The sequence below is a fragment of the Zingiber officinale genome, chromosome 2A (assembly GCF_018446385.1).
Source record: "Zingiber officinale cultivar Zhangliang chromosome 2A, Zo_v1.1, whole genome shotgun sequence".
NCBI lineage: Eukaryota > Viridiplantae > Streptophyta > Magnoliopsida > Zingiberales > Zingiberaceae > Zingiber > Zingiber officinale.
Window position 1 is genome coordinate 77,558,811 of NC_055988.1, and position 72,089 is coordinate 77,630,899.

The following is a 72,089-nucleotide window of genomic DNA, read 5'->3' on the forward strand; positions in this document are numbered from 1 at the left end:
CTATAATTTTAAAATTAATTTTACAATTTTTACGAATAAAATTTCCCGGCGGTCCCGTTTAGCGGTTTCGGCGCAATCGCTGAACGGATCCCCTTGCGGGGCCAGCGCCCCTACCCGCGATCTAACCATCGCGAGGGTTCCTTTGCGATCCAACAGCGCCTAAACCCGCTGTCCCAAAACGATTTGAGACCTTTGAGAAAAATCTTCCCGGCGGTTCGTTTTAGCGATTTCGGGCGCATGGCGAGCAAATCCTTGCGGGGTTAGGGCAGTAACCTACCCATGATCTAACCATCGTGAGTTACTCCTTTGCGATCTAATGGCACCCAAGCCCGCTGTCCCAAATGGATTTGGGGCAAAACGGCCGGTTTTGAAAGATCTTTCCGGTGGCGAAGCCTACAAGTGCCGAGACACTTGTGCTTCGCTTCACGGAAAAATTACCCATAAAATCATAAAAACTAATTTTACAGAAAATCACAGAAGGTTTTATTTTTCATAAAAATAAAACAAACTCGACAAGCCTTGCACGTGGCTCGATACCACTGTAGGGTTTTTCGGGCCGCGTCGCGGAAACCCCGAATCGCCCAAGCCACGGATCTTGTGCAAGGTAAAACTTTCGAAAAATACGAGTACGAGTTTAAAACACGATCGACTCTTAGATCTACGAGGGAAAAACATTTACCCTTGATGCGTGCCCTTCGTAATCCCGCAACGTCCAAAGGTAGCCGGATCTCGAGACCGTCAAGCGAACGGTCCTCTAGCGGTATCCACACGAACAAGGAGTGGTCTTCTACCACTCAAAGATGGAGAGGAGAACCCACAAGTGTGCTAGCACTTTCTAGGGCTCTCGGATTGGATCTAAAAGGTGAGAAAGGAGAGAAGGGAAAAAGGAACTCATACACTCCTCTAGGTACTCTCCTTTTGTGACCTTCACACCACCTAGTTGCTTGGAATCAACTCTCACTTCTTCTCCACCATGAAGCCAAGACCAAAAGCAAGCTTGAGAGAGGGAGAAGCACCCAAGGAAGAAGAAGCATTGAACACCATTCAATTGCCACCAAATGAAACATTCTCCTCACTTAGTGTGGCCGGCCACACTAGTGTAACTCCCACATTAATGTGGCCGACCACATTAATGCATTTGGTGTGTAACCTCCATGAGGTGGCACACCATTAAATGAGGAGATGATGTGGCTAATGATGTGGCTAGATTGGTCATACCAAGTAGGATGAGTCAACCTTCATGATGATGTGGCAAGACATCAAGTCAAACTTGATGTTTCAACTTCCATTTGGTCAAGTCAAACATGACCAATTTTCTTCCTTGTTGAGTTAAATCCAACCTTTGATTCAAGTCAATTTTAATTTAATGAATCTCAATTCATTAATATAAATTGACTCATAAATCAAATTTAAATTAGACTAATTCAACAATTGAATCTAATTGAGTCTAACTCAATAAGTCTAATTTGAATCCAATCTTTGATTCATCATATGAATCTAATCCTATTGGTTCATCATATGAACCTAATCTCCATGCACATGTTCTTTGTGTGTGACCCAATAGGTTCTTGTAACGTTGGCAATGTTATAAACTCTTTTAGAAACATAAGCAATGAGCGGCATCTAGCAATACATCATTGCTACCCAAGTTACAAGAAATGTTGAGATCCAACATCACCTTGTGACTCCTCATAATATGTGACAAGTGTCCTTCTATCATAGACATCTAGATTGATCAATGTGAGGCATAGACCGTGTCATCCTCTGACCAATCTAAATCTTGAACTTCGAGTAGACTCACTCAATCAAATGAGCTCAATATCTCATATTGACTCATTTGGGTATGGCCATACACTTCGTGGTCTCACTCTATCAAGAATATCGATGTCTCTCCCGTCATATAGGAGGGATAGATCCCATCTACATCACTCACATCCCTCTGCATAATTTGTTATATACCCAGTAATCGCCTTTATAGTCCACCCAGTTACGGGTGACGTTTGACGAAACTAAAGTACATAACTCCTTATGTAGGGATCCATGGTGACTTCAGGTCTAAGGACTAATAGTCATACTAATAGCCACATGAGAAAGTATATGACACTCATATAACGATCCATGATACTTTCTCATGGCGGGTCATTCAGTATACATTCTCTAATGCATACCCATGTGTCAGCTTGATATCTCTATATCCATGACTTGTGAGATCAAGTCATCGAGCTGACCTACATGCTAGTCTTATTGTATTAACATTGTCCCTGAATGTTAATACTCGACTAGGAATGATTTAGAGTAGTGTTCCCTATATCATCTCACTATCGATTCAACTAATCGATTGATATATGTATGAACGTTCTACTCAAGGACGTTACTATACTTATTTTATCTGACACTAATACAAATAAGCATAATAACCAAAAACCAATGCCTTTATTAATATACAAAAATATGATATACATGAGTCCATACAATCATCAAATGATTGGCTCTAGGGCTCTAACTAACATGGATTGCGTTGGAGGAACCGTTTAAAGCTCCAACGGACAAGAAGGGAAAACGTCTCCGACGTCGATATTGGACCGATGAGCAAAGGGAGCAATCGGAGACGGACAAGGAGGTAACTAGAATTTTAATTAATTTATTACCTCCTAATGCGATATTGAATGTAGGTGAATACGAGAATGCAAGTGACCTTTGGAAAAAGGTAATTGCGCTTCATGAGAGTCCTACACAAATCCAAGAAGAGAAGGAACCCAAGGAGAAGGACTCATTGGTCTAAGAAGAGAAGGACCAATCGAATGTTGACACGAGCTCAATATCCGAGGAGGAGAAGGAAGGTGAGGAGGTATCATCCACATCTTCAAGGGAGGAAGAAGTGGAACCGTCCACATCTTCAAGTGAAGAGGAAGAAGAGCAATCCAAGGAAGAGGAGATCTTGGAAGCTCAACCCTCCACCTCAACTACCAAGAAGAGCACAAAGGATCACATCAAATGCTTTGAGTGTGGTAAGATGGGGCACTACAAGAGTAGGTGCCCTTCGCTCAAGAAGGTAAAGGAGGTAAACCCTAAACTCACTGAAGTTAATTTAGAAACTAATGTGAGTTGTAGGAAGAAGAAGGAGAAGAAGCACATTAGGTGCTTTACATGTGGTGAGTGGGGTCACTACCACACAAAGTGCCTAAGGAGAGGAGAGCTCAAGAAATTGGCGCACTTGAAGAAATGAGAAAAGAAGAGGAGCACAAGTCAAGGGGGAGCTTTAAAGGTAAAAGGGAAGGTAATCCCTATTTTGAAGTTTAATCCAATCTCCAATTCTTATATGCTTGTTAGAAATAATGTAGATTATTTACCTAAGCATAATCATCGATTTAGGTATAATGATAGAAATAGGGTTAACATGGTAGATAACCCTAAGAAATCATACACTAAGGGTAGACCAAATAAGACCCAAACCACTTTGCATAAGGGAAGAAAAGTGGGTGAAAACCTAAGCATTAATCCCAAGAAGGGGAGACACATGCCTTGGAAGGGTAGGTCTAGGAATGTCCATGATGGACATGTTGATTCTAGGGTTAGAACCCTAGAATTGGAAAATCAAGCCTTGAAGACAAAGCTTGAGGAAATGAAGAAAGTCCTAGAGAGGTTCATTATTGGACCTAAAGGACTTGACATGTATTTGGGTGGTCAAAGACCCAAAAATGTCAAATTAGATCCCTCCAAGACCAAAAGGAGGTCAAGTGCTAAGGTAGCACATGACATTGGTAAGAGAGGTGTGACCAAGGATAAGGGAGAGTCATCTAAGGCCAATAAGAAGGAATATGCTAGGGTGACATATAATTATGGCAAGGATGGGATGTCCAAGGTTAAGGACAAGAAGAAATTAACCAAAGACAATGTGTCTAAGGTTAAGAAGGTGAGTTTTATAGGTCAAGTGTCACCCGAGGTGCACCGAAGTGGCCTAGCCATAATGGATGAGTCACCAAGGGAGATGACTAAGGTTAATATTCCTAAGGTTAGGAAGAGCCTTTGGGACCCATGGTAGATGTGTTATCAAATGTACCAAGTGGTTAGGAGACGGACTTAAGTCTCTAACATAGTGGGTTGACACAATTGGGATGTATTTCATGCATAGAAATGTGAATTGGGTTCATATTGCATGAAAATTAGTTTTGGATGTATATATGTCATATAAACTAATGCTAGGAATGCATTATGGTTTAGTATAGGCAGATACATCAAGAGGAAGCCAAAACTAGGACTTTAGGTTAAGGTTCAATTGAACCATTTAGCTAGTTTTGAATTTTGTGTTAATCTTGGGATCTGTGATAAATATATTTTTATATATATTTTTCCCAAGTAGACATGGATAAAATAGACCTCTCCACAAAATTTGGGATTTTTTGGAGGTCTGTGAAATTTTTGACGCATTTCTGAAAGTGGGTAAAAAAGACTGATTTTTGCCCAAAAAGAGTACCAGTCGACTGGTACAATTACCAGTCGACTGGTAACAGTAATGTTCAACACAGAGGACCTCTGTAAGCTCATTTTGACAAGGCCAGTCGACTGATGGTTTTACCAGTCGACTGGTAGCACTGTTCATGAGCACATAATGTCTCTGTAAGCTCGTTTTAATGATGTCAATCGACTGGTACTTATAGCAGTCGATAGATACGGTCTGAAAATGTTTTTCAGCATTATAAAATGATCAAAAGGGTGGTGAACATGTATGTAATCTTATGGAGGATCAATACATGATGTTTATGGTCATTAGAGGTCAAAAAGTCCAATAATTGGGATATTGTTGGAGCTCTTTTTGATGTATGGCAAAGGGGGAGAAATTTAGGTTTAAGTGGGAAACCTACATACCTTTGCAAGAAATCCTAGCTCAAGGGGGAGCTTAGGTGAAGGGGGAGTGATTGCTCATTTATTAACAAAGGGGGAGAAATTTATCTTTGCAAGAAATCCTAGCTCAAGGGGGAGCTTAGGTGAAGGGGGAGCCTAGGATTAGGTTCCATGATTTATGTATGTGTAGATTGTATATTTATTTGCATTATTATTGCTATATTGTTTCCCTAACTTAAACGGGTTGCCAAACATCAAAAAGGGGGAGATTGTTGGAGCAATCTGGGTACCCTAAGTTTTGATGTTTGGGCAAAGGTTTAAGTTAGGTTTATTGTTGTATTTGATATGCATTGTGAGTGTGCAGGATACAGGTACAACAAGGAAAGTCCAAGGATGAGTCTTGGCGATGTAAGTCCAAGCATGTAGTCTTGGCAACGTAAGTCCAAATGTGACTTGACAATGGATGAAGTCCCGGAGGCGCGACCTCTTGGCAAAGGAAGACCCGACAATAATGACAAGGCCGATGGAAGCTCCAGAAGGCAAGATGTGAAGGATGGGGAGGCATCTGAGGGATGCAAGGCTGATGAAGGAGGCTAGAAGGCTAGGTCTAGGTTGGTCGGGCGAGAACGAGTGTTGAGTGAATGTACTCGGGGTAAAATCCTAGAATTAGGGTTTACTGTAGCAGTACTATAGAGTCACTGTAGCAGTACTGTAGCAGTCGACTGGTGGTTTCATCAGTCGACTGGGGCAGTCGACTGGGAGCGAACAAAGAGTTGGTATCGAGCCGTTGGGCTGCAATGGTCGAATTTCCACGAAGGGTAGTCGACTGCATGTTTTTGCAGTTGACTGGTAGGCGGGGTTTTCTAACTTATGGCCTATATAACCAAGCATTGGAAGCTTGGTTAAGGTTGACGAAATAGAGGTGGTTAACTCCTATTAGTAGTCTACTAATGCCCTAGCTTCTCAAGAGTCCTTAGTGAGAGTTTGTGGCGAGGTTTCTCCACCCACAAGGAGCTACACGAGTTAGCTACACGAGTTAGCTGGAGGTTTTCTGGGGAGTCATCCACCGACGGATCGGGATCATCCACCTTACGGAAAGCTGTGGAGTAGGAGCTTCATCTCCGAACCACGTTAAACAACGTGTCATTGGGTTTGCTTCTTGTTTATTGTTTTCTAGGGTTATCTTTGCTTTTGTTTGTTAGTATTTTTGTTTCTGCTGTGCACTAACAAGCGTAGGAAGCGACGATTTGGGTGAGACGCTATTCACCCCCCCTCTAGTGAACGTCAAGGTCCCAACAATATGTGTATCCTGTAAACCGGCATACTCATATACACATATCAAATACAAGGGTAAACCTAACTTAAACCCTTTGCCCAAAAACCAAAACACATGGTCGCACGAACCATTGGGATTGCTCCAACATACCTATTTGGGCTTCCTACCAGATATTTGGTCGGACCTATATGGACTTTCCGCCAAATATCCAGTCTGCCCGTCGACCTATCTGGACTTCCTGCCAGATATCCGATTGGCCCGTCGACCTATCTGGACTTCTCGCCAGATATTCGGTTTGCCTGTCGACCTATCTGGACTTCGTCAGACTGTTAACTCCTGCACACTGGTGAAATGGTTAGAAAACAAAATACCTAACTTAACTCACTTGTCATTCATTAAAACCTGAGTTAGACCGTTAGTGCAAACTACACCAACAATCTCTCCCTTTTTGATGCAATGCCAATCTGGATTAAGTTAGGAAAGATATGTAAAATAAGTATAGAAAATGATTTTTAAGAGAAGTAAAAATTGAGACAGTTTGTTTTATTCTCTTGATTATTTTAAAGTTTCATAAAATTTTTGAAGTAATGGAAAACATTTAGATTTTGTAAACCTTAAGATTTTAAAAATATTTTAAAACAAGAGTTTAATTTTGAACACAGTTTTAAGTTCAAAATAGAGTTAAAATTATTCTTCAAATATCCTCCTCTGGACTTGATATTATTTAAAAAATATAAACATCTGAAAATTATCCTTACATGTCTAATCGGTAATTACTAACTGACTATTAGAGGATAGTAGTGTTCACTTGGTTAGTCAAGTTAAGTAATTTTATCCAATTAGTGTTTGACTAAAATAGATTACTTAACCTGATCACTATAGTGTTTGGTATTTTTCACCTAGTCTTATGTTGATGCACTGATATAAACATCTTATGTCTAGGCAATCTGCCTATGCATCTCACACTGTTCTAAGTTTAGAAATACACAATCAAGGTAGAACTATTGTGTTTGTGAGATGCTCAAGTCCTAAATTTCTAGGAACATGCTTTCTATGGATTTAATCTAAACTAAGGCTAAAATTTATTTTGAAAAACTAAGGAAATGGGAATTTTTTAGAAAAATATAGGTAAGGATTTTTCCTTAGAATTTGCAAATTATTTGAAAACTATTTTGAAAAGTAGTAGACCTAGTCTATGAAGCACATTCCTAATTATCGACGTAAAGTGCTAAATTAACTTTTAGGGAAGGGTTTGGTAAATATGTCAGCTAAATTTGATTTGAACTCAATGTAATTGAGTTCACTGTTGCCTTTAGTTACATGATCCCTAATAAATTGGTGATTAATTTCGATATGTTTAGTTCTTGAATGATGCATGTGTTGGTTGCTACTCGGAAAACCTAATGGTTCCACTGTACAAAAAATTTTGTACAAAGGTCTGAACCTTTTCCTAGCTACCATGTGTTCTTTTAAATTAAACTTGGATCGCCTACGAAACTTAACACGTTTGATCCTAAGTTTAATTTATTTGTTCTTTTAGGTTTAGATTTGGATCTCCCGCGGAACTTAACATGTTCGATCCAAATCACCTAGGTCACAAAGACAATTAAATATCTATTTCCAAAATCGGCTTCCAGTACTGCATGGCGAGGCACTTGACCTTCTTGGATATGGGAGCAACCACCACCGACTAGACAAAATCCTTTTAAGGAAATTAAATATTTAACCTTCCTATAGTAACCCTAGGTTAACCGCTAAGAATAATCAAATCACAAGGAAAAGAAAAAATAAAAAAACACAACTTCGAAAAAAATTTCGAAAAACTAGAATCACATGCCTCTTGTATTTGGTATTTTTACAAAGAAACAAAACTAACATGATGCGGAAAACAATTATTAGTTATACCTTTCTTTGAGAATAATGACCTCTTGATCTTCTACCGTATTCCTCTTCTAATCTCGGACGTTGTGTGGGCAATGATCTTCCGAGACGAGAACCACCTAGCACCTTCTTCTCCTTCAAGTTTTGGCCAAGGACAAAACTTCCAAAGGATGAAGAACTTTTTCCACCAACCAAGCTCCAAGGGATGCAAACTTTCTCTCCTTCTTCTCCAAGCTAGGATCTGACCACCACTTGATCTCCAAGAATGAAGAGAGGTTCGGCCACACCAAGGAGAGGAGAGAACATGAAGGGGCCGGCCACACCACGGAAGAAAAGAGGGAGAAATAGAATAGAGGTTGTGTCCATGAAGGCACCCAAACCTCCTCTTTTATATTCCTTAGCCTTGGCAAATAAGGAAAATTTAATAAAACCTTCCTTAATTCTTTTTCCATTGAAAAAGAAAATTTTAATTAATTAAAATTAAAATCCTTTTCTACATGCTTATGGCCGACCACATCAAACAAGCAAACAAGGAAATTTTTCGCTAGAAAAATTAAAGCTTCTTAATTTGCTTCCGAAAAAATTTTAAAATAAAATTTCTCTTTAATAATCCCTTCATGATTGATGCTATAAAAGTAAATTTCTTTAATTTTAAAATTTATCTTTTCAACATGTGGATGATTTATAAACAAGGAAAGTTTTTACCAAAATTAAAATCAACCTTTTAATCTACAAATAAGGAAAGAGATTTAACTATTCTCTTAATCTTTTGTAGAATCTTATAAAAGGAAATATTTTAATTTTTAAACTCTCTTTTAAATCATGTATTCCACATAAGAAAAAATTTAAAAATTAAAATTCCTTTTGTATTTTTAATGGCCGGCCACCTAGGCTTGAGTTCAAGCTAGGCCCGACCACCCATGGACCAAGGCTTGGCCGACCCTAGCTTGATCCCCAAGCTAGCTTGGCCGGCCCCTATAACATGAGTATAAAGGTGGGTATAGGTGGGTATAATATTCTATAACTAAGAGGCTACGATAGGGACCGAGAGGAGGAATTGGTTTTGGTCTCCCAATAAAATTAAGCATCCCGTGTTCGCCCCGAACACACAACTTAATTTTATCAATAATAATTCATTCCACTAGAGAATTATTATTGAACTACCGCACCAATCCCAAATTACATTTTTGGGCTCCTTCTTATTATGAGTGTGTTAGTCTCCCTGTGTTTAAGATAATGAATGCCCACTAATTAAATGAATTACTGACAACTCATTTAATTAATATCTTAGTCCAAGAGTAGTACCACTCAACCTTATTATCATGCCGGACTAAGTCCACCTGCAGGGTTTAACATGACAATCCTTATGAGCTCCTCTTGGGGACATTCTCAACCTAGATTTCTAGGACACAATTTCCTTTTATAATCAACAACACACACTATAAGTGATATCATCTCCCAACTTATCTGGATTATTGATTTATCAAACTAAATCTCACCCATTGATAAATTAAAGAAATAAATATTAAATATATGTGCTTGTTATTATATTAGGATTAAGAGCACACACTTCCATAATAACTGAGGTATTTGTTCCTTTATAAAGTCAGTATAAAAGAAACGACCTCTAATGGTCCTACTCAATACACTCTAAGTATACTAGTGTAATTATATAGTTAAGATAAACTAATACCTAATTACACTACGACCTTCCAATGGTTTGTTCCTTTCCATCTTGGTCGTGAGCTACTGTTTATAATTTATAAGGTACTGATAACATTATCTTCTGTATGTGACACCACATACTATGTTATTTACAATATAAATTAATTGAAAAACTATAAATAAATGTAGATAATTTGACCAAATGTGATTCTTTATTCAAAATAAATGTCTACAAAAACTTAGGCTTTCAGTATACACTCTAACAGCATGATCCGATAGTAAGATGGGGCCCACTCGGTAGGAAGTCAAAGTGGTCAACATCCAGGGTATGCGTCCGATCGGGTGAGCTACCTTCCCGATCAGCAGGAAGAGTAGCCGACCCGACACCACGACAGCTCGGCCTAACACCGAGCTTCCACCGCTCATGAGGCAAAGCGGGAAGATACAAAGGCCGAGCGGCCATCCGGATTGGCTAACAAGGGACATGGCATCGACCCGGCAGTTAAGGCTCCCTCGCTCGACAAGGTGGAGTCGGACATTAAATCACCGGCCGAGCGGACATCCAGCTCAGCCCGACCCTGGTATTGCCCGGAAGGTGCTAGCCGAGCGGTTCCTCCGCTCAACGCGGTAGGGGACAAAGGAAGCAGTTGGCGATATCTTCTTAGGGACCAGTGTCGCCGACAAGAAGCATGGTCGGCAGCATAGTTAGACAGGGAATCATACGGTGGAAACTTCCACTGTCACGTCAGGGATATGCTCACGCTGTTGAGGAATGGCGTCAGACACGCTTTTTTGACACGTCCATTCCAAGTATGCTTTGAGGAGCATGCATGCCTTGGGGAGTGTACACGTGCCTTTGGGGAGCGTACACGTGCCTTTGGGGAGCCCTATATAAGGATCCTCAGATTTCGACGGAGGTACACTCACTACTTCACCGTAACTACAGTTCTCGTTTCCTCTTTACCCTACTTCTTTCCATCAGAAATCTTACTTGAGCGTCAGAGGGCCATCACTAGGGAACCCCTCCTCGGCTCGGCGTTGTGCTTGCAGGTCCACGTCGGTGGGAGATCTACGCCTGTAGAGTCTTCGACCAGTCAACAGGAGCACCACATCCCCAGCGTCCATCGACTCAGCTTTCGGATAGGAACAATGCACTAGATTTTTTGTTAAGTTGATTGTGTTGGATCGATCACACGTAAGAAGGGGGGAGGGGTGAATCACATGGTTTTCAAAAATCCATTTTGTCAGTTTTAAAATCACAAGTATGCGCAGCGGAAAGTACATATGAAATCAAAATTTAAAAAAAACACGAGAAAGACACAAGCGATTTACTTGGTTCGGAGCCTTCGGAGACTCCTACTCTAAGACCCAAGTCCTGCAGATCTACCAACGGGTAATCCACTAAAGGCCTCTTTTGGTACCTTCAGAAGAGGAAATTGAGTACAAAGAAAGTTTGAACAAGTACAACACACTGCACTTGTCCTTTTGCAGTAATCAAGTATACAAATGAAATGTTACCGACACTTTAGAAATAGAAGTAGGAGCACTGGTGTGTCGGTGTCAGTTTGCCAGCCATGATAGAAAGTTCTTGGAGTAGTTGTCGGGTGCAGCAGCCTCACAACAGAGTCATAGCAGGAGCCCAGAGTAGTCGGAATCTTAAAAGAATGCGCAGTAGCTCGAATATGATTTGTTGAATGAAACTTCCTCGAGATTGCCTTATATGGGGCATGGAAGGCGCCTTCCATAGCCGTTGAAGGTACCTCTAATGGGTTAAACTTGATCTCGAACAGCTCGACACTTATTTGCGGTGAGGTCAAAATTTCACCCTGCGGAAAGCACCTTCCATAGCCATGGAAGACACCTTCTATAAATAGTACGAAGGCGCCTTCAGATACTATTCATCTGAAGGCAAATATGCTCATTTTATCTTGCAAAACAACGTTAGTCCAAATACCTTGCAAAACAAATATTAGGACAATGATAATTAATAGTAAAGAGTAGTAATTAGCTCCCATCCTCCCAGGACCAAGAACTAGTCAAGGTCTTAGTTTAGGGATCCTAAATGGACCTAAACTGGGCTGATACCTACTGTCCCTCAATCGAGATGCATCCTCACAATGTCAGTCTCCTCTAGTGGCTTACCTTAACTTACAAACTTGCTAGACATTCGGTCAGCCTGTCGACCTGTCTGGACTTCATACCAGCTATCCGGTCGACCCGTTGACCTAGTTGTATTTCTTTCTAGATATTTGGTCAGCCCATCGACCTATCTGGACTTCGTACTAGCTATCCAGTCGACCTGTTGACCTAGCTAGATTTCCTACTAGATATTCGATCGACCCGTTGACCTATCTGGACTTCTCTTACACACTTAATCAAGTGGTTAAATCACAACAAAACCTAACTTAACTTATCATTCATTGAAATCTGAGTTAGACCGTTAGTGCAAACTGCACCAATAATCTCTTCCTTTTTGATGTAATGACAACCTGGGTTAAGTTAGGAAAAAAATACAAGCATAAATAGACAAATGATATTTAAGTTATTTAATAGACAAATAATATTTAAGTTATTCAAATTTTGATGTTAGTTTTTTGAATTTTGATGTTTGCTAACTTAATCCCCAACCCTCCCCCTTTGTCATTCATCAAAAACATGAATAGACAACTAAGAAAAAAAATATGCTAGGTAAAGTAAAAAAATTTGACAATAGGATAAGATCTAGGATTACTTGGGGGAGTTAACAAAAACTTTTATAGCCATAAAGGCTTTTCAAAGTGTTTTCAAAAAGTATTGGTTAGCATATTGTAGAAAACTTTCAAAATAGTTTCGAAAACTATTATCTACAAACTATTTTAGAAAAAAACTTAAGTATAGAAATGTTTTTTAAGAAACTGAAAATAATAAGGTTTTTACAAGATATCTTTCAAAGCAATTTTCTTAAGATAGGTGTCAAATTGATTTTGTTTTTAAAAGAAATCTTAAAACAAAATTTAAAACATTTTATAGCAGATTTTTTGCAAGGCTAATAAAGTTGAAATGTCCAAAATCTACTAACCTAAAAATACTTTAAGAGTTTTGAGTATAGAAAATCTTTTTAAAATAGTCTGGAAAAAAAAGTTTTCAAAAAGTAAAATTATGAAAATGGCAGGTCTTGCAACAATGAAACTTTTCCAAGAATAAAAGGCATTTTCCAAGAATTTAAGTAACACTTTTCAAAAACTTTTTTTTAAAAAAAAATGGTTTAAAGTACTTTACAAAAAAAATTAAAATAGTTGTCAAATTTATTTTTCAAAACTTATGAATTGAGAAATAACATAGTTTTCCAAAACGTATTTTCAAAGGTGGATTTATGAGAAGTATAACAATTTTTAGAAAAATTTGAAAATCAATTCTCCCCTGAACCTGAGATTATTTCAAAATAATTTAATCAACTATAAATTGTCCTTAACTATCTAACCGTTAGTTACTAACTATCTATCAAATGATAACAACATTCACTTGGTTAGTCAGATTATGTCTTTTTATCCAGTTAGTGTTTGACTAAACTGGATTACTTAACCTGATCACTATAAATTTGGTGTTTAACACCCAGACTTATATTGATGCACTGATATAAGCATCTTAAGTCCAGACAATCTGCCTATGCATCTCACCCCTTTCTAAGTTTGGCAATACACAAACAAGGTAGCCCTAATATATTGGTGAGATGCTTAAATTCTAAATCTATAGGAGCATACTTTCTATGGATTTGATCTAGGTTAAGGGTAAAATTGATTTTGAAAATTCTAAGAATAAGGAAATTTTGAGAAAAATGTAATAAAAAGTTTACCTTAGAATTTGCAAATTATTGGAAAATAATTTTAAAAATAGTAGTCCTAGTTTATGAAACACATTCCTAATTGTCGATATAAGTTGCTAAATTCACTTTCAGGGAAGGGTTTGGTGAATATGTCAGCTAAGTTTAACTTGGACTCAATATACTTGAGTTCAATGTCACCTTTAGTGACATGATCCTTGATAAAGTGGTATCTAATTTCTATGTGTTTGATTCTTGAATGATGCACATGTTTTTTTTTGTTAAATTAATTGAGCTAACATTGTCAATTAATACTTTTGTATTTGTAAAGTTTAAGTTAAAATATTTTAGAGTGTGTATCATCCATAACAATTGTGCAACATATTCTTCTATTACTATATATTCTACCTCAATAGTAGATAAGGCAACACAATATTGCTTTATACTAAACCAGTTGACAAGTGATGGTCCAAGTAACTGACATTCACCACTTGTACTTTTACGGTCTAGTTTACAACTGATCTTGTCTGAGAAGCTTGACAAAATGGAGAGCTGGGAGAAAAAACCTACTGCTTTGATGAAGAATAATACCTGATTGAATGCCAATTCGAGAAACCCAAAGCGGATTGGGAAGAGTAGAATCACAGAATACCCTCCTAGTGCAAAGCTCCAATGGCGAGAAAGAAATCTAACCGAAGAAAACCCAGATCCGGAGCTTCCAAGGCTTCCTGTGCACAAGAGACCAACCAACACTATCGTCAGTGACCTAAGACCGGGGTGGGAATCCCTGGCTAGGCCCTCCGATGCTCAAGTCAGTGATCTCTCTTTGTGTAGGGAAAAGAGGAAGAAGAAGATGATGAACAATAGCTTAGAATTAGGGTTATGAATGTGCGTAATGATGTGAACTTACCTTGCCAACGGAGAGGATTCCCCCTTTTATACCACTTCATATAACCTCCGTAGTCATGAAGTGGACCCAGGTTTGTTAGAGTTTGTTATGAGATGATGTAAGCTGTGTACTTGTGGTAAATGACTTTTAAGGAATCTTTTTTGTACCCCAGATATACCTTCTTTGTCGTCTAGTACCTGCAAAATAGTCTAAAAACATCTTTCCCGCCAAACATATAACACCTGTTATACAATCACATACAAATATCTTTATCAACTACTTTATTTGAAATATTTACTTCTATCCTGTCTCACAAGTCCTTTTAAAGTGTTTCTATCGTTCCTACTCGCCCCTCCTACTTTTGCTATGTCATAGATAGCTTAATATAACAATGTTCCTTGTATCGGTCGAAGCTGAGCTTAACTAGGTTTGGTCAATTATTATTACCTCTCATGAGATTCCCTGGGCAATGCCCATCTGTTCCCCACTATGTTTATTATCCCAGCCATCACTGGGCTATATTTTATCAAGTATGTAATTTTTATCAAGTATCTTTTCAAGGTATTATTCAGCCCGGCCGATATTGACCTTCCTCCTTGAAGGTATATCTTGATCGATACTGGCCTGCTTACTTGGGAGTATATACCGGCCGATATTGGCCTTCCTTCCTGAAGGCATGCCTCGATCGATACTGGTCTGCTTACTCAGAAGTATATCTCGGTCGATCTTAGCCAACCTCCTTGGAGGTATATCTTGATCGATATGGGTCTACCTCCCTGGAGGCATTTCCCGACCGATATTGGCCTTCCTTCCTGAAGGTATGTCTCGATCGATATTGACCTGCTTACTTGGAAGTATATCCCGGTCGATATTAGCCTTCCTCCTTTGAGGTATATCCTGGATGATCTTAGCCCACCTCCTTGGAGGTATATCTTGATCGATATGGGTCTGCCTCCCTGGAGGCATATCCCGGCCGATATTGGCCTTCCTTCCTGAAGGTATGTCTTGATCGATATTGACCTGCTTACTTGGAAGTATATCCTGACCGATATTGGCCTTCCTCCTTTGAGGTATATCCCGGCTGATCTTATCCCACCTCCCTGGAGGTATATCTTGATCGATATGAGTCTGCCTCCCTGGAGGCATATCCCGACCGATATTGGCCTTCCTTCCTGAAGGTATGTCTCGATCGATATTGGCCTGCCTCCATGGAGGCATATCCCGGCCGATATTAGCCTACCTCCTTGAAGGTATATCTTGATCGATACTGGTCTGCTTACTCGGAAGTATATCCCAGCCGATCTTAGCCTACCTCCTTGGAGGCATATCCTGATTGATATTGACCCATCTACTCAACTCGGCTATCTTCTTTCCCTTCCTCACCGGGGATCCATGAAACCTAACCCATATCAACAACCAACATAGTCTAAGTCAGAGTAATCTATGAGTTCAAAGTTGAGTGTTTTAGGATACCAAATTCCTACATTTGATGTTCCTTTTAGATATCTAAAAATTCTTTTTACGTTAGTTAAGTGGGATTCTTTAGCACAAGTTTGGTATCTAGCACACATACTAATCGCAAATAAAATATTAGGTCAACTTGTGGTTAAGTATATAATACTACCTATCGCACTTCTGTAGTACTTTAGGTCTATGAGTTTTCCATTTGTATCATTATCTAAGGTTGTGTTGGTTTCCATTGGTGTTTTTATTTCCTTGGTATTTTCTATTCCAAATTTTTTAAGTAATTCCTTGATATACTTTTGTTTGTAAACATAATTTCCTTCATTAGTTTCTTTAATTTGTAAATCTAAAAAGTAAGTTAGTTTATCTACTAAGCTCATTTCAAATTCTCGTTTCATTAAGGTTATAAACTCTTGTAAAAATTCTGAATTGGTTGAACTAAAGATTTTGTCGTCTACATATACTTAGGCTATAAAGATATCTTGGTTGATTGATTTTACAAATAAAGTTGGATCAATTTGTCCTTGATTGAATCCTTTGGAAATTAGGTAGGAGGTTAACCTTTTATACCAGGCCCTAGGTACTTGTTTAAGACCATACAAGACTTTCTTAAGTTTAAAGACATGGTTAGGATGATCTAAACTTTCAAACCCATATGGTTGACCTATATAAACTTCTTATTTTATTAGCTCATTTAAAAAGGTGGATTTAACATCCATTTGATAAAACTTAAATCCTTTATGGGCTGCATAGCTAAGTAGCATTCTAATAAACTCAAGTCTAGCTACTAGGGCATATGTTTCATCATAGTCAAGTCCTTCTACTTGAATAAACCCTTTAGCCACTAGTCTAACCTTGTTTATAATAATTTCTCCATTTTTACTTAGTTTATTTCTGAATACCCATTTTGTTTCTATTACCTTGTTACGCCCCGGGGAAGTCCCTCCCGAAAAATTTCGGCAGCACCTCCCCTGTACCGGTGACAATCTGAACCTCACATACATGCAAAATACGTCAGCCACATGCGGCTGGGATATATATACATAAAAATAACCACAACCACGCAGTTGAATATGTAGCCCACACGGCTATATCAAAAGCATAGTGGAAAAACGAATATGAAACCCACAAATGCGAAAGTCCACAAAATACACCACAGGTATAAGTCCACAATACACGTATCAAGACATAGTACTATCTAACAACATCAAATCCACGAAACATGAAATACTACTAGTAAGAAACTAACAACCGATAAGAATCCTCGGATGTAACGTGGGAAGAGGGGCCGACTGGCAGCATACTCCAAGAAACTCCATGTCACCTACCTACTACCTGAAAACATAGCAGAATAGACAGGGTGGTGAGTACAAAGAACTCAGCGGATAAGAACAGAATAAAGCATGGTAGATACAATGACATAGGAACCAAGGAATACAATCTCCATAATAAGAATAGAATCATGCTATCGAAATATAACACATCTAGCTACAAACTGATACAACAACTATACATAAACATACCTGACACAATAGATGCACATGCTCGACTAAAATCAAGACCGTGATACCAAAGTCAGGAAACTCACCAGAATAGCAACAGATCTACTCAAGACACCTGTGCAAATATAAATGCAATCGCATATACATGTAAAATAGATGACATGTATGCAGTATGACACCCAAATGCAACATACAAGGCGCAAACAAATGCAACAGCACACAATCACATGCAACTAATATCTACTAGGCATGTATGCGAAAATATCTCCTCAGATGCACCGCGCATCATATGCAAAAGTGCATGCATGCTCCATGGTCACCCCCGCCACCTCTCTAGACACCACGACCCCTGTATGGCCAAGAGGTTTGGGTCCGTGACAAACCGTACTAGCCTCCAGTACAAGCACCGCTATAGGCGGCCGAAGCGGACGGTCAGCTAAGTAGTTATATAACTACATAGCTAAGAGTCCCTGACCACTCACAACTCAAGCCCTCTGACCACTGTACCCTCAAGACCCACTACTCCAGAGTGGTCGAGGCTGACAGAGTATAATCACCGAACGACTGAGCAAGCGCGACAGGACTAGCTCCATTCCTATCTACCACTCTCCAAAAGTGGCTGAATGGGCAGCTATAAACAACTGACGACCCTCTCACCACAAGGGAGACATTAGTCGTCAGTATGCAATGAATGATGACATGATGTGAATAGTCACAATATAAATACCATCATCCATCGTGTACCCCAACACCCCCAATAACCACCACAAACGTATATACATACTCCAACACACAACATGGTCAACCAACTATACAACCCCAATACCACATACCCGTCACGTGTACACTCAACATCAATATACATGATAAACATGCTAATCGTACAAACCAGACAACTCTATGATACAAACTCTACATATGCACATGCACAGAGTTCCGATATCAAGGGTGAGACTGTATCGAGGTAAACAAGATCATATCAAAGCTCAAATAGAAAGAGACAAGCAGGAATAAAACAAATATACAGATTTAAGGTAATGCAACCTAAGCATCTGAATATAACCATGCTTTATAGTTCAAAGAACTAAATAGGAGATAAGGAAGAAATACCTGCCTCCAGATATCTCGTATCAACAGAATCACCCGCGTCACGTGGCACGTTGCCAATCAAGGTCCTGTATCACGTATACAATTTAATGTAATTATATGTATACATACAAATAGGTGAATTACCTATAAACAAATAATCAACTTTAAAACCATAGTTAATGTGATTACTACTCCCTTTCATAAACCCCTAACAGGAAGAAAACCTAAACATCACTGAATCTATTTCAGATTAGGTTTATCTACATGTTCAACCTCTAATTAACCAGCATAGCAAATTTCACATCACTGTTAACTAACCTTGTTCAACACCGTCTACAGAAGTTCCAGTAAACATGGTACACTCACAGCCTTACACCACTGAACCACACAATTCACAACTCCTATTGATTCCATCATTGATCTAGGTTAAGGAATACACTGGACTTACTGCAACTAAGGTTAGATCAAGAGAATAGAATGAGAACTAACAGTGTATCAATTTCCTACAAGCAGTAAACTACACAATGCACCTTCACTGGTCGGATCAAGAAAAGAACAGTGAGAGTACACTAAAAATCTGTGAACAACAATAACCAATTGATTTCCTTACCTCTGCTTCTTCAATCGCCGGAGACGATCACAGATCCGGTGGAGGAATCAACCCAATCAAGCTGTGGTGGCCGGAATCACCACACAACCTCTGTTTCTCAGAAAAATCCACCCGAATCAATACTAGAAGGAGAATTAGGAACCCTAATTCAAGACAGAAACCAACCGCTTACCTCCAAGAACCTCGGCTAGGGCACGATCCGTTCTTGCCGACGACAGGGGAAGGAGATCGGGGAGGAATCCGTGGTCGTTACCTCACCCAATGAGTCGACGCTGTCCAGATCCACCGCCGGTGCCCTCGATCCTCTCCCAACAGTAGTGAAATCAACGAATTCAGAGATCTATCACTGTTGTTCGCTGAGATCAGAGAAGGGGAAAAAAAGGTCAGAGAGAAGAAGGGTTGGGTTATAGCTAACCTTTTCCTCCCAACGCTCCAAGATCTGCTCCTCGCTGGCGACACCTAGAGAGGAAAGGGGAGAATCGCCGATCGTCGAGGCAGGCGTCGACATCGGGGATTTCGCGCGAGAGAGAAGGAGGAAGAGAAAGAGTCGGGTCGGGTTTTAGGGTTCGGGTGAGGAATGAAGCCTATTAATAAGGAACTTAGGGTTAGTGTTAAGGGAAATAAACCCTAAGTACCTCCTCAATTAGGCTCTCACACACGTATCCCTAAACAGACCTCCACTCCTATCCCCACAAAACTAGTCATACGACCTCCGAAAAATTTTAGAAAAATTTCTAAAATTTCCTAAAATTTTCATAAGGTTATTCCACTATAACCCTAAAAATAAATTCGCATATCTTACATACCTTTTATTGTTAGGTGGTGGTACTAAGTCTCAGACTTTGTTTCTTTCAAACTAGGCTAGTTCTTCCTACATGACTATGATCCAGTCTGGGTCAAGTAAGGATTTTTCTATCATTTTGGGTTCAATTTTTGAGATCAAATATATTTGACTTAAATTTATAAAGGATGATCTAGTCTAAACTCTTATGTCTGGGTCACTAAAATTATTTGGTCAATTGGATGGTTTGGGTTAGCTCTTACCGTTCTAGTAGGTTCATTTACTTGAGGTTGTTCTTCTTCTTCGTATTCGTGACTTAGGTTTTCACTGGCTCCTCCTTGACCTCAAACAAAATCAATTGTTTGAATTTAGGTTTATCCTAAGTTTTGGTTGGTCTCTTCAAATTTTACATTTGAGGTTTCTTTAATTCTTAGGTTGACTTTGTTATATACTCTATAACCTTTACTGTTTAATGAGTAGCCTACAAAGATTCCATTTTCTACTTTTAAGGTAAACTTTCCTAAGTGTTATCTTATGTTTAGTATGTAGGTTGGACATCCAAATACTTTGAAGTATTTAATATTAGGTTATTTGTTATAATAGAGTTCAAATGTGGTTTTATTATAAGTTTTATTTATTTTGGTTCTATTTTATACATAGTAGGCTATGCTAACAACTTCTGCCCAAAACTATTTTGGTAGTTTATACTCATTTAGCATTGTCCTAGAGACTTCAAGTAGAATTCTGTTCTTTGTTTCTACTATTTCATTTTATTGGGGTATTTTAGGGCATGACAATTCGTGATGATACCCATTTTCAAGGTAGAATTGATTAAAGTTGCGATTTCTAAATTCACCTTTATTATCACTTCTGATTCTTTTAATTTTTCTATCTTTTTCATTTTTAATTTGTTAACAAAAATTACTAAAGACTTCAAATGCTTCATCTTTATTTTTTAAGAATTTTACCCAGGTGAATCTGGAGTAATCATCTAGTAAACTTGATTTGGAATTCAATTAGTGTGAATAAGTTAAGTTTAACTTTAAGCTTAAATTTTTAATTTTAGTTTTAAATTTTAAGTTTAATTTTTAATTTTTAATTTTTAATTTTTAATTTTAATTTTTTAATTTTAATTTCAAATTTAATTTTAAAATTTAAAGTCCTTAGTCATCTCACCCAATCTATGTTTTCAATCAGGGAATCCTATAATTTTGTGAGATGAGTTAAGTTTAATTTCAAGGTTTAGTTTAACTTTGTATTAGATTCAGATTTAGCTTTGGGTTCAACAAACAAGCATTCTTTGGATAAACTTCTGAGCTATGGTGAGTCACCTGGACATTATTAAAGTAACCATGCCTTCGAGGATTTTCAAATAGTCCTATCCACTGAACTTAGTATAAAACCTTGGTCTAACTAGTTAGGATTCATAAGGGTTAGCTTCAATTAGTTCCATTAAGTCAAATACACTAGGTTGAAATCATATCTTCCAAGACATGTATAGACAGAGTTTTTCTAACCTACTATCATCCAAAACTTCACTAGTACATTTGTCAAGTTAAGCTGTTGTCCCTATTTTGGCTAGTTCTAATTACCCAGCCGGGTAAGTTGTTATTTTGGAGGTGCCAACTAATTTGGAGCCTCTCCCTGAATTGTTGAGTTTGATTTTTAAGTTTTGGGTTTGTGTCGATTACTTTTATAATTATAGTTGACTTGATGGTAATTTGATTTTATTTCATTTTCAAGTTTAGAATTTAGTTTTGAAGATTTGTTTTGGTTTGAATTTAAGGTTTTAGTTGGATTTGATTTTATATAATGGATCTTATTTTTAGGTACATAATATTGGTTGATTCCTACTTGCATGGTCAGACACACTTTTGGAACCTAAGTTTTAGTTTGGGTCTTATTTTGATTAACTAATGATACAAAGGATATGTTGGTTGAGCTGGACTTGTATCCGAGTCCGGACTTGTTGTACACAGCTCTTTGTGACCCAAGTATCATGTCGAGATACTTGGATCTAGTTGTGAATTTTTATAGTAATTCTTTTAATTTAATTATTTTATTTTTCAGTTTAAAATTATTCTCCTCAAGTTTTGCAACTTGAGTTGGGGTTTCAGGTTGAATTGGTTCAATTGTTGAACTTGATTTTAATTGTTCATTAAGTTTGTTATTTTCTTTTATTAGTATTTATGAAAATTTCAGAGTTAGTTAATTTCTTATTTAAACATGCGATAATTTTGAAAAATCTTTTGCGTAAAGTAAAGTATACCTCATCAGAACCTTCGGAAATGAATGCGGACTCGTGGCTCGATTCAGGTTCGGACTTGTCTTTTGATTCATTCTCTGATTATGATTTGTAAGCCATCAGCGTGAGGTAGTTGGTGTGCTACGATTCTCCACCATCTGATTCATCTCTGGATGATTCGTCCCACGTCGCTTTAAAGGCCTTCTTTTTCTTCAAATTTGGGCAGTCGGTCTTGTAGTGCCCCTTCTTGTTGCATCCGAAGCAGGTCACATTCTTGCTGTTAGAATTGGAGGTGGAGTTGATCTTTTGCAAGCCCTTTTTGCTGAAATTCTTCTTTCTCCTGGTGAACATCTTTCTTACTAGGTTCATCAGGTGTTCTTCATCCTATAAGTCTTGGTTAGACTCAATTTCAGGTTCAAGTTTGGTTCTGGACTTTTCTTTTGATGTCCTTGCAATAAGAGCAATACCTTTCTCAGTTTTGGCGTTATTCTATTCGTGTATCTCTAATTCATAAAATAGTTCCTCTAATTTTAATTTTGACAAATTCATTGAAATCTTATAGATATCCACAATGGATGCCCATAGTGCATTTCGAGGATACACGTTTAGAGCATACCTTATTAGATCCCGGTTCTCCATTTGGCGGCCGATGGTGTGAAGTCCATTGAGGATATCTTTTATCCTCGTGTGCAGTTGACTGGCAGCCTCACTTTCCTGTATTTTTATATTAAATAGTTTATTTAAATAAATGCCCCTTTTTGTTACCTTCGCATCATTGGTTCCTTCATGCAATTCGATGAGTTTATCCCACAATTCCTTCGTATTTTCGTGTAGGCCAACGCGGTTCAATTCTTCCTTCGTTAGCCCGCATTGAATTGTGTTGAGAGCCTTAAAGTCAATCTGAGCATTTTTCTTCATTTTCGGATTCCAATGTTCTGGGTCGATTGGAATTCAGGCGTTGTTGACGGGAGCTTTGTAGCCTTTGGTGACACTGAACCACAAATCAAAGTTGGACTTCAGGTATACCTCTATTCGCTTTTTCTAGTATGGGAAGTCGTCACCATTGAAGAGGAGAGGACGAACGGTGCTATATCCTTCATTTTGGGCCATTTCACAGTTGTAGATAGAAAACTAAAAATAGGTGCCAAGACTTGGTCTTGGATTAGCAGAGTTTGAGATAAAAAAAATATAAAAGAACTTGAGAGGTGTTGCACCAACTTCGTTGTCAGTAACAACTGATGTTCCCAAATTACATAGCTTGTAACAACTCTCAATTGAATGACCTATTTCATTGCAAGCTTTACAAAAATTTTGCTTTGACCTTTGATTAAAGTTAGAGAAAACACCCATTCTTTCAACATACATTGTATATGGGCGGTCAAACAATGTTGTACAATTATCATATATATGACCAGTTGCACAACAAAATTCATAGAAAAGAGTATTAGAGTTCATAGCAGACATTTGGTCAAACTTTTGAAACAGAGCTTTCAATCTAGTAATCAGTTTAAACATGTTCATCTAAATAATTATAGTCAGAACAAGATAGACATGTAGAAGTAACAAAAAAATAAAAATGTAGAATTTAAATTGCAGAAAAAGTGCAAAATGAAAACAATAAAAAAAAGACAAAAGGAAAAAGAAAAATATCTAGAGTAACTCATATACTAATGAACTAATATTAATAAAAAATAGTCCCCGACAACGGTGCCAAAAACTTGTTATGAATCGCAAGTGCACGGTTTCGTCATCAGTAATAAAAAGATATCGTATCCACAAGGACTGTTGATTAAGCACTAGTTAATTTCATATGGTGAATTATCTAGACAAACGTAAGATTAGTTGGGAAAGAAAGTAAGAGAAAGAGAAGGGGGGGGGGGGGGAGAATGGATCTTGAAAAGGGTTGAGCTAAGAGGATGGAGGATGATAGATTCTAGGATTTCGGTTTCTTGTAATGCTAGGTGATGTTACATAGATTGCTTAGTTCCTATCCTCTATGTTCATGCTCTTATAGGAAGTTAGATTCATTACTAACTCTCCCCTGTAGTGGATAAACCGGCATGATCTCCTACTCTATGTCCTATGCGACTAAATAGAAGTGATTCCTATGAAGTCCATTAGCAGGGCAGCCCTATCACGACACTCCTCAGTTATACAACACAAAAACACACTAACACATAATAACATAGAAATAGAAATAGTTATTATGCCCGATCCCCTACTTCCTTGTGGAGATTTGCTTCTCCTTTCAAGGTGATACCCTAGACGTCCGTTAGCGGGGTAGCCCTATCACGACACTCCTCGATCATACGATCTAGAGTATCCCCTCTACGGGATTAACAATTCTACACAATCATTTGATAAAATATGCAAAAGATATATATACAAGCTTCACACACACACTTCATCAAACATGAACAAGGCATTAACAAGTCATTGAATAGAAACATGACAAATCCACATAGTTTTACATCTCCATCACATCACAAATACTTCCTACATCCTAGATCTGGAGATCTACTCCATTGCAAAAGAAGAACAACCCCAAAACATAAAGTAAAGCATACTTACAACCCTAGATGTGAGAAGAAGGGGAAGAAGAGATGCTTGCCGATATTTCTGATGTCTTGGGGATGCCTCCTTGCTCCGGAGATGGGCAGATCGTGAAGGGATAGAGGTTAATGAAGCTCTAGGGTTTCCCCCTAAGGGGAGAACCCTTCCCCAAGGAGAGGGACGAAGTCCCAAACTCAAGATGAGTCAAAGAATGAGGATCTTGACCCTTTTATACCTCCTCTAAACTTCCCAAGAAAATCAGGATTACAGGGGTCTGGTAAATCGAGTTTTTCACCCATTAAACCAAGTTTTCTTGTGATTCTCCTTGAACCAAAGTTGTAGCTCTTGAAATTATCTATAATCTTATACTTGGATCGAGCCCTGCTCAAACTGAGCCGAAAGTTATGGTGGTTCATAGTTTGGTCTGTAGTCTGGGCGGAGGTCCAGTTGAACCCGCGGTTAGGAGGCACAGTCGTGCCATTTAGAATGGGAAGGTAATGCTATCTCTCTATTGGATCTGAAGGAAAGTTGTAGATCTTGAAGTCAACTATGTTTCGGAATAAAGAACATCCTGAAACTCCAATGGAGTGCAAAGTTATGACCATTTTACGATCGGTCTGCAATTTACCCAGAATTCAGCACAGCTCTATTTTGGCGTGGCACAGCCCGTGTTCTTCGTCACACGACCGTGTGGAATCCACACGACCTCACACAGATTCCTCTCAGGTTGAGTCACATGGTCGTGTGGCTCACACGACCATGACCTTCTTCTCCTCTACCAAAGTCACACGGCCGTGGCCTTCCTCGCCACGCACGGCCGTGCCATTTGGCACGACCGTGTGCTGCTTAGACACCGGGGGGGGGGGCTGACATGGTCGTGTGGGTCACATGACTGTGGCTTGATTTGCTTCGGGATGGCCACACGCTCGTGTGGCCTACACGACCCCAACTTGATTTCTTCTAATGTTGCTCCCGTGTGCGTTTTATCTCCATTTTTTCTCCAAATAGCGTCCTATCAATCAAAACAAGTAAAGAACAGGTCTCCGAATAGAATATAATGGAAGTATGATATTATAATGAAATAGGGTGCAATAAACATAGATTATGCTAATGAAATACAAGTAGATGTGAATTCAAACATGCATAAAAGTGTATATAATCTACGTACATCACTGGGGGATTCTCCTTCCTGCATTTTAATATTAAATAGTTTATTTAAAAACAAATCCCTTTTAGCTACCTTCACATCATTGGTTTCTAGTGTAGTTCAATGAGCTTGTCCCATAGCTCCTTGGCATTTTCATGTGGGCCGACGCGGTTTAGCTCCTCTTTTGTTAATCCGCACTGGATTGTGTTGAGGGCCTTGAACGATCTGGGACTTCTTCTTCATTTCTAGATTCTAATTTTCTGGGTCTATTGGAATTCTAGTGTTGTGGTCGACTGACGCCTTATATCCTTTGGTAATGTTGAACCATTGGTCGAAGTTAGTGTTCAGGTACACCTCCATGTGTTTCTTCCAATATGAAAAATCATATCCGTTGAAAAGTGGTGGATGGACTGTGCTGTATCCTTCATTTTGGGCCATTTAGAACTGAAAAGAACAACTAAAGAAGGTACCAAGACTTGGTCTTGGATTAGCAGAGTTTGAGAAATAAGATGAAATATCGAAGAACTCGAGTGGTGTTGCACCAATTTCAAGTTAAAACCAAACAAGAAAAATTGAAATCCGTAAATAAACTGATTCTCCTTGGCTTGATTGACGGTTACACCAATTCAGAGCAGAACCTGCTCTAATACCACTTGTTGGATCTATACACACGTGAGAAGGGGGGGGGGTGAATCATGAGATTTTCAAAAACTTATTTTATCATTTTAAAAACATGAGTACACGCAGCGAAAAGTACTTGCGAATTTGAAAATAATGAACACAAGAAAACACGGTCGGTTTACTTGGTTCCGAGCCTTTGACGACTCTTACTCCAAGACCCAGGTCCCGCGAACCTATCGACTAGTAATACACTAAAAGTCTCTTTTGGTACATCCGAAAGAGGGAATCAAATACAAAGAAGATCGGAGAAGTATAATAGACTACACTTTCCATTTGCAGAATTTAAGTACAATAAAAACTTTGTTACCGACAAATAGGGATCAAAGTGAGAGCTTTCGTGTGTTAGTGTTGTTCTGTCGGCCATGATCAGAAGTCCCCGGAGTAGTCGCCGGGCGCAGCAGCTTTACAACAGAGTTGCAGCAGGAGCCTGGAGCAGTCATAATCTCAAATGGTCACGTAGTAGCTCGTATAGAAGGTTGTGTTTGATGCTTGGTCGAGACTGACTTATATAGGCCATGGAAGGCACCTTCCATAGGCATGGAAGGCGCCTCCAATGGGATAAATCCTATCCCGAATAACATACTCCTTATCTGCGACAACGTGTAAGTTTCATCCTGCGGAAGTAGCCTTCAAGGCATGGAAGGCGCCTTCCATGAACAGTGCGAAGGTGCCTTCCTTTACCTTGAAGACACCTACGGGTACTGTTCATCTGAAGACTTTTTGCTCCTTTTATTCTGCAAGTTGTGTTAGTTCAAATCTAAAACATTTAACCTATAAAACAAAGTTAGCATAGTCATAATAAGAAGTAGTAATTAGTTCCTGTCCTCCCAGGACCAGGAACTAGTCAAGGTCTCAGTTTAGGGTTCCCAAATAGACCTAAACTGGATCGACACCTACTATCTCCTCAACCGGGATGCGTCCTCACTAAGTCACTCTCTTCTAGTGACTTACCTTTACTCCGCAGCCCCAATTGAACTTTCTGCTAGATATCTGGTAAGCCCGTTGACCTATCTAGACTTCTCCCCAGATATTCGATCGACCCATCGACTTATCTGAACTTCCTGCCAGATATTCGGTCAGCCCGTCGACCTATTTGGACTTCCCACCATATATATGGTTTGCCCATCGACCTATCTGGATTTCCTGTCACATATCTAGTCGACCCGTCGACCTATCGTGACTTCCTGCTAGATATCTGGTCGGTTTGTTGACCTATCTGGATTTCCCGCCAGATATCCGATCTGCCTGTCGACCTATCTGGACTTTGTCAGACTATTAACTCTTGCACACTGGGTGAAATGGTTAGACAACGAAACACCTAACTTAACTTACTTGTCATTCATTAAAACTTGAGTTAGACCGTTAGTATAAATTACACCAACAGATCATATTGCTGAGTTGTCAAGGATGTTGACATGATAGGTTGACATGGACCTGATGTGAAAAAAGATTAGGTTCAACTTAATGAGATGAATGAGGATAAGAATAAGTCAGATGATGTGAATAAAGATAAGACTTAATCTAGATATAACTTGATCCAGATAAGAGTTGATTCAGATAAGGATCTAATCCAATTATATAAAAGAAGACGAACACTCTACATCAAGAACAACAATGCTCTACTCTTAACTCTTTGACTCTATGCTTAAAAGACGACAAGGATCTGCTTGTGCAACCGACGAAGTACCAGGGGAGTGCGAGGCACTTAGGACTTTTGGACCGATTGACAACTAAGTTTATTTGTATTCATAAGATGTACTTTATTTCATTCGATTTGTGCTTGTGTTATTAATTTGTAAGCAGTTTCTCTACCTTTGAAAAGGTTTTGGAAATGATAATATCTAGTGGATAGACACTACCCATATTTAAACCTTAGACGTACTGACCTTAGAGGATTGGGAACCAAGCAAATTCATGCATCTCTTTCCATTCTTTATTATTTTTATTATATTTCACTTCGACTAACTCTGATAGATTGAATGAACGATGAAACAAATCAAAAATAAAGAAAACGAATTGATATTCACCTCCCTCTATCAATTGCATGAATCATACAATAGTTTCATGTGATTATAACATTGATTGATTGTCTAATGATGCGACGGTAAGGAGGATCCCACCTAGCACAGGTCAATGACCACGGTGGAGGTCAAAGTCAAAATGATCAACATCAGGGTTCAGAAGCTCAACTGCGTCACCCGAGTGAGAGGGGGCTATATAGGTCGATCGGAGGAACCACTGTCTGGTTAGCCGTTTGCATGAAACAACGTCTGATCATCCCGATCAGCTGGAGAACGGGTCGAGTGGGCCACCCATCCGGCTCAGGGTATGCCATTGATAGTGTAATGGGCCGATATAATAAAAGAGGAAAAGATGGATACTTAATAAGGGGAAGAAAAAATAAAAAAGAACACTCCATCTATCATTGAATGCGGAGAGGCCAAGACAAAGATGCCTTCTGTCTGTAATTAATATCATTAAACAGGGGTATATGAAGGGTGAACAAAACATGTATAAAAGAGTATGATAGGTATGAAAAAAAGGCAAGATTGATCTCACTCCCTAGTGCTTTCACTTTCTCTTCTTCTGTTTCTAACTTGAGTGTCAGAGCGCCAACGCCAGGGACCTCTTCCCTGGTTTGGTTTTGTTTTACAGAGAGGAACGAGGTCTTCATCTAGTCAGTAGAACCGCCACCTCGCTGACTTTCTAACTTCACGCTTCGGATATGAATATTTTGGCGCCGTCTGTGGGAACATAACTTGCATCCGAACGAGAAAATGGAAGACGCTGGACGATTCACAATGGTGACGTTGACACAAGAGGAACTAGACATGCTAATACAAGCTCGAGCGGTAAAGATAGTGGAACAACAGCAATAACAAGCATTGGCCGAGTGCCAACAGGCACTGTGTGAACGTCAAGCACAAGAGCTTGCAACCTCTGTGGTAGGACAGCAAGCCGAGGATGAGCGAGAGGACCGAGACATTTGAGAACCAAATAAGAGGTCGATCATCACCTATGGGGAAGCCCCTCATGCGTCGGTCCCATTCCACCAAGCGCCGTTATGGACTCGAGTGGAAGAGAGGGGCCAAGCGGAAAGAGATCGGGGATCATCCTCGGATGAGACACCCACTCGAGATGCAAGGAAAAGGAAGGTACCCAGAGAGGATGATTTACCCGAACGGGTCAATCAACAGTTTTCGAAGGAGATTCCAAATGATCCTTTGCCGAAGCATTACCCTTCATTGACGATCGAGACATATAATGGAGCGACCGACCCCAACGACCACTTGGCCAAGTTTGATAATGCGACCACACTTTACCAGTATACAGATAGGGTGAAGTGTCGAGTCTTCCTTACCACACTATATGGATCGACTCAATGTTGGTTCAAACGGTTGCCGAGTGGCTCAATCCACAGCTTCAAGGACTTCCGAACGACCTTCCTACATCACTTTGCTAGCAATCATCACCACTAGAAGACGAGTGTGAATCTATTCTCGTTGAAGCAGGGGTCTCGAGAACTATTAAGGGCCTATATCTAGCGCTTCAATCAGATGGTGATGGACATCCCGGCGGTCTCCTCGGACATGTTGGTAAACACCTCCACCCAAGGGCTCACCGAAGGATAATTCTTCCATTCACTCATCTGGAGACCGCCAAAGGAGTTTGGCCACTTACAAAAGAAGGCCAATGAATACATCAACGTAGAAGAAGCTCAGGAGGCAAGGAAGAAGGAGACGCCCGCCGAGCTTGTAGGAGTGTCTAAATGGCGACAGGAGAGCAGCCATCAACCCCCCAAGGGGACTTGATCAAGAGTCCTGCCAAACAAGCCTAAGACACATGCAGTGCCGCATGTGGTGGCCGCTCATCCAAAGACTGTAAATGGAAAGATGTGGACACATATGTTCTACTCCTTCCACTAGTCGGCGACGCACAACATCCGTGACTACTATGACTTGGTAGCTAGTAGGCTGACCCAACGAAGATATCGTCATTGATCCCCATCACCTGATCGACGACAAAGGCGTCGATCAATCGGTCGATGGGAAGAAGACGGGACAATAGTTGAACCACGTCACCATCGACCTCAGCGTGGGAGCAATACAAGTCCTGCCCGAGTCTCTGTCGAGCGGAATAAACCGTCGGCGCGAGAGGAAGAGAATCAGAGTAACATCGCTTGGGGAGAAATATGAATGATAGCTGGTGGGTCGACCGACGGAGATTCCAACCGAGCAAGGAAATCACATGCTTGGTGACTCAAGATCCACGTTGTTGGCTGCAACAGGGAGAGAGCTGAAGTACCCGAAATCAACTTCGACCCTAGAGATTTAGAGGGAGTGGCAGCCCCTCATGATGATGCACTGATCATCCAAGTGGTGATCGCTAATTATACCATACATCAAACTTTTGTTGATACAGGAAGCTTAGTGAACATCATATTAAAAAAGGTGTTCGACTAGCTACAAATCAATCGAGAAGAGCTATTGCCAATGATGACACCGCTCTACGGCTTCATGGGCAACGAAGTGTTGTCGATCAGATAGGCCAAGCTAGCCATCTCACTCGACGATGAGCCCCTGAAGAGGACGAGGACCACAAACTTCATTGTGGTTGATGCACCGTCGGCCTACAATGTTATATTAGGCCGACCAACCCTCAACAAGTTCTGAGCGGTAGTGTCAACCTATTGCCAGAAGATTAAGTTCCTGGTGGACGACAGGGTGGGAGAAGTCAAAGGTGACTAATTGGCTGCTCGATGATGCTACGTCGAGATGGTCAAATCAGAAGCAAGGACCACTCAGAAAAAACCGTGCCTGGAGGTTAACACCATCATTGAGAAGCCCCCTACACTAGTTTATGAAGAAAAGGAGGAGGTCTAGAACCACTTGAGCCGGTCGGAGGTGACCACTTTCATTGCCGCCGATCTAGAGAACGAGAAAAAGGCAGACTCTCTGCCTGCCTTAGGCAGAATCATGACGTGTTTGCCTGGTCAACCCATGAGCTCCTCGGAATCTCACCGACCGTAACACAACATGAGCTTCATATCCGATTGGACACTCGACCAGTGAAGCAAAAGAAAAGAGACTTTAGTACAAAGTAAAACCTAATCATCTAGACGAAGATAGAGAAACTGCTGGAGGTCGGTCATATATGGGAAGTCCAATTTCCGAGTTGGCTCGCTAATATGGTGTTGGTCTCCAAGCCGGGCAACAAATGGTGGGTCTACATCGACTTCCGCAACTTAAATAAGGCGTGCCCGAGGGATTTCTACCCACTACCCCGGATAGACCAAATGGTGGACTCTATGGCAAGCTACGAGTTGATATACATGCTTGATCCGTATCAAGGCTATCACCAAGTACCGCTCGCCAAAGAAGATCAAGCTAAGGTTAGCTTTATCATGGACGATGGAACGTTCTGCTACAATGTCATATCATTCGGACTGAAGAACACCGGCACCACCTACTAGAGGCTCATGAAAAAGGTGTTTCGGGAGTAGATCGACCACAACTTAGAGGTATACGTCGACGACATATTAATAAAGTCAGTCTGAGCTACTAATCTGTGTGTAGATATCGAGGAAACATGCTGAACCTTGAGGACATACATGATGCGTTGGATCATGAAAACGCTAGAGGGAGGGGGGGTGAATAGCGATTTAAAAATTTGACGAGAGTACGCAGCGAAAAAAAAATCACAACGCTAACAAGAACAAATTTTACTTGGTTCGAAGCCTTCGTCGACTCCTACTCCAAGGCCTGCACTCGTTGAGTGCTTTCATTGGACAATCACTAATAGTTCACAAATTGATTACAACAGAAGGTACAAGAACTATTAAATCAAAATACCAACAATAATAAAGAAAAAAATGAAGCACAAGTTGTCAGAGTAACTTCGCAGCGTCGTAGGGGCAGAGTGCAACAGAGCAGTTGTAGAAAGAGTTGTTGTGTTTGATGCTCCGTGGAGGCCTTCTTTTATAAGCATGCTCTGGGCGCCCGGATCCCTTCTGGGCGCCCGAACCTTGACGTATGTTCGACCAATCAGCGTGCTCCAAATCTGTGACGAGATAGATTTTGCCTTCCGGGCGCCCGGATCCCTTCCGGGCACCCAGACCAACTCCGTGTGCCCGGATCCCTTCCGGGTGCCTAGACCACCATTCTCCAGAAATTCCTTTTTCTGCAAGAAAATTCTAGTCCAAGGTAAAATAAAAGTTAAACTACCCTACAAAACAAAAGTTAACACAATTTATAATCAAACAGAGTAGTAATTAAATTCCATTTCCTCGAGACCGGAATCTAGTCACGATCTCAACTTAGATTTCTGAAATGGTTCTAAGTTGGATCGACACCTAAGTTTCCTAACTGGGAAGGTTTCCTCACCAAGTCACTCCCCTCTAGTGACTTACCTTAACTTACCTGCCAGACGTCTGGTCAGCCCGTCGACCTATCTGAACTTCGTGCCAGCTATCAAGTCAGCCCGTCGACCTAGCTGAACTTCATGCCAAACATCTGGTCAGCCTACCGACCAGTCTGGACTTCGTGCCAGCTATCAGGTCAGCCTGTCAACCTAGCTGGGCTTCGTGCCAGCTATCCGGTCGGCCCGTTGACCTAGCTGGGCTTCATGTCAGCTATCCGGTCGGCCCGTCTACCTAGCTGAACTTCCCCTGCACACTTTGTCAAAGTGTTAAATCACTATGAAACTAACGTAACCTACTTTGTCATTCATCAAAACCTGAGTTAGATCGTCAGTGCTAACCACACCAACAATTTTCCCCTTTTTGATGCAATGACAATCTGAGTTAAGTTAGTGAAACATAAGCAAATATAAGACATGATTTTTAAGTTAACCTTGTTTTATGTTTGATATTTTGTCGCTAACTAACTTAAATCACCTAACCCTCCCCCTTTGGCATTTATCAAAAAATGGCAAGCATAGATAGTTTTCAGGTTGACAACAGAAAATAAGTTAGAAAAATAAGTTAACTTCGAAAATAAAGTTTAACAACAGAGAATTATGATAATATAAAATTTTCAGGTTGACCTGGGGGAGTTAACTTAGAAAAATAAGTTAAAGGAAAATTTTGAAAAAGTTGTTTAAAAAATCAGAAATAGTTTTCAACATCCTTTAACTTTTTCAAAATAGTTAAAAAAAAATAGCTAACTTTTTATTAGAAATACTAAGGCAAAAAATTTACTAACTTTGTAAATTAAAATAAGTTTGTAAAATTGAGGTAATTTTCAGAGTACCTTTCAAAAATAAGTTTTGTAAAATTAAACGAATTTTCAAACATAAGCTTGTAAAAGTAAATCAATTTTCAAACATAAGTTTATGAAATCCAATTTTCAAAAATAAGTTTATGAAAGTCCTTTTCAAAAATAATTTTTTGAAAGCCATTTTCAAAAATAAGTTTTTGAAATCCATTTTCAAAAATAAGTTTTTGAAAGTCATTTTCAAAAATAAGTTTTTGAAAGCCATTTTCTAAGGGATTGATCTATAAGATGCTCAAACCTTAGATCTATAGGAGCATGCTTTCTAAGGGATTGATCTATTCTAAGGCTATAACTGATTTTTCAAAAACTCTAAAAATAGGGAATTTTGAGAAATATAAAAAGTTTTACCCTAGAATTTTAAAGACAATTTTTGAAAAATAATTTGTAATTTAAGAATCCTAGTCTATTCATGATAAGGCAATATGAAGTAAAAGTCAATAACTCAAAATATACTACAGTAAATAGTCATGATGAAAATACAATAATGCATAGTCTACTGGGATGATGAAGAAGGTGGTCTGGAGCCCAAGGAGCGTAACAACGCCATCAACTCAGAGTGACGAGTCTGGTCATCCTCTCGAGACCTGGATAGGTCATGTCGAAGGTCGGAGATCTCCTTTCGCACATCTCGTCGCAAGTCGGGGACCTCCTGTTGTATATCCCATCGTAAGTCGGAGACCTCCTGACACATACCTCGGTGAAAATCGGAGACCTCCTGGTGGAGACTCATCATAGATAGCTCTAGTTCGGCAACTCGGTCACCTAGAGTGCAAGGAGCGGGATGTGGTGCTTGGGCTGGGGCGGCGCTGGAGCAGGAGCGACCTCGCCAAATAGTTTGATCATAAACTCATCGTGCTCTGCCTCCTCCTCCTGGGCATCTAGCTCTACATTTGGGTCAGGCTGGTGCTGTGCCCCCTCCGCCAGGACAGGACACCCTTATCATCGATATGGATACCACCTAAAGAGAAGTTCCTAGATCCTACAACATCAAACTCAATCAGAACTCAGACCTCACCTCTGGTGACGTCAATATCTAAGGAGGCAATATATGCTGTCAAAATGTGATAGTACGACATATGAACCCACCCACTAGTGGTGACTCCAGTTGAGTAGATAATGACATGAAAGATATGTAGGCTAATATTTATATCTAATCTATGGCAAAAGGCATAAAGGAGAAAAGAGTGAAATGGATGCATCCTCGCGACATCGCGAGTGGTTAATGGCAAAATACAGGAAACTAAAACCCTATAGAGGACATAGTCCTGGACTCGAAGGGAAACTGACTTGAACACGGTAACAGTAGGTACTTGCTCTCCCCCAAAAAAATATGAATAAATCATATCAAGAGCAATATGCGAGTAAGGATCAACAAATGGTAGACCCCTAGGAGGGTAGCACTGAAAAGTGCATGTAGATGGTGGTAGGCCTAAAAAGGTCTGGATGACAGCAGGGGATAACGTGATATCAATACCAGCTACCCTAGTAGTGTATAGAAGGTCATCTACTATAACTAGGTTGTTGTACAATTCAGAATATAAACTTATGTTAACTGAACTGGTACAGTAAATAAGGCGCTACAAGCTGTATTAGTCAATGACCTCTACAACTGGGATGCAAGAGCGCACAAAAAATGATCTATCTATACACCTATTCCATATAGGCATATAAATGGTAGAGTTAAACCTAATCCTACGTTCTTCAGTGGGAAACCTATGATCAGTACTAGGAGTAGAGGGCCCAACACCAATATTAGCATGTTTCCTACTTTATCAAAGAAAAGCTAGATTAAGCAATAAATTATAGAAAATACTTAAAGAAATTTAGAAAAGAAAATTTACAGACACATCATGAAAAAAATACTAGAAATGATGACCTCGGTTGATTCACAGCGGCGTAATAACCGAAGAAGGAACTAAAAATTTAAAATTTAATCCCTCTTGCGTTAAAGCTCGGTAAGAGCCTTTGCAAGAGTGGAAAGGGGAGGTTCAAAGATTGGGGGCGCCCCTGCCGCCCCTTATATAGGGCACTCTGGGTGCCCGGACTGGCTCCAAGTGCCAGGAGCAGACTCCCGGGGCGGGGTGCCAGGTAGGGGTGAGCATTCAGTTAATTCTGTTAATTTGGTTAATTCAGTTAATTTGATATTAATTTTGTATAAATTCTTTTTATTGTTATTTTAAACAAATTTAGTTAATTCAGTGTTAACTGAAATAACTAATTCGGTTAATTTAGTTTTAGAAAAATTTTGATTTGATTTGGTTAGCCAACACTAAATAGGTTTTCACTACAACAAAAATGGCTTTTCGCAGCACGCAAATTCACTTTTCGCAGCGCACATTGCGCGCTGCACAGTTAAAAGCTGTTGAAAGTCATAAATTATTCGGGCGTGCTTTTGCGCGCTGCGAATAGTATTTTCTGCAGCGCACAAAGCATGCCGCGGATACTATTATCCGCGGCGTGCTTTGCGCGCTGCGGATAGTATTTTTCGCAGCGCGCAACGCACGCCGCAGATACTATTATCCGCGGCGTGCTTTGAGCGCTGTGGATAGTATTTTCCGCAGCGCGGAAAGCACGCCGCGAATAATAGTATCCGCGGCGTGCGTTGCGCGCTACGAAAAATACTATCGACAGCGCGCAAACGTATGCTGTTAATGGTCTTAACTATATTAAAAAAATTGACAAAAATAATAAATTAAAATTTTACAACAAATTTAGTAAAAATCAAATCCATATAGAATTAATAAAAGTCATAGCTTTTCATTATACCACAAAAACTCAAAACATCTAAAACAATATATGAAATCTCTAACAAACTAGCAATTACATAACAACAATTCAACTAACAATCCAAACAAATTAGTATAATATGTATCAATCACACAATACTATAAATTTAGATAATCATGCGACCGTGCTTCCTATTGCATCATCGAGAAACTGCATTTCATCATTTGGTCGAATTAGGTCCACCTGAAATTAAACACATGTACCAACTCACAAGTAAAAAACAGCTTGAACACATGTACAAGGAGGTACAGAAAAAACATTTTAGGCTGTATAAATAGAGATCTTAAGTATAAATTCTTATGAAAAACAAGATCAGTGAAATAAAATACTAAAGGAATCTAAAATGAGTGGACATGCTTACTATTTTCTCTCCAACAGCTTGAGTACTAGGCTCCCCATTTTTTTTCTTGTGACCTTCAATCCAAACTTGCAATCTTGTAATTTTTGTATCTACCGGACTTGTCTTTTCCTTAAATATAGAAATATATACAAAATCATTACGACACAATTCAAAAGATACATATATCATTACATATTACTTAAATTATAAAAAATAAAAAATAATTACCATAATGTGAGTCAAACGAGCATAACCTACCTGAATGGAGAAGTCTCAAATCCTGTTAAGGCACTACCACAACAAATCTACTGATATTTTGAGCTGGAAAATCCAAATTGGATACGCTTCAGCTGTTACCGATAAGAATTAAATCCACGTAATTATTTAACAAAGAACATACAAGAAACTAAGATGGAAAAGTGAAACTGTTCGACCAGAAGGAACAACAATTACATAATATCTTTCCGATCTTGTAGCAGCAAATCAAACTCGGAAAAGCAAGTAGCATGGAAGTTCCATCTCAGATATGCTCGTTGAGAAGAACTACCTTAGCACAAATCATGGAGCTTTCTAGATATGTAGCAAGCCAACAGAGACCAAGCCAACACTCAGACGCCATCACAATGCAAGACCAAACACTACTGTGTGGAAAAGAATTAGTGCTATCAATTCAACAGTACATTAAAGACATGAATCTAGTGGCAGACTTATATATAACATGCTTGCGAATATAAGTAAATACCTCTTCGTTCAAAACACAATTTGAAGATTATCTAGGTCTATGTATGTCATCTTAGGGTCCTCTTCCATTTTAGTATCAAATAGAGGAGTAGCCAGCGTGGGAGGGTTCTAAACAAAGGTGAATCACTCATTAAGACAAAAAATCTCCAAAACAATCAAACATGCAAGTTAACTTTTTGATTACCAAGAAAGAAAATCACATATAAAAAATTGATTCCTACATCATTATATTTTAAACAAATAAATATCATGTATTATTCACACAAGTTTTACAAAACTTGTAATTACAAAACTTGAAAAAACCTATCATTAAATTTTAATAGGTAGAGGTAACTGACAAAGTTTTTCCTTGGTATTATGTCCTTCCATCATGTAATTGCCACAAAGTTAATTTTTTTTATGGATAACAGTATATAAATATGATCATTCTTTGGCCTATGCCAAACAGATTTACTATTGTTATAAGAGAGATAGTTCAATAAACTAGATTGCAAATGAATCATAGAGATTGCAAGAACCTAAGTTGAAAGAAAACGTTTAATATGTCATCAAGATAATATACATACTAAACCTAGAACTCTATCATAGAACAAAACAAAAAAGATATTAAAAAAAAAAGAAAAGAAAAGAAAGTATGGAAAACCTAGAACTCTATCATAGAACTCTTATCCTAATTGTTAGAAAAAGAGGTAGAAACATGGGAGAATTAGGATATACACAAACCTAGGAGGAGATGAACTCTTATCCATTAGATTAATTCTAAACTAAATAAATCTACACACAATCAACAACTAATTACAACATGTATCAACTAATGATATACCAATCATACTAACTGATCTAGTAATCCAATTAACCCTAATTCCTACACCTTACCTCAAATCACAGCTACTGTTGATGCTGGAACAAGTAGAGCAGAACAAGAACACCTACAGTACACAGAACCTCACCTCACAGTCGTGCTTGTTGATCCACAGCACTCAACCTCATTGGAATCAATCGGATCACAACAGGAGGTTAAGCAGGGAGATCACTGATCAATTAACCATCCTTCTAGCCTCTTCCCGGCAGCTCAAGAACACCTCCCTGATACCAACATCTTCAAATCTGTAACCTAATTCAACCGAAAAGAAGAAGAGGATCGGTAACAGAGAAGAAGACCTAAGCTTACCTCAATCGGTTGTCTCCAGAAGGTATCGCCCAATCCGATCCACTTTGAGGAGCCACGGATCGTTATGTGAACATCTTAAGAAGGAGGAAACGAAGGGTCAATCGGTCGGAAACAACCAAAACCAAGCCCTCCACCGTGCCCTAGCCACCTAGCCACCTAGCCATCGTCGCTCACGCGTAAGAACTGGCCGAGGAAGGGATCGCTCCATTAGAAGAGCTTGGACAGCGTCAGCACCTTCAAGAATCCGGCGACGGTCCTCAGGCGACGCGAAGAGGCCCAGATCGTCGGAAAGCAGTTGCCCTCTGTCGGCGTCGGGTGCGTCGGATCTTCCGCGTGAGAGAAGAGAGAGATCGGACTGAGAAGGAGAAGGGCTTCGGCTGGATCTGAGCTTAAGGGTCGATTCCGGCAGAGAAAAGATCGCCGGAGCTGAAGCCTTGCTCCGTCGGCGTCGATCGTCCGCGAGAGAGAACAGAGAAGAGAGGGAAGTCGGGTCGTGAAGGGTTGGGGAAGAAAGGTTCGGCGTTTGGGAAAGAAAATAGGGAAAAAGGATTATATAAATAAAACATTTCCTCACTTAAATGGGTATCCCAAACAGGGTTTATCCACGCCGTCAATTTGTCCCCTTAAAATCCGTCGTACGAGCTCCGAAAAATTTCTAGAAAATTTCTAAAAATTTCGGAAAAATTTTATACGACTATTTCCCAAATAACCTTATTATTTAAATTTTCCGATATCTTACAGCGTGCAGCGTGAGAAGTTTTTCGGCGCCGTAGGGAAAAGTGCGGAGGGTGTGACAAGTGCGGACGAGGGTTTGGATTTTTGCTAAGGCTAATTATTAATAGATTAAACTAATTATTAATGGATTAATAATGACATTTATTAGAAATGTCAAGATAAAGGATCTAACATGATATTTTATTTTATTTTTGTATTATTTTTAAATAAATATCATTATAAGGTATTTATTATGACACTTAGAAATAAGTGTCATTAAGATAATATCACAATAGATCAATTTTTCTGTAGTGGGAGAGGAAGCGACGATGGCTTTGGCGGCTTTGATCCGGTTTATGTTTTTAACCTAGCATTTTTTTTATTTTAATTATGTTTTTTTACTTATTACATTTTTATTTAATTACTTACTTTAAGTTTTTCTTTACTTATTTTTTTAACCATGTTTATTATTGATCGGCTTTTGGGGTTGGATGTATTTTTTTTATTATTTACATATTTTTGTTTAATTTATTTTTTTTAAAGATAACTATCTTTTAAACTATAATTTAAAAAAAATTAAAGTTGGTCAAAACATGCTGGGTCAAAACACATTCCTTTTAATCATGGTCGTAAATAATAATTTTTTTTTATTATTATTTTTTAAACTAATCGCAGCATGCTGCATGCCGTTAATAATTTTAAAAAGTATTCGCAGCGTGCTTATTTTTGCATGCCGTTATTGTTGTTAAATATTTATAGTATTAACGACATACTTTTAATGTGCGCTGTTAATATCTAGACGTAATTTTTTTCCTTATTTAAGTTTATACTATTAACAGCGCGCATCAATATGCACGCCGTTAATAATACTATTAACGGTGTGCTTTTAATGTGCGCTGTTAATAGCAAGCTGCGAAAAGCTATTTTTGTTGTAGTGTTTCGGTTAATTCGGTTAATTTATGGACCGAATTAACCGAATGATCACCCCTAGTGTCAGGACTGCCTTCCGGGCGCCCGGAAGGTAGTACTAGGGGCGGACACCCCTGGTTTCTAACGAGATTATTTTGTTTTTTTTTTGTTTAAAAATAATTTTTAATATAATTTTAAGTTAAAATAATTTTTAAGTTAAATTAATTTTTAAAATAATTTTTAGGTTAAATTAATTTTTAAGTTAAATTAATTTTTTAAAATAATTCTTAAGTTAAATTAATTTTTAAAATAATTTTAAAGTTAAATTAATTTTTAAAATAATTTTTAAGTTAAATTAATTTTTTAAAATAATTTTTAAATTAAATTATTTTTTTAAAAATAATTTTTAAGTTAAATTAATTTTTAAATTAATTTTTAAGTTAAATTAATTTTTAAAATAATTTTTAAGTTAAATTAATTTTTAAAATAATTTTTAAGTTACATTAATTTTTAAATAATTTTTAAGTTAAATTAATTTTTAAAATAATTTTCAAGTTAAATTAATTTTTTAAAATAATTTTTAAATTAAATTATTTTTTTTAAAACAATTTTTAAGTTAAATTAATTTTTAAAATAATTTTTAAGTTAAATTAATCTTTGCAATAAATTTTAAGTTAAATTAATCTTTAGAATAATTTTTAAGTTAAATTAATTTTTAAAATAATTTTTTAATTTAAATTATTTTTTAATTATTTTTTAAAAATAATTTAAAAATAATTTAAAATTGAATTTTAAATTAAATTTAATTTGATTTAGTTTAATTTACTTTAGATTTAATTTAATTTAATTAGATTTAATTTAATTAGATTTAATTTAATTTAATTATATTTAATTTAATTTAATTTGGTTCGATTTGATTCGATTTGATTTTATTCGATTCGATTTGGTTCAATTCGATTCGATTTGATTCAATTCGATTCGATTTGATTCGATTCGATTTGGCTCGATTCGATTTGATTCAATTTGATTTGATTTGATTTGATTCGATTTGATGTCCTTAGTCATCTCACCCGATCTATGTTTTCAATCAGGGAAATGTATAATTTTTGTGAGATGAAGTTAAGTTCAATTTTTAGGGTTTGTTTTAACTTTGTGTTAGATTCAGGTTTAACTTTGGGCTCAATAAATGACATTCTTTAGATAAACTTCTGGGCTATGATGAGTCATATAACATCAATAGAGTAACCATGCCTTTGAACTTTTCCAAATAGTCATATCCACTCAACTTAGTACAAAATCTTGGTTCAACTAGTTAGGATCCGTAAGGGATATCTTTAGTTAGTTTCACTCAGCCAAATGCACTAGGTCGAAGTCATATCTTCCTAGACATGCATATGTTGGATCAAGATATTCGCTAGAGGGGGGGTGAATAGTGATTAAAAAAAATATGTAACGGAATAAACGAAAAACACAACGCTAACACAAGTTGTTTTACTTAGTTCGGAGTCTTTGTCGACTCCTACTCTAAGGCTCGCACTCGGTGAGTGCTTTCGTTGGACAATTCACTAGCAATTCAAAATGAATGTTACAATTAAAGTACAATTGCAAAATAATTTTGAAAATAATACTGAAATGAAAAAGCAAAACTTCGTCGGAGTCTCTTCGCAGCATCGCAGGAGCACAGGAGAGCAGATCGTGAGTCGTTGAGTTATTCCTTTGCTTCAGCCTTCACCCTCCTTATATAGGAGGTTCGGGGCGCCCGGATCCCTTCAGGGCGCCCTAAATGTAACGTAGTTGAGCCAACTAGGGTGCTCCACGTGACGAAGCGATGTTGTGGATAAATCTTGCCTCCGGGCGCCCAGACCCTTGTTTTCCAGCAATCTTCTTCCTGAAAGAAAACGTTAGTCCGAGGCAATGTAAATTATATATATCCTGCAAAACAGAGTGTTAGCACGATTTATAAAATAGAATAGTAATTAGATTTCGTCTCCTCGAGACCAGAATCTAGTCACGATCTCGACTTAGATATCCGAAATGGATCTAAGTCGGATCGACGCCTAATGTTTCCTTCCCGGGAACGCGTCCTCACAGTCACTCCCCTCCAGTGACTTACCTTCACTTACCTGTCAGATGCCCGGTCAACCCTTCGACTCATTTGGGCTTCATGCCAGCTATCCGGTCAGCTCGTTGACCTAGCTGGACTTCATGCCAAACGTCTAGTCAACCCATCAACCCGTTTGGATTTCGTGCCAGCTATCCGGTCAGCCGTCGACCTAGCTGGGCTTCGTGTCAGACATCAGGTCAGCCTGTCGACCTGTCTGGGCTTCTCCTATACACTCGATCAAAGTGTTTACATAATGACGAAACTAACTTAACCTATTTTGTCATTCATCAAAACTTGAGTTAGACCATTAGTGCTAACCACACCAACAATCTCCCCCTTTTTGATGCAATGACAACCTGGTTAAGTTAGTGAAAAACATATGCAAGTAAAAGCAAGCATTTATTAGGTTGTTAAGTTAGCTTGGCTTTGTTTCAAATTATTTTAACTAACTTAAACCACCTAACACTCCCCCTTTGGCATTCATCAAAAGTCAACATAGAACAAATTTAAAAAAAAAAATGCAAGGAAGTCTTCGAAATGTAAGTCAGATTAACATGGGGGAGTTTAAGCTAGAAATATAGAAAGATAACTTTTGTTTTAAGCTTTTATCTTTTATCTTTGTCAAAAAGTAATTAACTTTAGAAAGATGACTTAAAAATAGTTATCTTTAAAATTTGTAATTTTAACTTAATTTTTTGAAATAAGTTTTGCAAATTGAAAACATAATTTTCAAAAATAGCATTAAAAAATTAGGGTTAAGTCCAATTTTCAAATCAAGTTTTCAAAACTAAATAAGATTTTATTTCTCAAGACTTAGTTTGTAAACTATAACTAAGTGAAATTTGTTTTCAAACCTAAGTTTGTAACCTCCAATTTTTAAAATACATCTCCAAAAAATATGTTTTTAAAACCAAGTAGAATATAATTTTCAAAATGAAAGATTAAGTTACACACCCGAATAAAGATTATTTTCAAAATCAACATTTTTTTTAAACCTAAGTTTGGAAGGTCAAAACTAAGTTTAAAAAGTATGAATTTAAAAATTAAATTTGAAAAGTTTAGAGTTTGAAAATAAAATCAATTTTCAAACCTAACTTTAAAACAATCCAATTAAGGAGATTTAACTTTTAAAAATTAAATTTGAAAACTCCAAGTAAAATTTTTAAAAGCACTTAGTTTGTATTAAAATGATTTAAAGGAGATATTTTTCAATAATTAATTTCAAAAATAATAAATCCTCCCCTTGAACCTGACATTACAAAAACTGTCTAACTAGTTAGCTACTTACTGATTATTAGAGGATAGCAGCTTTCACTGGGTTAGTCAGGTTAAATCTAATTATAATCAGTTAGTGTTTGTGTAACGAACCAATTTTCCCTATTTTGAGTCCTAAAAGTCCTTATAAAAATCTAGAAATGCTTTAGAAATATTCTAGAGATTTTTAGAAATTTTTAGAGTATTTTTACGTAATTTTTGGAGGTCGTTTGGTATTTTTACTAGAAGTTTCGGCAAAAATATTGTTTAAGCCGAGATTCGAACCATGGACCTCGAGTTAAGCAGAGGTTCGTTTTAACCAACAGACCAGTCGCGGGTTTGTTAATAAAACCCGAACCAAATAGCATATAAGTTATAGTTGATAACAGAAATAGTTAGGTATTATAAAGGGAGATAAAGAGGGAATTTAGGGGATTATTTACCGAGACCTAATCTCCTCTCTCGCTCGCGAACGGCGTGCGGCGGCTTCTCTCGGGCGGAAACGAAGAAGGGGGTTAGGGCAGCTTCTCCAGCGGCCGGCCAAGGGAGATCTCCGAGAGGTCTTCACAAATTCGTGACCGGTTCGTCGAGAGGAGCACGCGGATGCAAGGAATCGCCGGATTTGGAGCTCAACCGAACCCTAGAAGCAAATTTTCCGGCTGTGAGTCCAAGAAACCAAGGTGAGTTGCTTCTCACCTGCAGTAGGAGTTGTTTCGAGCTTTGATTCGTTTTCATGGCTATCGGATTCTTGTTTTCTTTTGGATTTCGAAGCAAGTTTGAGGGGTTTTGTTTTTGATGCTTACTGCTATGAACCCTAAAGAAAGAAGATAGGGATTTTAAGCATGAAGAACAGTTATAAAATTTAGGTTTTCAGTAGCAATTTTCCTTCAATTAGTTTGGGATTCTGGATCAAGAGGTTGATGGATTCTATGGGATTTGGTGATGTTCGGATCCTTCCCACTGCTCCCGAAAGTTTTGGACAGATTGCTAGGGGATTTAGTCTTGATAGATAATGCTTAAGCTTCCTATTGTTCTGAAATCTCTGGAACAGATTGACATACTGGAATTGTTTTTATGAACGAGTTAGTACTTGCTGAACCTTGTGACAGAGTTGTGAATGCTATAAATTTGGGCACAGATTTATGTATGTTAGAATTATTGTGAACAAGCTTCACCTAGTTTCTCTTAAATTCCAGTAGGTTATAGCTTAAATTGTGTTACAAGAGGGGCACGAACAGAGGAGCTTACTGTGGGTTTTAATTGTTCATTTATATCTTCCTCAACCTTCCGTAATTCTGCATAAAGGAAATTAGATATGAGAAGAGTTAGATTTTCATTTGTTAGTTCCTTTGAAGCTAGTTTAAGTTCCGTGAAGCATGATATTCTGTTAATCCCATACAACAACGATTCCTTATTTTCTAGATTCTATTGCATGCTTAGTAGTTGAATTGGTTTTACTTTCACAGCATGCTTAAGTTGTTCTAGTTTCCTATTTGCTATTGGAATAACATGAGCAGTTCTATTTTTATAGCATGCAGATTTTTATAAGTAAAGTATGCAAATTTTGATAGGCTTAATATGCAGATTTTTGTTAAGCTTTGCATGCAGATTTATGTTAAGCTTTGTATACAGATTTTCAGTACGTAGGGTGTGTTCTAGTGCACCCCAAGTGCTTGATAAAATGCTTAGCTCAATATAATGCTACAGTAGGCATTTTAATAGCTCAGTAAATGCAGTAGTAGCATTTAAAATAACTTATTTAGTCTTGCTTCAGCTTATATGGGACTACGGTCCAATGGGTGGGCTCCCACGCCTCTAGGTTCAGATAACCTAGTTCTAGGTTCGAGATAACCTAGTTAAAGCAAGGTAAGAAAATTAGCTATGAAATCGGTATTTTATTTTCAGCGGTATTGGATTAGATATCCATTGGGTTGGGCTCCACAGTCGTCCCTAGGTTTAGATAACCTAGTAAACCCTACTAGACTCGAAACTGCAATCCGGGTTTAGTTAGGGATGCGCACACATGTTGGGCCCATCAACAGCATGATTATTATTTTAATCTATTATGTAAATAGTTTTCAAAACTTCACAAATTAGTATGTGAATACAAGTTAGACTCAGTTTAGCATTAATTAGTTTAGCTTAGGTAGCAATTCAGTTTCTTATTGATACACATGATAGTTCCATGATTAGCTATACATGTTTAGCTTTTCAGTTAGTTCCTTTGCTATTTACGAGCATGATTAGCTATACATGTTTAGTTTTTCAGTTAGTTGATTTCTTTGCTATTTATGAGCATGATTAGCTATACATGTTTAGTATTTCAGTTAGTATGATTCCTTTATTGGTTTATGAGCATGATTAGCTATACATGTTTAGTATTTCAGTTAGTTAGATTTCTTTGCTATTTATGAGCATGATTATCTTTACATGTTAGCTTTTCAGTTAGTTCCTTTGCTATTTACGAGCATGATTAGCTATACATGTTTAGTTTTTCAGTTAGTTTCTTTGCTATTTATGAGCATGATTAGCTATACATGTTTAGTATTTCAGTTAGTATGATTCCTTTATTGGTTTATGAGCATGATTAGCTATACATGTTTAGTATTTCAGTTAGTTAGATTTCTTTGCTATTTATGAGCATGATTATCTTTACATGTTAGCTTTTCAGTTAGTATCTTTGCTATTTATGAGCAGGAGTAGCTTTACATGTTAGCACTCAGTTTTAGCATGTTTTTATTTATATACATGCATATCGAGTTTTTGTGAGTAGGATAGCGCTCACTAAGCTTTTAGCTTATAGATACTATTTTCCTCCTACTGCAGATAAAGGAAAAGCTAAAGTATAAGGAAGAGGGCGACAAGGAGATGCTGTGACGGTGTGTGATGTGTGGACTATGGAGATCCTTTGGACTTAGCTAAAGAACTCACTTAGTTTAAGAATTTGTTTAGTTTAATTCCTTATTAAGTTGATAAGAAAATTTTGTAGTAAGAAGTTATGTTTCCGCTTTTCATTACCTGCATGTTTTGATTTATTAAACTGCGTGGTTGTGAAAATATCTGTTCCAGCCGCCTGTGGCTGAGTATACTCTGTATGTATTTACGGATATGGTCACCGGTACAGGGGAGACTCTGCCGAAATTTTTCGGTAGGGTTTTCCTAGAGATTTTTATCATACCGGTTAAGTAGAGTTAGTAGTCAAGTAACGGTCATCCTTAGAGTATAGTAGTAGTAAGAAGGGTGGTCATTACAGTTTGACTAAACTAAATGACTTAACCTAATTAATGTCCGTTTGGTATTTAACGCCTAGAGTTATGTCGATGCACTAAAATAAGCATCTTAAGCCTAGGTAATTTGCCTCTACATCTCACCCCTTTCTATGTTCGGCAATTACAAACAAGGGAATCTTAGGATGTTGGTGAAATGCTCAAGTACTAGCTCTAAGGGAACACACTTTCTAAAGAATTGTTCTAGTTTAAGGCTAAAACTGATTTAAAATTCTAAAAATGGAAGATTTAAAAAAATAAAGAATTTATCCTAGAATTTAAGAGCACTATTTTTTAAAACAGTTTTTACAATCCTAGTCTATTAAACACATCCCTAATTTTCTACGTAGATTCCTAAACTCACTTTCAGGGAGGGGTTTAGTAAATATGTCAGCTAAATTAGATTTGGACTCAATATTCTTGAGTTCAATGTCTCCTTTAGTGACATGATCCCTGATAAAGTGGTGCCTAATTTCAATGTGTTTAGTTCTGGAATGATGCACAGGATTTTTTGTTAAATTAATTGAGCTAATATTGTCAATTAATACTTTTACATTTATAAGGTTTAAGTTAAAGTCTTTTAAAGTGTGCATCATCAACAATAGTTGGGCAACACATTCTCTTATGGCTATATATTCTAACTCAGTTGTAGACAGAGTAAAACAGTGTTGCTTTCTACTAAACCAGCTGACAAGTGATGGACCTAGTAGTTGACATCTACCACTTGTGCTCTTGCGGTCTAATTTGCACCCAGCATAATCTGAGTCAGAATATCCGATTAATTCAAAATTGTTAGTTCTAGGATACCAAATTCCTACATTTGTTGTTCCTTTAAGGTATCTAAAGATTCTTTTGACTTGAGTTAAATGAGATTCTTTAGCATAGATTTGGTATCTAGCACACATACTCACTGCAAATAAAATATCGGGTCGACTTGTAGTTAAGTTCAGTAGGCTACGTATGACACTCCTATAGTATTTTAAGTCGATTGGTTTTCCATTTGGGTCGTCATCTAGAATAGTATTAACTGGCATAGGTGTTTTTATTTCTTTAGTATTTTCCATCCTGAATTTTTTAAGTAATTTTTTGGTATATTTTTACTGATAAATATAATTTCCCTCATTTGTTTGTTTAATTTGCAATCCTAAAAAGTAAGTTAATTTTCCTACTAAACTCATTTCAAATTCTTTTTCCATTAAGTTTGTGAATTCTTCTAAAAATTCTGAATTAGTTGAGCCAAAAATTATATCATCTACATAGATTTAGGCTATAAATATGCCCTCTTTTATTAATTTAACGAATAGGGCTGGGTCAATTTGACCCTGGTTAAACCCTTTGGATATTAGGTAAGAGGTTAACCTTTCATACCAAGCCCTAGGTGCTTGCTTTAGTCCGTATAAGACTTTCTTTAATTTAAAGATATAGTTAGGGTGTTCTAGACATTCAAACCCAGGTGGTTGACCTACATAGACTTCTTCTTTTATCAGACCATTTAGAAAGACAGATTTGACTTCCATTTGATACAGTCTGAACCCTTTATGGGATGCATAACTGTAACACCCGTAAATTTCCTTTCTTCCAAAAAAATCAAAAAGGAATAGAAGAAGAGAAAAGAAATAAAAATATATTCATAAATGGCCCGGGTTAGGATTTGAACCCGAGACCTCTTAGTTGAGATTGGTTTAAGTAGCCATTAGGTGGTGGTAAAGTATCAAATGAGCAATATAAAATAATTCATTATATGTAGATTATATGTGAAGAGATGCTTCGACTCCACTTAGTATAAAAGGGGTTAAATGAGATCAAAAAAAAAAACCTAATCTTCCTCTTCCTTTCCTCTATAGCCGAATTCCCTCTTTTCCCCCTTTTGGTTTTCGGCCAAGATCAATAAATCTAGGTTCAAAGATTCTAAGATCTTCAAGTGGAGGATCTAGGAGGAGAGTTTTCGCAAGGATTGGTACGCGGGTGAAGGGTGACTCAGAGATTAAGGCATACGAGGGAGGATAGTCTCCCCTACACCTTATAGTAGTAAGATCTAGCGAAAAGAAGTAAGTACCCCTCACCTGTAGTATAAGTTGCTTTAAAGATGCATTTTGTAATGTCTTTTATGCATGATTTAGAAGATGCATGTTAAGATATGCTTTAGACATGTAAAGGAAGAAGCATGTCATATCATAATGCCCTCTAAAGTTTTGGGGATTAAGAGCATGTGTAGGGAATCTAGAATTTGCTTCCCATTTAGTTTTGTGGCTAAGAAGTAGATTCAAGTGCCCTAAAGTTCTTCCCCATAAGTGGGAGGGGATTAAGCGCACATAAGGTGTTTGGTTAAATGCCAAGCAAGTGCAAGTACAAGAAATTAGTAGTTAAAAGAAAGTATTTTACTTTAGAAAGGAATGTACTGGACCCAAGGTCTATGGGTGGGCTCCTAGATCACTCCTAGGCTCCTGACCGCCTAGTAGTACCTTGATAGGTTCGAGATTAACTACCAAGGATCTTATTAAGGACGCGCGCAAAGTGGTACAATGCCGGTCCCAAGCAAGTGATTATTATTTTCACTAATTATGTAATATAATATTTTCAAACTTTATGGTTTGTCTTAGTGGAGATCCCCTAAGTTGAGAAGTTGAGTTATATCGTGTAGCATTGATGAGCTCTATAATATGCTAAGAATCCTGTGTTCCCTTCATTATTAGCATGGTTTTTAAGTTGATGGTTTGCATGATAAACTAGTTTAAAAATGCATGTCACGTACATATTTTTGAAGTATGGTTTTCGTGTGAATTAATGTCAAGTGCATGATTATGTTTCCCTAAGCAGTTTTAAAAGCATGTTTACATTGTTGCATTTTCCTCAGGCAGTTTATGTTAGAGTGCATACTGAAAGCCTAAGCTTTTGTAAACATTTATTTTGAATAAAGAATCACATTTGGTCAAATTATCTATATTTGTTTGTAGTTGTTCAATTAATTTATATTGTAGATAACATAGTATGTGGTGTCACATACAGAAGATGATGTTATCAGTACCTTATAAATTATAAACAGTAGCTCACGACCAAAATGGAAAAAACAAACCATTGGAAGGTCGTAGTGTAATTAGGAATTAGTTTATCTTAACTATATAATTACACTAGTACACTTAGAGTGTATTGAGTAGGACCATTAGAGGTCGTTTCTTTTATACTGACTTTATAAAGGAACAAAGACCTCAGTTATTATGGAAGTGTGTGCTCTAAATCATAATATAATAACAAGCACTTATATTTGATATTTATTTCTTTAATTTATCAATGTGTGAGATTTAGTTCGATAAATCAATAAGCCCGATAAGTTGGGAAATGATATCACTTATAGTGTGTGTTGTTGATTATAGAAGGAAACTGTGTCCTAGTGATCTAGGTTGATAATGTCCCCAAGAAGAGCTCATAAGGATTGTCATGTTAAACCCTGCAGGTGGACTTAGTCCGACATGATGATAAGGTTGAGTGGTACTATTCTTGGACTAAGATATTAATTAAATGAGCTGTCAGTAACTCACTTAATTAGTGGACATTCGATATCTTAAACACAGGGAGACTAACACACTCATAATAAGAAGGAGCCCAAAAATGTAATTTGGAATTGATGTGGTAGTTCAATAATAGTTCTCTAGTGGAATGAATTATTATTGATAAAATTAAGTTGTGTGTTCAGGGCGAACACGGGATGCTTAATTTTATCAGGAGACCAAAACTAATTCCTCCTCTCGGTTCCTATCGTAGCCTCTTATTTATAGAGTACTATACCCACCTATACCCACCTTCATACCCATGTTGTAGGGGTCGACGAAGCTAGCTTGAGGATCAAGCTAGGGTCGGCCAAGCCTTGGTCCATGGGTGGCCAGCCCTATTAAATTAAAAAAGAATTTTAATTTTAAAATTTTCTTATGTGAAAGATATAATTTATTGGAGAGATTAAAAATTAAAATATCTTTTTTATAAGGTTCTACAAAAGATTAAAGAAAGAGATTAAATCTCTTTCCTTATTTGTAGATTGGAAAGATATTTTATTTTTCTTCTTTGTAAATTATTCACATGTTGAAAAATTAAAATTATAAAAATTTCTTTTTATCAACCATGAAGGGATTTTAAAGGGAAATTTTATTTTTTAAAATTTCCAAAGACAAATAAGGAATTTTAATTGTTGATTGAAAATTGCCTTGTTTGCTCTCCATGAGGTGGTCGGCCATGATATGATCAATTAGGAAATTTTATTTAATTTTTCTTAATTAATTCATGTCAAGGAAAGTTAAGGAAATTTTATTGTAATTAAATTTCCTTATTTGCCAAAGCTAAGGATTATAAAAGAGGGGGTTGTTGGTGCAACATCCTTTAGGTCAAGGTTGACCTGGTTGACCAAGCTTGAGTCTTGGTTTGGGTTTCGATGTTTGACAATGCAAGGTTGATTGAAGAAGAGTCAAGTAGGTCAAGGATGACCGGATACTTGACTGGGAAGTCCTAGTGAGTGAAGCTAGGCAGGAGGAAAATCCTGGTGAGTGAAGCCAGGTGAAAGACCTAGTGAGTGAAGCTAGGCAATTGGGAAGTCCTAGTGAGTGAAGCTAGGCAGGAGGAAAATCCTGGTGAGTGAAGTCAGGTGAAAGACCTAGTGAGTGAAGCTAGGCAATTGAGAAAGTCCTGGTGAGTGAAGCCAGGCAAGAGAAATCCAAATGGGTCAAGGTTGACCAGACATCTGGTGAGAGTCCAAGTAGGTCAAAGGAATTGACCGGATACTTGGCACGAGAAAGAAAAGTCCAAGTAGGTCAGAGGGACTGACCGGATACTTGAAGAGAAAAGTCCAAGTGGGTCAAAGGGATTGACCAGACACTTGGTGAGAGAGTCCTAGCTGGTCAAGGGTGACCGGATGCTAGGTCTTATGTACCAACAAGTCATGGTTGACTAGATGTTGGTTTAGGGGGCTTTAAACTTGGTTTTGGGCAAAAACCAAGATCTGGATTGATCAGCCGATTGATCCAGCAGGTTTGGATTGATCCGTGGATTGATCCAGCAGGTTTGGATTGATCCGTGGATTGATCCAGCAGGTTTGGATTGATCCGTGGATCGATCCAGCAGATCTGGATCGATCCGCCGATCGATCCGGTGAGTCCCCGCGAACAGAACCCCTCTGGATCGATCCGTGGATCGATCCAGAGGTCCCAATCGATCAGTGGATCGATTGGGACGCTGCTGCTTCACGCGATAAGCGCTGGATCGATCCGTGGATCGATCCAGGCATTTTTCCAGAGCACAGAGGCACTCTGGATCGATCCGTGGATCGATCCAAAGCCTCCCCGATCGATTGGGAGCAATCCAATCGATTGGGATTCGACCGTTGGCGTCGTTTATAGCTGTTGGCGTGCGATTCCTTCAGACTGACTTCACAGATTCATTTCAGATCTTCACCAGCTCCTCCATAACTCTTCTCAAGCTCGAGATCGCCAGTTCTTGAAGGTTCTTGGTGGCTCTTCCAAGTCAAGAGGCGGATCAAAGCAAGAAGAAGAAACTAGGGTTAGGGTTTGTGCACTCATTGTAAGCTTGTAAGCTTGTATTTCTTTACTACCCTTTCTTCTTCTTGCATTGAGTCTTGTAGGGCTTCTCCGCCCTTGGTAGTTACTATAAAGGAGAGTTTCATTAGTGGAGGGTGCGTGCGTTGTGTGGATCCTTGGATTAGTCACCTCCCTTGGAGGTGGATACCAAGTAAAATCCAAGTGTTAGCGTGTTTGTATTTGTTTCTTTGTATTTCCGCTGTGCATCCTTGAAGAAACAAGCAACGCCGAGCAACGAGAACGCGAAGAGCTATTCATCCCCCCTCTAGCTACTTTTCGGTCCTAACAAGTGGTATCAGAGCCAGGTTGCTCTTCACCGGAATCATCGCCGGAAGGGTCAAGCATAACAAGAAGAGCTAGAGGGTGAAGAAGTTGAAGCAAAATTGTCAAAGTCAAAGAAATTCAAAAGCTCAACTTCTAAAATGGAATTCCGAGATGGGCTCGGATTCGACACGAGGGTGGCTCCACCATACACTTCCACGAGCTTCGATTCTTGGAAATCAAGAATCGAAAATTTTCTTATGATGGACATAGAGCAATGGTTTGCTCTTATGGAAGGCTTCAAGACTCCAACAAACTCAAAGGGCAAAGTTCTCAGGAGGAGCAAGTGGAGTCAAGAGCAAGTCCAAAGGTGCGAGGCCAATGACAAAGTGACCAAGCTTTTGGTAAATTTATTGCCAAGCACCATCCTTTGCAAAATTGAAGAATTTGAAGATGCAAAGGAATTGTGGAGTAAATTGGCCAAGCTTCATGAAGAGATCCCCTCCACTGTACAAGAGCAAGAAGAATCCAGAGAGGGTGACTCTTTGGAGCAAGACCAAGAGGAGGACTCCAAGGTTGAGAGATGCTCAACCTCCGAAGAAGAAGTCCAAGAAGAAGCTTCATCTTCAAGGGAGTGCAATGAAGAGAACAAGGAGGGAGCATACTCCTTGTTCCATGTACAAGATGATGAAGCCTCCACCTCTAGGATTGAGGGGGAGTGTAGATCAATGAACCCGGAGCAAGAAGAGGCCTCCACATCCGGGTCAAGTGAAGAAGAAGAAGATGGTGCCACCTCCAAAATTCAAGAAATATCAAATGGAGGAGCAAGTGCCATCCCTACACAAGAAGGTATAAATGCCTCAATTAAAAATAAAAATCATATAATATGTTTTGAGTGTAGGGAAAGTGGGCACTACAAGAGCAAGTGTCCCAACTTGGCCAAGAAGAAGGGTCAAGTGACACAAAAGGGCAAGGAGAAGCCCAAGGAGACCACCCCCGGGACAAAGAAGAGCAAGGAGCACATTGTGTGCTTCTTGTGTCAACAAAAAGGGCATTACCGAAGTCAATGCCCCAAGGGGAAGAAGATGGTCAAGGCTCAAGGAGGCACTAGTCAAGGGGGAGCCTCCAAGGTAAAGAAGAAGGTAACATTTATTGAGCCTACCCCTTTACATTATGGTAAAAAGCATGATAGTTCAAATTTTTATCATTTTAATGCAATTTACCATAAGAATAGAAAGCATGAGGGCATTAAGGAAAAGCATGTGGCCCTACATGCCAAGACTACCCAACCTAAGGTTAGGAAGGTAGATAGACATTTGGGCAAAAACACTAAGGATAATAGATACAAGCCCAAGAATAAAAATGCTGATGGATCAAATGAAAAATCAAATACTAAGGACTTAGTAAGGGAAAATCAAGTCTTGAGGCCAAGACTTGATAAATTAGAAAAGACCCTAAAAAGATTGGAAAATATCCTATTAGGGCAAAATGAGAATAACCTAGGTTTAGGGGTACAAAAGCCATCCAATGACCATAGAGGTTTGGGATACAAACTCAAAGCTAAAAAGGATGTGCCTAGTTATCATAGGGTTCCATATAGTTATGGAACAAACCCTAAGTCTAGAGGTCAAGTCAAGGATACAAGGGAAGATATCCCTAGAAGTATCTTTGCAACCAAAGTGACTAAGACTTCTAAGAAGTCTAAGAAAGTCACCAACAAGGTCACAAGGGAGGCTATCCCTAGAGTTGACCTAGAAAAGGTGACCAAGGCTTCTAAGAAGCCAAACAAGGTCACTAGGAAGGTATCTAGGGAAGTTATCCCTAGTGAATACCTAGAGCATCCAAGGAGCACCAATAGGTGTTGGGTTCCTAGGAGCATTTTCTCTACCCCATAAATGGGTTAGAGAGTGTCAACTCTAAGTGAAAGGGTAGTTAACCCAATCATGAAGAAATTGACACTCAAGGAGCATTTTCAAGGTTTTTGTTAACCTTTGAAAATGAAATTGAATTATTATTTACTCCTTGAAAGAGTAAAATGTGCCTAATGGTGAAAAATTGATTTTATCTTAAAATGGCATAAATTGGGAAAACCTAGAGAAATACCAAGTTGGGATTTTGGTAGTCTCTTAGAAATTTAAGGCAATCCGGGCCTTAATTTAAAGTGATTACTCTTATGGGAAAAATGAAATATGCCAACATTTGAGGAATGTTTTAAATTTTTAATTGGCATAATTAATTCAAGAGATTAAAGAAATGTCAAGTTGGGTTTTGGCATTTTCCTAAGGAAATTGGGCAATCTAGGGTTTATGCTTTAGGATTAGCTAAGGGTTAAGGATATTTAGATAGATAATCTAGGTATATTTTATTTATGCTGAATCTTGCCCTGATTGTTTGCCCATTATATGTCATGACATCATGTTTATTTTTGCACTCATACCTTATTATGAAAATACAAAAATACCATGTCATGTCATACATACATCATGTAATTATAGGAATCTTTCTTTTGAAAGTTATTTCATTTTGATGTATGTCATAGCATAATCATGCATTAAGTTTAATTCCTTGTAATTAAGGACAAATGGCATTTAATAACACTTATTAACAAGTGACATCCTGGGTGGATGTCTAATATCTATAAAATGCCTAGATAGATATGCATGATCCCTAGAATAGGGCAAAACCAAATTTAATATCTCACAAAGACCTATAAGATGACTTGTATGTGTTTTATGCACAATAGATATAAGTGAGATGTTAGGAAGACGAACAAAACTCAACATGCTGAGTTAGTGCATTTCCTTGAGTTTTAAGTTCATCAAAACACATAGTTATGTGTTTTCCCATCATTGGGAAAGCTAATGTACAAGTCATGTGCATTAAGCCCAAGGAACATGGTGGGATATTGGTTTTGAAAATGTCTTCAAAATAATTTTGGAAAACCTTGGTGAAGGCTATCTTTTGATAGTAATCACCATTGAATAGTTAGACACAAACTTGAAGAAAACACTAAAGTTTTTGCAAGTTCTCAAGTTTGTGTCAATCTTTGAAAATATGATGTATTTTCATATAAAACTATTTTTCCATGATAAATTATACCCTAAATAATGTCTACACAAATTTTTACGATTTTTGGAATTTTGTAGAATTTTCTAGGGGTTTCTGAAATTGGCTGAAATTGAATTTCAGCAATTTCAGGCCTCCAATCGATCAGTGGATCGATTGGAGTGCCTCAATCGATCAGCCGATCGATTGAGAAGGCATTTCTCGCGAGCAGAAGCTCGCTGGATCGATCATCCGATCGATCCAAGAAGATTGAATCGATCAGTGGATCGATTCAACAAGGTTCAATCGATTGGAACCCAACTCCGATCGATTGAAGATGCTGATTTTGGCTGGGAAAGCTTATTTTCAGCATTTTGAACCTATTTTAGTCTAGGTAACCATTCCAAACCCTTGAAAATACATTTGTATACATAAAAAGGGTGTTTTCGTGTGGAAAACAAGGATGGATTGGTTAAGGAAGGCTAAGTTGAAGTTTAGGTTGAGGTTTGTTTCAAATTTTGAATATTTGAACCTCAAAACTTCTAAAATTGGGTTTCCTAAAGTTTTGGGGATTCCAAGTCATTGTTGGTGCAATGACAGAAGTTACCACCATGTCTTTAGGGGGAGGGACTCTTTAAAGACATGAAAACTATTTTTCATGAACCTTGAAAGGTGGTCAACCTTCCGTTAAGAACATGCTTAAGGTTGAGCGTTTGAACTTTAATGGGGAGTGGATATCCTCATTGTTCAAGTGGCTTCAAGTGGATAATGCTCAAGGATGGACATTTGCCTACATTGGGGGAGAATGTAGGGTTAAGGTTAATGAAGGGTATGGGACCTTCATTATCGTGTTGATCACAACGAGTGAATTTGTGAACAACGATGAGCAACTCTTCAGGGGGAGAGTTTTCAACAAGTGAATTTGTTGATATGTGCCAAAAATGGGGCATGGTTTGATGTGTGCTAATAGGGGGAGAATGAAAGGGAGTAAGTTAGGCTTTCATTACCTAGAGGGAGTTTGCCCTCTTAGGAGGAGAATGAAGGGCTTAACTTATGTATTCATTACCTAGTGGCATGAAGAAGGTTTAGGCTATGGGATTAGCCTAACTTACATGTGGTATTATAAGTGATAGTGTTGGTATTGTCAAACATCAAAAAGGGGGAGATTGTTGGTGCAACATCCTTTAGGTCAAGGTTGACCTGGTTGACCAAGCTTGAGTCTTGGTTTGGGTTTCGAAGTTTGACAATGCAAGGTTGATTGAAGAAGAGTCAAGTAGGTCAAGGATGACCGGATACTTGACTGGGAAGTCCTAGTGAGTGAAGCTAGGCAGGAGGAAAATCCTGGTGAGTGAAGCCAGGTGAAAGACCTAGTGAGTGAAGCTAGGAAATTGGGAAGTCCTAGTGAGTGAAGCTAGGCAGGAGGAAAATCCTGGTGAGTGAAGCCAGGTGAAAGACCTAGTGAGTGAAGCTAGGCAATTGAGAAAGTCCTGGTGAGTGAAGCCAGGCAAGAGAAATCCAAATGGGTCAAGGTTGACCAGACATCTGGTGAGAGTCGAAGTAGGTCAAAGGAATTGACCGGATACTTGGCACGAGAAAGAAAAGTCCAAGTAGGTCAGAGGGACTGACCGGATACTTGGCAAGAAGAGAAAAGTCCAAGTGGGTCAAAGGGATTGACCAGACACTTGGTGAGAGAGTCCTAGCTGGTCAAGGGTGACCAGATGCTAGGTCTTATGTACCAACAAGTCATGGTTGACTAGATGTTGGTTTAGGGGGCTTTAAACTTGGTTTTGGGCAAAAACCAAGATCTGGATTGATCAGCTGATTGATCCAGCAGGTTTGGATTGATCCGTGGATTGATCCAGCAGGTTTGGATTGATCCGTGGATCGATCCAGCAGATCTGGATCGATCAGTGGATCGATCCAGAAGATCTGGATCGATCCGTCGATCGATCCGGTGAGTCCCCGCGAACAGAACCCCTCTGGATCGATCCGTGGATCGATCCAGAGGTCCCAATCGATCAGTGGATCGATTGGGACGCTGCTGCTTCGTGCGATAAGTGCTGGATCGATCCGTGGATCGATCCAGGCATTTTTCCAGAGCACAGAGGCGCTCTGGATCGATCCGTGGATCGATCCAAAGCCTCCCCGATCGATTGGGAGCAATCCAATCGATTGGGATTCGACTGTTGGCGTCGTTTATAACTGTTGGCGTGCGATTCCTTCAGACTGACTTCACAGATTCATTTCAGATCTTCACCAGCTCCTCCACAACTCTTCTCAAGCTCGAGATCACAGTTCTTGAAGGTTCTTGGAGGCTCTTCCAAGTCAAGAGGCGGATCAAAGCAAGAAGAAGAAACTAGGGTTAGGGTTTGTGCACTCATTGTAAGCTTGTAAGCTTGTATTTCTTTACTACCCTTTCTTCTTCTTGCATTGAGTCTTGTAGGGCTTCTCCGCCCTTGGTAGTTACCATAAAGGAGAGTTTCATTAGTGGAGGGTGCGTGCGTTGTGTGGATCCTTGGATTAGTCACCTCCCTTGGAGGTGGATACCAACTAAAATCCAAGTGTTAGCGTGTTTGTATTTGTTTCTTTGTATTTCCGCTGCGCATCCTTGAAGAAACAAGCAACGCCGAGCAACGAGAACGCGAAGAGCTATTCACCCCCCCCCCCCTCTAGCTACTTTTCGATCCTAACAGGGGTTTTGGGAGCCTTCAAGGTGAACAACCTCTATTATTTTCTCCCTCTTTTCTTCCTTAGTGTGGCCGGCCTCTTCCCTTTCTCTTCTCTCCATCCTTGTAGTCGAACCCCTCATCCTCTTTGGAGATCAAGTGGTGGCCGGATTCTAGCTTGGAGAAGAAGGAGAGAAAGCTTGCATCCCTTGGAGCATTGGTGGTGTTTTCTCTTCATCCTTGGATGTGCTCTTGTTTTGGCCGAACCTTGCAAGGAGGAGAAGAAGGTGCTTTGGTGGTTTCTCATCTCAGAAGATCGTTGCCCACACAGCATCCGAGGTTAGAAGAGGAATACGGTAGAAGACCTAGAGGTTTTTGTTTGCAAAAGAAAAGGTATACTAGTATTTAATTTCCGCATCATACTAGTTTTATTCCTTTGTAAAAATACCAAATACAAGAGGCATGCGATTCTAGTATTTCGAATTTGTTTTCGATGTTGTGTTCTTTTGTTTTTGTTTTCCTTGTGATTTGATTGTTCCTTTTGGTTGACCTAAAGTTATTTAAAGAAATTAAATATTAGCTTTCCTTAAAAGGCTTTGTCTAGGCGGTGGTGGTTGTTCCCATATCCAAGAAGGCCATATGCCTCGCCATGCAGTCCTGGAAGCTAATTTTGGAAATTAATATTTAATGGAATTAATAACCTAGGTGATTTAGATCGAACGTATTAAGTTCTGCAGGAGATCCTAGTCTAAACCTAAAAGAACAAATAAATTAAACTTTGGATCAAACGTGTTAAGTTCCGCAGACGATCCAAGTTTAATATAAAAGAACACATGGTAGCTAGGAAAAGGTTCAGACCTTTGTACAAAATTTTTGTACAGTGGAACCATTAGGTTTTCCGAGTAGCAACCAACAATTGGTATCAGAGCTAGGGTTTTGCCTCTGTGTATTTGGTATTAGTTTAATTATGCACATGTCATACATAATTTAGGCAGGTTAATAGTATGATGTGCTAACTTTGTGGATGCAGGATCCAACTATTATGGCTTATAGTTATTATGTGTGTGATTGGACCCTTGGACATGTCAAGGGAATTTTATTGTGTGTGCATGATTGTATTATAAAATACAGCAGGAGCTGTATTTAGTTTTATTAGGATTTTATTTTTTGATCAAGTTACATGTACATTCCTTCGAGGAATATAGGATCGAAAAATGTAAAATTCTATTTATGTCGCGGATCGAATCTTGCAAGGCGTGGAACCTTTTGAGGACCAGAGGCGCAGCGGAACAAGGAGCAAGATAGATGCGACAACTAGACCCGGTGGCAGTGGCCAAAAATGACAGCAGCTAGAGTTGGCGATACACGGAGGACAGCAATAGATAAAAGTCATAATAGTTGAAAATTAGTTTTTCTATTTATTTCTTTTTATGTTGTGACTGTGTGTGCTTGTTAGTATGCAAGTTAAGTAGGCTAGCTAGTCAAAATTCCTCACTTTAAATAACTAAGTGGGAGAGGGATTTATTTTTAAAATAAATTCCACGGTCTCCATTACTGGTTTATAAGTGATGCAACAAGCTTGCGCGTTGGCTCTGAGTGCCTTCCTCCATATCAGATGAGCTTGTTTGCGGATCACTAGATTAAACTTTCATATTTGGATGACTATAGGAAGTTAATTAAGAGCGTGTGATCTTCCCCATCGGAAGGGGCACAATCTTATTAATGGACTTAGTGTCAAGTAATGGTATACACTTAGACACGTCTAATAGTATCCTCCAAATCGGAGTCACTGCTATTATTCGTGTGACCAAAGGAAACCAACTATTAATTTTATTTGTCAAAAAGTTAGGTTGACAAGATAATAAAATTAATGGATTAAACCCTCTTTTTATAAATGTTGAATTTGTATACGTCCACACTATCATGGCATACAAAATTTACGGTGTTTTGAGGTGTTGGTTAATTTAAAATAGTATTGTTTGAGGAATCAATATTATTCTAAATTTAGAGTTCTGACCAAAAGTTATTTGTGATTCTTAGGATGACTTTCAACCCACTGGCCATCATACTAAAAGAGAACAGATTTACTGGTCCTAACTACATAGATTGGAAAAGGAACCTGGACATTGTTCTAACTGCTGAAAGCTATAAGTTTGTACTGACTGACCCTTGCCCTGATATACCCAATGGTGAATCTACCCAAGAGGAGATTGAGTACCATAGGAAATGGGTAAAAGTAGATGAGATGGCGCGGTGTTACATTTTGGCTTCAATGTCAAATGTATTGCAACATCAGCATCAAGATTTACCAACAGCCTATGATATCATGAACAATCTCAAGGAACTCTTTGGTCACCAGGATCGGGCCTCTAAGCAAGAAGCCATGAGAAAGATAATGACGGCCACCATGCAAGAGGGTACTCCCGTGAGGGATCATATCCTAAAGATGATGGCTTCTCTAAATGAAATACAAATCCTTGGAGGAGAAATTGATGGGGAAACCCAGATCGATATGATCCTCCAAACGCTACCTAGAAGTTTTGAGCAATTCTGCCTGAATTACAATATGAATAAAAGGGTATATTTATTGGCAGAACTACTGATAGAACTTCAGGCAGCAGAAGGTTTGTTTCGTCACAATTCTCAGAGTCACTATGCTGAAAATGGTTCTACTTCTAAACCGAAAGGAAAGAAGAAGAAGAAACAAGTTGGCTCAGCAAAGAAAGTGAATAAATCTCAGAGTACAGGACCTAAAACTATAATGAAGAAGCCGAAGGGCAAGTGCTTCATCTGCAAGCAGTCAGGGCATTGAAAGGCGGATTGTCCTCGTAGGAATCAAAACAACAAAGGGGTTCCAGGAAACCCGACGACTATATGAAGGAGAGATAACCTTCTACATGGGCAATGCTACTAAGGTGGCTGCTGTTGCAGTGGGAGACGTCTACTTATCTTTTAATAGGAATAGAAATTTAGTTTTAAGAAATTGTCTTTATGTACCCAGTTTTAGAAAGAATTTAATTTCAGTTTCTAAACTATTTTTGGATGGATATTCAGTTTCCCTTAGTAACGATGTGGTTATTAAGAGAAATAAAGTGATTATCTGTTCTGGTGCATTGGTTGGCAATTTATATACTTTAAAACCAATTTCTCCCATAAAGCAAAATATGGAAATTAATAATACATCTTCTAACTCAAATAAGAGAAAAGAACATTCGGAAATGAACCAAGCAAATCTTTGACATCTAAGGCTTGGTCATATTAACTTAAGTAGGATTCAAAGGCTTATAGCCGATGGACTCTTGGGTTCATTAGAGTTGGAAATTTTTTCAACTTGTGAATCTTGCTTGGAAGGTAAAATGACCAAGAGGCCTTTTAAGGCCAAGGGGTATAGAGCCAAAGAAGTGTTAGAATTGGTTTATTCTAATTTGTGTGGTCCTATGTCTATCCAGGCGAGAGGTGGTTTTGAATATTTTGTCTATTTTATAGATGATTATTCAAGATATGGATACATTTACCTAATGCGTCGCAAGTCCGAGTGCTTTGATAAGTTCAAAGAGTACAAGGCTGATGTGGAGAAACGACTAGGTAAAAGTATTAAGACACTACGGTCTGATCGTGGTGGCGAATACCTCTTAGGAGAGTTTAGGAATTACTTAACAGAGGCCGGGATTCAATCCCAACTGTCCGCACCTGGTACACCCCAACAGAATGGTGTGGCAGAACGAAGGAATATGACTCTTATGGAGATGGTTAGATCGATGATGAGTTATTCAGAATTACCAAATTCATTTTGGGGATACGCTCTAGAAATGGTAGCGCACATTCTGAACTTAGTACCTTCTAAATCAGTTTCTTCTACTCCAACAGAATTGTGGAATGGGCAAAAACCCAGTCTAAGACATATTCGGATTTGGGGTAGTCCAGCACATGTGCTGAAACCAGATGCTGATAAGTTAAAATCTCGTACAAAAGTTCGCGTGTTTGTGGGTTATCCCAGAGGAACGAAAGGTGGTTTATTTTATAGTCCTAAAGACCAGAAGGTCATTGTTAGCACCAATGCCCAGTTTTTAGAAGAAGACTATATAATGGATCACAAGCCCAGTAGCAAAGTTGTTCTAGAAGAACTTAGAGAGGACACATCTACTTTAGTACCAACAGTACAAGATGAAGTACCACAAGAGACTGCAACACGTGTCACACATGATACACAACTACAGACGGTGCCTCGTCATAGTGGGAGAGTTGTGAGGGAACCTGAGAGATTCATGTTTTTGGGAGAGTCTTCGGACTTGATCCCGGGTAAACATGAACCTGATCCCCGAACAAATGACGAAGCACTCCAAGATATAGATGTAGCATCTTGGCAAAAGGCAATGAATTCTTAAATAGAGTCTATGTACTCTAATAAGGTCTGGGAGCTTGTAGAACCACCTGATGGTGTAAAAGCTGTCGGATGCAAGTGGATCTACAAAAGGAAAAGAGGGGCAGATGGGAAGGTAGAAACCTTCAAAGCTAGGCTTGTTGCGAAAGGGTACACTCAGAAAGAGGGAATCAATTATGAGGAGACCTTTTCACTGGTAGCCATGCTTAAGTCTATCCGGATACTCTTATCCATTGCTGCTCATATGGATTATGAGATTTGGCAAATGGATATCAAGACGGCTTTCCTTAATGGAAGTCTTGAAGAGAACATCCATATGAAGCAACCAGAAGGGTTCATTGAAAAAGGCAAAGAGCATCTAGTGTGCAAGCTTAATCGGTCCATTTATGGACTGAAGCAAGCTTCAAGATCTTGGAACATCCAGTTTAATGAAGTAATCCAGTCATATGGATTTATTTAGTGTCCGGATGAGTCTTGTGTATACAAGAAGTGTAACGGAAACGTGGTGGTATTTCTTGTACTATACGTAGATGATATTTTGTTAATTGGCAACAATGTCAAGGTATTATCGGATGTAAGGGTATGGTTGTCCAAACAATTTGATATGAAGGACTTAGGAGATTGTGCACATATTCTTGGGATCAAAGTTATAAGGGATCGCAAGAAAAGAATGTTGTGTCTGTCCCAAGCTTCATATATAGATACAATCCTTGCTCGTTTTAGCATGCAGAATTCCAAGAAAGGTTTCTTACCTTTTAGGCATGGAGTAGCTCTATCTAAAGAGATGTCTCCGAAGACATCAAAGGAGATAGAGGACATGAAGCAGTTCCTTATGCTTCGGCTGTAGGAAGCCTTATGTATGCAATGCTATGTACGAGACCTAATATCTGTTTTGCCGTGGGCATGGTCAGCAGATATCAGTGTAACCCTGGACAAGGACATTGGACTGTGGTAAAGCATATATTAAAGTACCTGAGAAGGACTAGAGATTATATGCTAGTTTACCAAGCAGACGATTTGCTCCCTATGGGTTACACGGATTCAGATTTCCAATCATATAGGGACAACAGTAAGTCTACATCAGGCTATGTGTTTACTTTAGAAGGTGGAGCCATTGCATGGAGGAGTGTTAAGTAGAAATGTGTTTCGGACTCAACCATGGAAGCTGAGTATGTAGCAGCCTCTGAGGCAGCTAAAGAAGCAGTATGGCTCAGAAACTTTCTAATGGACTTAGATGTGATTCCTGGTTTGCCCAAAATCATCACAATTTATTGTGATAATAGCGGTGCAGTTGCAAACTCGAAGGAACCACGAGCCCATAAGGCAAGTAAACATATAGAGCGCAAGTACCACCTGATACGAGATATTGTGAAACGAGGAGAAGTTGTCATCGCCAAGATTGCATCAGCATATAACCTGGCAGTTCCTTTCACTAAGGCCCTTCCAACAAAAGCTTTCGATCGCCATGTGGAGGGAATGGGAATCAGATGTATGGCAGCAGATATGACAGCTTAGTCATTAGTATAAGTGGGAGATTGTTAGAGTATATACTGAAAGCCTAAGCTTTTGTAAATATTTATTTTGAATAAAGAATCACATTTGGTCAAATTATCTACATTTGTTTGTAGTTGTTCAATTAATTTATATTGTAGATAACATAGTATGTGGTGTCACATACAGAAGATGATGTTATCAGTAACTTATAAATTATAAACAGTAGCTCACGACCAAAAGGAAAGGAACAAACCATTGGAAGGTCGTAGTGTAATTAGGAATTAGTTTATCTTAACTATATAATTACACTAGTACACTTAGAGTGTATTGAGTATGACCATTAGAGGTCGTTTTTTTTATATTGACTTTATAAAGGAATAAAGACCTCAGTTATTATGGAAGTGTGTGCTCTTAATCCTAATATAATAACAAGCACATATATTTGACATTTATTTCTTTAATTTATCAATGGGTGAGATTTAGTTCGATAAATCAATAAGCCCGATAAGTTGGGAAATGATATCACTTATAGTGTGTGTTGTTGATTATAGAAGGAAACTGTGTCCTAGTGATCTAGGTTGATAATGTCCCCAAGAAGAGCTCATAAGGATTGTCATGTTAAACCCTGCAGGTGGGCTTAGTCCGACATGATGATAAGGTTGAGTGGTACTATTCTTGGACTAAGATATTAATTAAATGAGCTGTCAGTAACTCACTTAATTAGTGGACATTCGATATCTTAAACACAGGGAGACTAACACACTCATAATAAGAAGGAGTCCAAAAATGTAATTTGGGATTGGTGCGGTAGTTCAATAATAGTTCTCTAGTGGAATGAATTATTATTGATAAAATTAAGTTGTGTGTTTGGGCCGAACACGGGATGCTTAATTTTATCGGGAGACCAAAACCAATTCCTCCTCTCGGTCCCTATCGTAGCCTCTTATTTATAGAGTACTATACCCACCTATACCCACCTTTATACCCATGTTGTAGGGGTCGGCCAAGCTAGCTTGAGGATCAAACTAGGGCCGGCCAAGCCTTGGTCCATGGGTGGCCGGCCCTAGCTTGAACCCAAGCTTAGGTGGCCGGCCCTATTAAATTAAAAAAGAATTTTAATTTTAAAATTTTCTTATGTGAAAGATATAATTTATTGGAGAGATTAAAAATTAAAATATCTTTTTTATAAGGTTCTACAAAAGATTAAAGAAAGAGATTAAATCTCTTTCCTTATTTGTAGATTGGAAAGATATTTTATTTTTCTTTTTTGTAAATTATTCACATGTTGAAAAATTAAAATTATAAAAATTTCTTTTTATCAACCATGAAGGGATTTTAAAGGGAATTTTTTTTTTAAATTTCCAAAGACAAATAAGGAATTTTAATTGTTGATTGAAAATTACCTTGTTTGCTCTCCATGAGGTGGCCGGCCATGATATGATCAATTAGGAAATTTTATTTAATTTTTCTTAATTAATTCATGTCAAGGAAAGTTAAGGAAATTTTATTGTAATTAAATTTCCTTATTTGCCAAAGCTAAGGATTATAAAAGAGGAGGTTTTGGGAGCCTTCAAGGTGAACAACCTCTATTATTTTCTCCCTCTTTTCTTCCTTGGTGTGGTCGACCTCTTCCCTTTCTCTTCTCTCCATCCTTGTGGCCGAACCTCTCATCCTCTTTGGAGATCAACTGGTGGCCGGATTCTAGCTTGGAGAAGAAGGAGAGAAAACTTGCATCCCTTGGAGCATTGGTGGTGTTTTCTCTTCATCCTTGGAGGTGCTCTTGTTTTGGCCGAACTTTGCAAGGAGGAGAGGAAGGTGCTTTGGTGGTTTCTCATCTCGGAAGATCGTTGCCCACACAACGTCCGAGGTTAGAAGAGGAATACGGTAGAAGACCTAGAGGTTTTTGTTTGCAAAAGAAAAGGTATACTAGTATTTAATTTCCGCATCATACTAGTTTTATTCCTTTGTAAAAATACCAAATACAAGAGGCATGCGATTCTAGTATTTCGAATTTGTTTTCGATGTTGTGTTCTTTTGGTTTTCTTTTCCTTGTGATTTGATTGTTCCTTTTGGTTGACCTAAAGTTATTTAAGGAAATTAAATATTAGCTTTCCTTAAAAGGCTTTGTCTAGGCGGTGGTAGTTGTTCCCATATCCAAGAAGGCCATGTGCCTCGCCATGCAGTCCTGGAAGCCAATTTTGGAAATTAATATTTAATGGAATTAATAACCTAGGTGATTTGGATCAAACATGTTAAGTTCCGCAGGAGATCCAAGTCTAAACCTAAAAGAACAAATAAATTAAACTTTGGATCAAACGTGTTAAGTTTCACAGGCGATCCAAGTTTAATTTAAAAGAACACATGGTACCTAGGAAAAGGTTCAGGCCTTTGTACAAAATTTTTGTACAGTGGAACAATTAGATTTTCCGAGTAGCAACCAACAGTTTAAAAAGCATGTCCTCTTTTAATGTATCATTTTGTGAGTGGATGGTACTTACTAAGCATCCGCTTATAGATTTGGATTCCCTTATACTGCAGATAAAGGAAAAGGAAAGCTTGAGTAGGAGGAGGCAGCAGGAGCAGTGCTTAGGGGTGTGTGTGTGACAGAACAATGGAATGAGATCAAAGAATTTGTTATTATGGGGAACATGTAGAACTTTAGTATTTTCTTCTCTCCGCTTTACATAAAATACTTGCAGTAATTGGTTTAGAATGAATTTGACGGTTTGACAGAATTTTGAATGGCAAGGATAAGTGAAAAAGGGGAGAACAAGCTCCTTTGGTAGAGAAGGGGGATCCTCTGCACGGTCTGTGGCACGACCGTGCGGGTTCACATTGTTGGAACCCCAAGGTGTTTTGATGTGAACAAATAAGCTAAGTTAGGTCCTGCGTTTGTTTAACCCTTGTGTCTAAGTGTGCAGGAGCTTAGGAACACAGGAAGTCGAGCGGAAGACGCGGCTAACGAGAAGGACGACACGGGGAGAGAGCCGACGGGCTCGGTGCGTCCGAGGGACGAGGTGACCGCGGAAGAGTACACCGGTGGACGAGAAGAATGTGCGCGGTGTTTGAGGGACGAGAAATCGGGAAGGAAGGCTGCTCGAGGAAAAGGCCGGAACTTGGGTTTGGGTGAGCCCTATTCCGGATGGCCGAGATCACCCAAGCTAGCGGAGCCAGAGCGAACAAGACCCGGACCGAGACGAGCTGAACCGGAGACGAAAAAGTCAATGCTGTTGACTTTGGGCTCCGGGGCGCCCGGAGCCCTTCGGGGCGCCCGGAACCCTTCTGGGCGCCCGGAGCCCTTCGGGGCGCCCGGAACCCTTCTGGGCGCCCATACCTGGATTTTGACCAGGATCGCGTCAAAAACGATCTGATCGTTGGGGGATAAAATTTTATCTCCCCCAGGGCGCCCGGAACCCATTCGGGGCACCCCGACCAGTGCTATAAATATAGCACTGATCTGCACAGTCAGAACAACTCACTTGTAATTCATTTTTCTCTATGCTTTATTTTCTTTTGTACTATCAACGCTGTAAGAGGCTACTCCACCCAGAGGAGAATCAGATAGTGTGTCATCTTTGCCTTGGATTAGCAATCCTCTGATTGCAAACCAAGTAAACCCTCTGCGTCTGTTTTAGATTCTGTTTATTTAGTCTCTGCCTTTTTTAATTACAAGTTTCTTAAATTAGTTGAATATCCGAGAAAGGTTTTGTGTTTATTTTTGTAGGGAAATTCACCCCTCCCCTCTTGCCGGCATCCAAAGGGACCTACAAGTGGTATCAGAGCCAGGTTCTTCAGGAGGACTAACCACCAATTGAAGCAACGAGATGGCTAGACCAAACATCGTTCCACCAAAATTCGAGGGGGACTTCGCAGATTGGAAGCGATGTATGGAGGTATTCCTAAGAACTGATTTCGAAATTCGATTTATTATGAAATATGGTTTTGTAGCTCCAATGAATCAAGATGGAGAAGAAAAAGAAGAGAGCCACTGGACAAAGAAGGAGCAGAATGAGTCTGTAGCAAACAGCCGTGCGGAATATCACTTGCTGAGCGTGTTGCCGCCTTAAGAGGTCAACCGCATCGGAAGCTATTCATCTGCCAAAGAACTCTGGGAGAAATTCCTGGAACTCCATGAAGACATGTCTGAAGTGAAGCTCGCTAAAAGAGACATCCTCCGGAACAAGCTAATGAACATCCGACTGGGAAAAGGTGAGAAGGTAGCTAGTCTACACGCAAAGGTAAAAGAACTGATTACTGGTCTCGAGAAGCTTGGAGAAACGGTAACAAATCGGGAAACAGTACGCTACACACTCAATGCATTTCCCAAAACATCAGATTGGACATCAATCGTCGACGCCTACTACATTTCGAAAGACCTGGAGGTAAGTACTTTAGAAGAACTGTTCTCCAATCTTGAATTGCATGAAACCAGGTGTGTAGGTACAAAGGAATCAAGCCAGATGATTGCGCTAAACGCAACCAAAAGGGATAAACCCGAGTCAGACTCAGAGGATGATCAGGAAGCGTACATGGTAAGAAACTTTAAAAAGTTTTTTAGAGCTAATAAATTTAAAGAAATGCAGAATAAAAAGAATCCAAGAAATAGAAGAAGGATGCGTTGCTACCAGTGTCAAAAGGAAGGACACCTAAAAGAAGACTGCCCAGAACTAAAGAAGGACAAAGGCAAGATTCCCAAGAAGCACAAGAACCTAAAAGCTACTTGGGACGACACTTCTTCATTTGAGTCCGAGATTCAAGAATATGCCGGGATAGCACTGATGGCAAGCTACGAAGGACAGAGTACATCAGAACCCAGCATCGATGAAGGGGGAGCGACCTCAGATGGAAGTAGCGAAGCAGGGGGAGATTCAGGCTTCAAGTCTGATATGGTAAGTGAGGTATGCCTCTTACCCCCTGATGAACTTTACTTTGGTATTAAGGCAATGGCAAAATCCATGTATAAATTAGAAAATAAAAATATCAAATTAGAAAATGAAATTTTAGAAACAAAAAGAATTTTGACAAAATCATGTCTTATAGAGGATTTTGATAAATTGAAAATTGAAAATGAGAAACTAAAAGAAGAAATAGAAAGATTGAAAAAATCTAATGGTTCAAATATTTCTACTTTTAGAAATTATAGAGGTTTAAATTGGTATTATAGATTTCATCAAAGTTAAATTAGAAATATATCAAAAATCTATGTACCTAGAAAATACTTGGTTAATCCTGTAGGTAGGAACCTCTACTGGGTTCCAAAAACCTGTTTAATTTAAAAATTAAAATTAGACTTAGCATTTTCAGCAAGGAAATTAAACAACTAATTTCATTATGAGGCTTTGTCTAAGGAAGTGGTTGTTGCTCCAATAACCAAGATGGCCTAGTGCTTTGCCACGACCTAGAAGACAAGTATTGAAATGAAAAGTTTAATTGACTAACTGAAAAAGTATTAATTTAAATTACTTAATGCTTTAAAAGAGTTATTCAATTTGTGTTAGAAAATATTTAAATTTTTTTTTTACTTAGAAATTTTCTTTAGAAATTTTTTATGAAAGTTAACTTAGAATATTTTTTTTGCCTTAAGATTTTTTTAAAATTTTGAAATAAGTTTCACACTTAAAATTTTAGAAAATTTTTAACACTTATGACTGTTTTTTTTCTGAAAAATGTTTTACTTAGATGTTTTTTTCCTTCGAAAGAAAAATTCGGAAGAGTGTCTTTACTTAGACATTTTTAAATTTTTTTTTAATTTACCTTAGCATTGTTTATAACCCCAATTTTTATGTGATCAAAGGGGGAGAAGTATGTTAAGTCTAGGGGAAGGTAATATAATTTTTCAATTGAAAAATATTTGGACTTATTTGAATATAAATTGTTTTTATTGCATATGTTTACCCTAACTTAACTTGGGTTGCTCACATCAAAAAGTGGGAGATTGTTGGAACCCCAAGGTGTTTTGATGTGATCAAACAATTTAAGTTAGGTCCTGCGTTTGTTTAACCCTTGTGTCTAAGTGTGCAGGAGCTTAGGAACATAGGAAGTCGAGCGGAAGACGCGGCTAACGAGAAGGACGACACGGGGAGAGAGCTGACGGGCTCGGTGCGTCCGAGGGATGAGGTGACCGCGGAAGAGTACACCGGTGGACGAGAAGAACGTGCACGGCATTCGAGGGACGAGAAATCGGGAAGGAAGGCTGCTCGAGGAAAAGGCCGGAACTTGGGTTCGGGTGAGCCCTATTCCGGATGGCCGAGATCACCCAAGCTAACGGAGCCGGAGCGAACAAGACCCGGACCGAGACGAGCTGAACCGGAGACGAAAAAGTCAACGCTGTTGACTTTGGGCTCCGGGGCGCCCGGAGCCCTCTGGGGCACCCAGACCCGGATTTTGACCAGGATCGTGTCAAACGCGATCTGATCGTTGGGGGATAAAATTTTATCCCCCCAGGGCGCCCGGAACCCATTCGGGGCGCCCCGACCAGTGTTATAAATATAGCATTGATCTGCACAGTCAGAACAACTCACTTGTAATTCATTTTTCTCTGTGCTTTATTTTCTTTTGTACTGTCAATGCTGTAAGAGGCTACTTCGCCCAGAGGAGAATCAGATAGTGCGCCATCTTTGCCTTGGATTAGCAATCCTCTGATTGCAAACCAAGTAAACCCTCTGCCTCTGTTTTAGATTCTGTTTATTTAGTCTCTGCCTTTTTTAATTACAAGTTTCTTAAATTAGTTGAATATCCGAGAAATGTTTTGTGTTTATTTTTGTAGGGCAATTCACCCCTCCCCTCTTGCCAGCCTCCAAAGGGACCTACACACATGGCCTTCCACTGGCACCTCTCGGCCAAGGTGACATAGCCATGTGGAAGCACACGACCGTGCCCTTCCTCCTGTCGGCTAAGGTGACACGGCCGTGTGGAAACACACGATCGTGCCCTTCTTCCTCTCGGCTGAGGTGACACGACCTTGTGGAATCACACGACCGGGCCCTCCTCCTCTCGACCAATGCTACATGGCCGTCTGATTCCACACGGTTGTGCCTCTCTTTCTCTCGGCCGAAGTGACACGTCCGTGTGGGTTCACACGACCGTACACCTCCCATGCTTTGCTAAGGGTCACGACCGTGCGACCCTCACACGGCCGTGCCCTGTGCTAGTCGGGAGTACAATACCTTTCAAGGCCACACGACCTAGACCCACTAGAAGCTTCAGACTCCCTTCGGCCCTACTGGCTGCAAGTCATGTCCTACCAGTCGTAACATGTTAGAATAGATCTATGGACTAAGCAGCATGTAATAGGTAAGAATGCCGAAAATTTAGATGTACGAGAAAAGCATAACATTTATCTTGTAAGTTAAGGTTAGTAGAAGGGCGAGCGTTACAGTTTGGTATCAGAGCAAGTTCCATCCTTCCGTCACACACCTCAAGCATTGATCCTGCAGCTTCCAAGTAAGAAATTACTGTTTTCATAACTTTTATGCATCTAGTTCTGTTATGATTATTAAGAATGCTTGTTATGATTTAGCATGCCTATACATGAAAATGCTATTAAATGCTAATGATAGAAAGTAAGAATGAGAGCATTCTTATATATGAAAGTAGTGATGATAGCAAGTAGGAATGAGGATGTGCTGACGTATGTTTCACTGGGTTGGCTTATGATATGTATAATGGCTAGAGGACGA

The 72,089-nt window shown here is 38.8% G+C and overlaps 1 long non-coding RNA gene across 4 annotated transcripts; it reads right to left on the reverse strand.

Moving 5' to 3' along the window:
• Positions 1–36,646: 36,646 nt before the first annotated feature.
• On the reverse strand, positions 36,647–38,583 carry LOC122039722. Of its 4 annotated transcripts, none has more exons than XR_006128351.1 (5): positions 38,517–38,583; positions 37,373–37,463; positions 37,084–37,175; positions 36,847–36,954; positions 36,647–36,668 (listed from the first exon to the last, which is right to left on the reverse strand). It is a non-coding gene; the product is annotated as an uncharacterized LOC122039722 (long non-coding RNA). The 4 variants fall into 4 exon arrangements; XR_006128350.1 differs by having other exon boundaries at positions 37,373–37,466; positions 38,517–38,576; XR_006128349.1 differs by lacking the exon at positions 38,517–38,583 and adding an exon at positions 37,568–37,865 and having other exon boundaries at positions 37,373–37,466.
• Positions 38,584–72,089: the final 33,506 nt, after the last annotated feature.